At 44.3% G+C, this 71,174-nt stretch overlaps 2 protein-coding genes and 2 non-coding genes across 4 annotated transcripts; 2 read left to right on the forward strand and 2 right to left on the reverse strand.

The window, feature by feature from the left end:
- The first annotated feature begins 2,963 nt into the window (after positions 1 to 2,963).
- OSTC (oligosaccharyltransferase complex non-catalytic subunit) lies at positions 2,964 to 14,275 on the forward strand. The gene is made up of 4 exons (XM_049786965.1): positions 2,964 to 3,102; positions 9,301 to 9,394; positions 12,629 to 12,826; positions 13,727 to 14,275. The coding sequence occupies exons 1-4, from the start codon at positions 2,964 to 2,966 to the stop codon at positions 13,743 to 13,745; spliced, it is 450 nt and encodes a 149-aa protein (XP_049642922.1). The 3' UTR covers positions 13,746 to 14,275.
- Positions 14,276 to 28,058: 13,783 nt separating this feature from the next.
- LOC126029304 (small nucleolar RNA SNORA72) lies at positions 28,059 to 28,189 on the reverse strand. The gene has a single exon (XR_007502925.1). It is a non-coding gene; the product is annotated as a small nucleolar RNA SNORA72 (small nucleolar RNA).
- A 4,177-nt stretch (positions 28,190 to 32,366) lies between these two features.
- On the reverse strand, positions 32,367 to 55,755 carry ETNPPL (ethanolamine-phosphate phospho-lyase). The gene is made up of 13 exons (XM_049786927.1): positions 55,639 to 55,755; positions 50,031 to 50,149; positions 49,589 to 49,748; positions 47,359 to 47,433; positions 43,900 to 43,990; positions 41,917 to 42,033; positions 40,225 to 40,307; positions 38,616 to 38,841; positions 37,232 to 37,386; positions 35,648 to 35,737; positions 35,179 to 35,309; positions 34,023 to 34,090; positions 32,367 to 32,912 (listed from the first exon to the last, which is right to left on the reverse strand). Exons 1-13 carry the CDS (start codon positions 55,692 to 55,694, stop codon positions 32,784 to 32,786), a joined length of 1,500 nt encoding a protein of 499 aa, XP_049642884.1. The 5' UTR covers positions 55,695 to 55,755; the 3' UTR covers positions 32,367 to 32,783.
- A 5,789-nt stretch (positions 55,756 to 61,544) lies between these two features.
- Positions 61,545 to 61,651, forward strand: LOC126029063 (U6 spliceosomal RNA). The gene has a single exon (XR_007502719.1). It is a non-coding gene; the product is annotated as a U6 spliceosomal RNA (small nuclear RNA).
- Positions 61,652 to 71,174: the final 9,523 nt, after the last annotated feature.

The raw sequence follows: 71,174 nt of genomic DNA on the forward strand, positions 1-71,174 counted from the left end.
GTAACCTAGTTTCTGTTTGCTGAAACGAATAGATGAGTGCACCAGACAGAAGCAATGGTCATGATGTTGTGTCCTAGGTTTGTGCCATGTTAGGGCCAGACCCATACTCTGGTCATTCTAATACTGAGACTTAACCACATACAACCAGCTAGAAATGCGGCCAGCTGTTCCCAATGACCAACTGTCAGACCCAAGAACATTGGACAGCTTTGCTTCTCTGACTTGCTGGAACCTGCTCTGAGTCTTCTTTTTTGTTTTTGGAGGGCCATACCTGGTGGTGCTAAGGGGTTACTCTTGCTTTGTGCTCAGACATTACTTCTGGCAGGTTCAGGGGACCATATAGGATGCTCGGGATCGAAACTAGGACAGCCACATGCAAGACAAACACCTTCCCCACTATGTTATCACTCTGGTCCTCATAGCACCCTCTTAATCACATGGCTGGTTCCATCTTTAGCTTTCTTCCCTGTGTGTGTGCATGCAGCGGGTGGAAGGGGAGCAAATAGGCCACATCTGGCTGTGGACAGGGCTTACTTCTAAGTCTGCTCAGGGTTCATTCCTGGCTGTGCTCAGGGAACCATTTGTGGTGCCAAGATTAAACTGGGATGGGCTGTGTGCAAGGCAAGCACTTTAACCCTGTATTGTATTTCCAGGTTCTGATGACAGTGACACCAAGACCCCAACTGTGGCCCCACTCCCCAGCTCCAGGTGTCAGCGTCCCAGCCTCACCAAGCTCCAATCCTGGACTATGTTTCTAGAATCGTTCTCATAGACAGATGACAGGATCGTAGTCTCTTGCGTCTTATTTCAAGAACCAGGTCTGAATGGGAGGAAAGAAAGCACAGAGAGGCACAGAGGCAGTTTTCAGATGTGTGACTATGCTTCTGCTGACTCAAGCTTTCCTCTGAAGCATTGTTTGACTCCGGCAATTCCTAAATCTCCTTTCAGTTCCAGGAAATCGAGTTGGATTCCTTTTTGTTTTTGTTTTTGGGCCACACTGTGCAGCAATGAGGGCTTAATCCTGGCCCTATGCTCAGAAATTACTCCTGGCAGGCTCAGGGCAATGTGGAATGCTGGGGATTGAACCCAGGTCAACCACATGCAAATCAAACACCCTATCTGCTATGCTATTACTCTGGCCTCTGGGTTAGATTCTTAGTTGAAAACTTAGAATCTCAGATGGTCAAGCCCTTGGACGAAGGGCTGAAAAGATGGTCTATGGTTACCTTGTATTCCACCAATCCTGGTTCTATGTCTGGCATCATATACAGTATCTAAGCACCACTAGGAGTGATCTTTGAACAGGGGGCCAGGTTTATATCCTGAGCACTGCTAAATGTAACAACAAATCAAAAGAAAAAGCAGACATTAAACTTTCAGGGTAGAAACAATTCATAACTCTTTTTTTTTTTTTTTTTTGGTTTTTGGGCCACACCTGGCAGGCTCAGGGGTTACTCCTGGCTGTCTGCTCAGAAATAGCTCCTGGCAGGCACGGGGGACCATATGGGACACCGGGATTCGAACCAACCACCTTAGGTCCTGGACCACCTGCTTGCAAGGCAAACACCACTGTCCTATCTCTCCGGGCCCCTCATAACTCTTAAGTAAAAAGTCATGGTGCCAGAAACAAATAAATGTGGTTCAGTGGTAAACTGATGCCTTAACTGCCTTAACTGTATGAAACTGTGTGTTTGACCCTTGTACCACAAAGTTTTGAAAATGTAGTTTAGCAACACTTATCCACACATACACACACACACATGGATTTATAACTGTTCACTTTCAAATCTTACTACAAAAGGAAAAGACATATGCCAATTTTTTTTTTTGGTTTTTGGGTCACACCTGCTGACACTCAGAAATCGCCACTGGCAGGCTCAGGGGACCATATGGGATGCCGGGAATCGAACCACCCTCAATCCTGGGTCTGCCGCATGCAAGGCAAACCCCGTACTGTTGTGCTATCTCTCCGGTCCCAACATATGCCAAATCTTAAAGGACTATATAAAAAAGAGAAAAAAAAAGGATTGTGTCCACATTAAGTAAGAACCTGTTAGGCCTTCTTAACCAGCACTAAAGACTGCCCTTATTATATATTTTCTTCCACTTGGGTTGTAAATGCAAACCACTTAGAGACTGTCAATGTGTCCACCTAAAAGCCAGAATGTGTGTTGATATTTGGAAATTAAGGTTCAATTCATTCACTTAAAGGGGCCAGAGGAACAGTCCAGCGGATAAGGTTTAATCCCCGGCATCCCGTATAGTTCCTTTTATCATCATCAGGTGTAGAATGCCAACAAATTATCAATAACTATTAATTATTATTACCATATTATTGATTTTAATGACATATTATATCATAGATTATATCATATTCATTCTATTACAGCTCTATCAATTGTAGCTATTATTTTCCTTATCCATGCGACTGTATCAGAAAGCAAAAGCTCAGAAACCTAGACCTTGCTCAAGTTCCTGGGTGGCTGTTTTGCAGCCGCGTCTCAGACCAGGCGGAGCTGGACCAGAGGCCACCCGCCCCTCCCACTCATCGTCCGCCCGGCCCAGGCACCCAGCGCCGGCAAGCCTCCCGCGTCCGGCTTCAAACGCCTCCGCGTCACCGGTGGGCGGCGCCAGAGAGCAGCTCCCGCCGCCTCCTCTCCGGACAGGCCACGTCCGAGGCTCGCGGGTCCTGGAAGCTATATAAAACTTCGTTGTCTTCCTGCGGCGGTCTGTCTAACTCCCTCGATTTATGCCTACCAGCGTTAAACAGAACACGAGTTTAGCCCGCACCATCCACGGGCTACTCGTCCGCTTCTTTTGTTTCTTTCTAATTTCCCCACGTCAAAGCGCAGCGCTCCGAGCGTCCAGGACCTGCGGGTGGGCGGGGCGGCGGCCGGGCGGCGCATGCGCGTGGGCCGAGACGGCGGCGCGGCTTCCGGGAGTGGCGGCGTCCGGCCACGGCCATGGAGGCTCTGTACCGCGTCCCGTTCCTGGTGCTCGAGTGCCCCAACCTGAAGCTCAAGAAGCCGCCGTGGCTGCACATGCCGTCGGCCATGACGGTGTACGCGCTGGTGGTGGTGTCGTACTTCCTCATCACCGGGGGTGAGGCGGCTGCGGGGCGGGCCGGGCCGGGCGGGCCGCACGGGTGCCGCGAGTGGGGGCTGCGGCCGGACTCCCCGAGCGGAGGCGCTCCTGACATCGTCGCCCCCACCGGCCTTCCCCCCGAGCTGTCAGTCAGGCCCGGGGTCCCCCCCCCCACATCTTGATGATCTGGGATCGGAGACGGTGCTTGCTTAAAGTTGTGCAAAAGAGAAACCGCTCTCCGTGCAAACGCCCCAGACCGAAGACCCGCTTGCAGAAGGGCGTTGCTCTGCAGTGCTGAGTTGGCAGCGGGGCTGGCCCGGCCCTCGCCGCCTCTCCCGGGCCACCACCCTCGCCAAGCGCCCCCAAGTCCGCGCTCCTGCAGCTGCAGATTGGGGTGCGGGTGGGATCAGCCCCCTTTAAGTTGTCATTGGCACGGGCTGCTTATGGATAGCAATGGGGCAGACACGCAGGCAGCAACATTCATATATATTCATATTATACATATATATGTACATTACAAATATATATATATATATATATATATATATAATGATTGGCGCCACAGAATGAGTACTCAGTTGTACGCCTTGCCTCCAAACACAGAGCTAGGCTTCTTTGACATAGCCTTACTGCTTAGAGATTCCATTTTCCAGTCTTTCATTGGCATTAGCTTTTACTCAGCATGTGTTGAGCAAAAGCTGAATTTCAAAAACCTACAGTGCTCTTTTTTTTATAATATATAAAATATTTATTTAAGCACCATGATTACAAGCATGATTCTTGCTGGGTTTCAGTCACTAGCAGAACACCCCCCCCCCCTTCACCAGGGCAACATTCCCACCACCAACACCACCCTTCCCAACCCTTGCCTGTATTTGAGACAGGCATTCTGCTCCTCTCACTCATGAAGATGGTCATGATAGTTGTTGGTGAACTTATTTCCCAAAATGCACCGCTACTTTTTGTGATGAGCTTCATTTTGTGAGCCCGTCCTTCCGGCCTTCATCTCTGTTGTCTCTGGGGATTATTACGATAATGTCCTTAATTTTTCTTAAAACCCATAGATCAGTGAGACTATTTTGTGTCTATCGCTCTGACTTATTTCACTCAGCATACTAGATTCCATGTACATCCACATATAGGAAAACTTCATGACTTAATCTCCTGACGGCTGCATAATATTCCACTGTGTATATGAACTACTTTCTTTAGCCATTCATCTACTGAAGGGCACCTTGGTTGTTTCCAGAGTCTGGCTATGGTAAATAGTGCTTCAATGAATTTAGGTGTGAGGAAGGGATTTTTGTATTGTATTTTTGTGTTCCTACAGTATATCCTTACGAGTGGTATAGCTGCATCATATGGGAGCTCAATTTCCAGCTTTTTGGGGAATCTCCATATTGTCTTCCATAAGGGCTGTGCCTGACCCACCAGCAGTGACTAAGAGTTCCTTTCTCTCCACATCCTCACCAGCACAGATCATTCTTGGTCTTTGTGGTTTGTGCCTGTCTGTGGTGTGAGATGGTACCTCATTGTTGTATTTTTTTTGTTTGTTTTTTTTTTTGTTTTTTGGGCCACACCCGGCAGTGCTCAGGGGTTACTTCCTGGCTGTCTGCTCAGAAATAGCTCCTGGCAGGCACCAACCACCTTTGGTCCTGGATCAGCTGCTTGCAAGGCAAACACCGATGTGCTATCTCTCCGGGCCCTCATTGTTGTTTTGATTTGCATCACCCTGATAGTGATGTGGAGCATTTTTTCATGTATTTGTATTTCTTCTTTGAGGAAGTCTGTTCATTTCTTCTTCCCATTTTTTGATGAGGTACAGTGGTCTTTTAAAAGGAATCCACATCTTTCGGTTTTATTAGTGAGTCTGTAAACCTTAGCACCCTTCAGCTCAGACTATTCCAGAAGTCTCGTAGTAGTTTTTATTCTGGCGATCTCTCCCCATCTTGTTGGTAATGGGGAAATTGTCTGCTGATTGGAAAAAGTAGAGAACTTGCATTTTAGTAGCAAGCCTATGAGATAACTCCGGGAAAGAATCAGTTTGCCTTTGCAAAAGAGTCTTCAAAGAACTGTTAATGTACTTTTATAAGTAATATTTATGGCTAAGCACACTCAGCAAAGATGGACTGAGGGCCAGTATGATAAGTTAGGACTGAACACAGTATCCTGACAATAGTGAATAAAAAAAGGTGGAACATTCCCTGCCCTCTGAAAGCTTATAGTGTCATGGTTGGAACATTGATAAATACCACACTTTTAGTTAAATCAGAACGAAAAGTTAGGAGAGAATAATGGGAGGTGGAAATTACATTTACCCTTGCACATGCATCTTGGTTCCTTGGAAATGGCATGGAAACAAGAGTAGGAGAAAGGGAGGAAATGCACAGATGAAACCCGGAAAGGAATTAGAGTGATCTTTAAACCACTTAGATTACGCTAGGTTGGTGGCAGTGGAGCGGCAGGAAAACATAATGACAGTTATTGTGGAAGTGGAGTCAGTAGGTCTTGATTGATGCATGGCAATATGAGGAAAGATGGATGCATGGAGGAAGGCAGATTGTGAAGGCGTCTTACTGGAGTCTGTTTTGAGCATCTGACCAGGCCAAGTGTCGTTTTCTGAGGTGGAAGAAAGGAAGCTTTATTGGCCATGAAATGATAATAAACTTGAGATTACCTTAGAATATAAAATTGGGGCCAGAGACTATGGCCTTGAACTCAGCTGACTGGGGCTCAATCCTGGGCACTTCATATTGGTCGCCCAAGCCTTGCTTGGGAGTAAGTTCTGAGCACCACTATGTCCCAAAAACTAAAGAAAGGGGAAAAAAGGGGGGGAAATCCAGTTTTAATACTGTTTAAATTATATAGTAGGTATTAATCATACAGAGATGTCTCTGGATACAGATAACAGAATTCAGTACTGTGGAGATGTTATGAGAGATTATTTCTGTATCTTTTTTTTGGTGGGGGCCACACCTGGCAGCACTCAGGGGTTATTCCTGGCTCTGCACTCAGAAATCACTCCTGGCAGGCTCAGGGGACCATATGAGATGCCGGGGATCAAACCTGGGTTCATCCTGGGTTGGCAGCTTGCAAGGCAAACGCCCTACCGCTGTGCTATCACTCCGGCCCCTATTTCTGTATCTTTTTTAGTGGTACTTGTCATTTATTAAGTACATATTTAATTTTTAATTTTTTTTTTTTTTTTTGGTTTTGGGGCCACACCTGGTGGTGTTCAGGGATTACTCCTGGCTCTGCACTCAGAAGTTACTCCTGGCAGGCTTGGGGACCCTATGGGATGCCAGGAATTAAATCTAGGTGGGCCCCATGCATGGCAAACACCCTACCCACTGTGTATCACTCTGGCCCCTAGAGTACATTTTTTAATCTTAAATAATTTTTTAATTTTTTATTTTTAGTTATGAGAGCAAAGATGCAAAGAAAGAGAACAAGATAAAGTTACAGTGGAAAGACAATCACCCATAAACAGAATTCTCATAAGTTCCCTTGCTGATATCTTAACTTTGAACTTTCAGCCAAAGAACATTAAGAAAAATAAAACAGGGCCCGGAGAGATAGCACAGCGGTGTTTGCCTTGCAAGCAGCCGATCCAGGACCAAAGGTGGTTGGTTCAAATCCCGGTGTCCAATATGGTCCCCTGTGCCTGCCAGGAGCTATTTCTGAGCAGACAGCCAGGAGTAACCCCTGAGCACTGCAGGGTGTGGCCCAAAAACCAAAAAAAAAAAAAAAGAAAAAGAAAACAACCCATGTACAATTACTTTGTCCCACAAATCCCCAGATTGTAATACATAATATTTCTTTTCTTTTTTTTTTTTTTTTTTTGGTTTTTGGGCCACACCCGGCGGTGCTCAGGGGTTACTCCTGGCTGTCTGCTCAGAAATAGCTCCTGGCAGGCATGGGGGGGACCATATGGGACACGGGGATTCGAACCAATCACCTTTGGTCCTGGATCTGCTGCTTGCAAGGCAAATGCCGCTGTGCTATCTCTCCGGGCCCAATATACATAATATTTCTTAGCAGCACACAAAGCAATCTAAAGCCATAAAACTTATGTAACTCATTAAGCATTGAAGGCAAATTGCTTTTTTACATTTCCATGCACATGCATATTAATTTAAAGTTAACCTCAAAAGTTTAAGTGGGTTGTTTTTCTTAAGGATTAGAGTCAAAGGAGCACAGTTAAAATGGTGTTAGAGTGACATTATTGTTTGCATAGGCCCACCAAAATAATGAGGGACATGGAAAGGAAAAGCCTTGGCCTAAATACAAGGAGACCCTACCCCTGAAGTTTCCTGGCATAAGACCAACTCTAGGCTCCAGGCAAACTAGTTTGTCCAATCCAAGTCATTGTCTGTAGTGCCAATACACTTTTATTTTTCACATAGTCTCTTGCTGGTATCATGTTTCTATATTAAAGATCCTGGAATCTGCATGCAGTCAGGATGGTGTGGAGTGTCCTCTAGTTTCACCTCACAATTAAAGGGCAATGCAGAGAGTCCTGTCCTGTAAGCAGGTCGTTGTTGTTATAAAAAAAAAACCTTGAATGTTTCGTAGATAGCTTCCCTGGTTCAGGGGTGAATGTAGAATGCCCATTCTTCTGAGGCCTGTGCCAGGTCATTATATCAGTGTTCAGGGTGTAAGGTCCCATTGCACTACAAGATTTGTGTGTTCCGATCTCTATTAGATAAGATCTTATTTGTATGTATAGTATTTTCCCATTTTAATGTGCCTATGCAAACAAGGAACAATTCCACGTGGCATTATAGGTGCATATGGGGGCCGTAAGAACAAGTCCAACAATCCCCATGACATGGTTCAATCATAAGCATTAAACTGAGGGGCTCTTTCACCAAAATTCCTTATTGAACAGTTCACAAAGAGAAGAAAAGAAAAAGTGGGTAGAATCATCACAGTATAAGAGAATATTTAGTAAGAGTTATAGCTGTCAAAGAAAATACACATAAAATATTCAAAAGACATACGTGTCCATTTTATGTTGTTTGAAATAGTTGGGGGTTGTTAAATCCAATGCACGACTTTGGTCTGTGATTAGGACTGTGCAGTACTGAAGTTAAAGAGTAAATGTGGGGTACTGATGGTTGGGGGTGAGAGAGTTAACGAGTAAAAATGAGCTTTTGTAGGAGTGTGCGAAAGGGCAGAATACAGAATGGACATTCTGCATCACAAAACATAACTTAGGAATAGGGAATACTTTTGACATATACTCTGTGCTCCTGTGCAGTTTTGAAAATGTAGACTGGTAAGAAATTGCCAGTGACTACCTTAGTGCAACCGAGCAAATCTCAGCACACCTCAAGTTAGGACCCACCATTTCTGGCCGCCTGGGCTGGCACCCAGGGAAGGCCGGGAGGCTGGGGGCAGAAGAGGGGACGGCTGGGGTCCTATCAAGGCTCCCAGCACACCCAAGTTAGAAAGAAGGCCTTCCACATGGGGTCTCCCCAAACCCCATGCCGGCTAGAGCTAGCCTCCAGATCAAGAAAGGATTCGGTAGAGAACCAGAAGCCAGTATCTGCCCCTCCCCCCTCCGCCCTATGGTCTTCCCACCCTAGTGCTGGGGGAAGGGCGGGGAAAGCTTGGGACCCCTCCAGGACAGACCACCCGACACCCACCTTTTCTGGCCGTCTGGGCTGGCAACCCAGGGAAGGCCTGGAGGCCAGAAGCAGAAGGGATGGCTGGGAGAAGCTAGGGAGAAGGCCTTCGACATGGGGTCTCCCCAAACTCCATGCCAGCTAGAGCTAGCCTCCAGATCAAGAAAGGAGTAATCTTAAATCATTTTTTGGTGGGGCCGCACCTGGTGGCACTCAGGTTACTCCTGTCTCTGCATTCAGAAATCACTCCTGGCAGGCTCGGGGACCATCTGGGATGCCAGAGATCAAATCAGGGTTAGCTGTGTGCAAGGCAAGCTCCCTCTCCACTGTGGTATTGCTCTGGTTTCTGAATATATTTTTTTTTTTATGATTTTTATACCTCTTTTATAGATTTATTTCAGAAGTAATACATTGCATTACCTTTCTGAGAGCTTTTATGAAATTGAGTAGACCAGCTGGGCCTCCTTTGTTTTCATCAGAGCAGTCTTACTTAAATATTGATGTACCTTTAGGGCTAGAGGAAACCAGAGTCAGGTTTGAAGAAGTTAGGAACACCATCTAATCTGTGACCTCGCCTTTTGCATAGGAATAATATACGATGTCATTGTTGAACCCCCAAGCGTTGGCTCTATGACGGATGAGCATGGACATCAGAGACCAGTAGCTTTCTTGGCCTACAGGTAAGAGACACTCTTACTTGGAATAACTTGGTGGTGGGAAAGAAGGTTGCTGGGTCCTAACAACTTTTTTTTTTTTTTTGAAATCACGCAATGCTGTGTTTTAATTTTTAGTTATTTATTTTTCTTTTATTGAAACAATTGTGATCAACAGAATCCTTCATAGTTGAATTTGAGCTATACAATGAGTCAGGGCCCTTCCCACCACCAGTGGTCCCAAAGTGCATCCTCTACTATCTACCACCCTGTGTCCCCTGGCTTGCCAGTATAACAGGTCCCTCTAAGTTTAGATTGTTAAGTTTAGGTCCTTTGATCCTATTATCAGTGACGTTGGCTTGGATATTTAGTTCTTTCCTTATTTATTTCCCCACTAATGCATCTTGGACTTTTTTTGACCCTTTCTTCTTAGTTTTATAGAAAAATTTGGGAATATCTGGTAAAATAAAGTAATCTGTGTTCCAGGGTTCTATGAGAAAGGTGGGAGCCCCAATTTAAAAGATAAGAGATTGGGCCAGAGAGATAGCATGGAGGTAAGGCATTTGCTTTTCATGCTGTAGGTCATTGGTTCGAATCCCAGCATCATATGGTCCCCCTAGCCCACCAGGAACAATTTCTGAGCCAGGAGTAACCCTGAGTGCTGCCGGGTGTGACCCAAAAACCAAAACCAAAAAAAAAAGAAGATGTAAAAGATAAGAGATTAAAAAATTTTAATTAATAAAAAGAGGTGTGTGTGGGGCAGGTTTTTTTTGTTTGTTTGTTTGCATAGGTACAGCAAAATATGGGGGAAATAGAAAGGAAAAACCTTTGGCCTAAAAACAGGGAGCCCTGGGGCCGAAGAGATAGCATGGAGGTAAGGCGTTTGCCTTTCATGCAGAACGTTGGTGGTTCAAATCCCTGTATCCCATATGGTCCCCTGTGCCTGCCAAGGACGATTTATAAGCATAGAGCCAGAAGTAACCCCTGAGCACTGCCAGGTGTGACACAAAAACAAAAACAAAACAGGGAGCCCTTATGCTGAAGCATCCTAGCATCAGACCAACTACACGCTACAGGCATACTAAATTATCTAACCCCAAAGTCTTTCTCTGTGGTCCCAGATAGCCACATATTTTAAAATAAAGTGAAATATAGGGGATCCATCTGTATTTAGATAATAGCTGTTTTTAACATGTTAAGTTCAAAGATAACAGAAGTTGAACACTAGTATATTATTTATTTAAAAATAAATAAAATATTCTACCATGATGTATATGATCACCAAGTCAAATTATATACCAGGTTCCAGGGGCCAGATGGTATACCATCTAGGAGCCCTGAGTTCAATCCTCAGCACTGTGTGGTACCCCAGACATAACCAGGTAAAACCCATGAGTTCTGAGCAAAGATGAGCCCCTGAACCCAACTGGATGTAGTCAAAAAACAAAGAAAATACCTGGATTGAGAGTCTGTCTTGCATGTATGAGATTCAGGATTCAATTCTTGGCACCATGAGGTTTAAAAAGAAGAGAAGATTAAAAAAAAAGAAGAGGAGGAGGAGAAGAAAAACTGTCTGGTGCCATATAATAACACAATGGGTAGGTCGTTTGCCCTATACTCAGCTGACCTGGGTTTTATCCCCAACATTCCATATGGTCCCGAGTTTGCCAGGAGTACTTTCTGAGTGCAGAACCAGGAATAACCAACCCCTGAGCCCCAGCAAGTATGTCCCAAAAAACTAAAAACCAAAAAGAGAAAAGAAAAGAAATACCTGGGTTATAATCTTAAGAAGAATATCTGAGGGGCCAGAGAGATAGCATAGAGGTAGGGTGTTTGCCTTGCATGCAGAAGGACGGTGGTTTGAATCCCAACATCCCATATGACCCCCGAGCCTGCCAAGAGCGATATCTGAGCTCTACCAGGAGTAACCCCTGAGCGCTGCCGGGTGTGACCCAAAAACCAAAAACCAAAAACCAAAAAAAAAAAAAAAAAAAAAGGGGGTGTTTATTTGGATTTTGCATTGAAATGCCATTGTAGTGTGGTTTGGTTTACCTAAGTTATACTTGTCTTTTCCTTTGAAAGATGCCTATCAGTGGCCAGAGAAAAGTACAGGAGTTAAGGAGGTTGCCTTGTATGCAACACATCCTGGATGGGACCCTGGTTGGAACCTTGGCACCATGTAGGTTTATCTAAACTAGGGGTCCTCAAACTTTTTGAATGGGGCCATTTCAGTGTCCCTCGGACCATTGGAGGGCCAGTTATAGTTTAAAAATATATTATGAACAGTAGTGGTCCGTGAATCTATAGTTTGAGTTCCCCTGCCCGAGACAGAGGAGTCGTGAATCAGACAAGAAGGTGAGTCAGGGAGTGGGGCACACATCCCACACATGTACACTGCAGGCCTGGGACGAGTTGGCTTCTAAGCAGGACAGGCAGCAGCTGCAAAAACCCAGAGGGCCAGATAAATGTTCTCGGCAGGTCACATATTGCCCACAGGCTTTAGTTTGAGGACTCTGGCCTAAACACTACGAATGACTTTTTTTTTTTTTTTTTTTTTTTTGGTTTTTGGGTCACACCTGGCAGCAGGTTACTCCTGGCTCTTTGCTCAGAAATTGCCCCTGGCAGGCCGGGATTTGAACCACCGTCCTTCTTCATGAAAGGCAAATGCCTTACCTCCATGCTATCTCTCCAGCCCCTAAAAGTTATTTTAGGTACAGTGTTTAACATTAAAAATAGTAGACTTTTTAAAAGCTAATAATTAAAATTCAATTATTGGGGCTGAAGAAATAGTAAGTACATTGCAGGTAGGGCATTTGCCTTGCACATGGCTGACCCTTGTTCAATCCTGACCTAGAAGTTCTCCAAGGGTTTCCTGGTCTCTGCCCATTGTGACTGCCAAATAAAAACAAAATAGTAACAACAAGAAGGTACATAAGTATTGATTTTATAATGAATTGAGTTGAGCTTTTCATGTTTAAAAGAAATAAGGCCCACGAAATTTTTTTGTTTCGATGTTGTATCTCTAAACCTAGAAAAATACATGCTACATAACAGGCTGAAATCTTTTCTCTCGAATGAATAGATGAATGAACAAGTGAATGTTCAGATATACTAGTAAAGTAGTTTTAAGGGCGAGAGTAAGACATTAGCACATAATTGCTTTTAGTAGAAATAGAAATTTCAGTCTGAAGAAAAAGCTTATTAAAATATTTCTTCTGGACTTCTTCATTTACTGTCTTGCCGTGGCCTTTTCTTTTCCAGAGTCAATGGACAGTATATCATGGAAGGACTTGCATCCAGCTTCCTGTTTACCATGGGAGGTTTAGGGTTCATAATCCTGGACCGATCCAATGCACCAAACATTCCCAAGCTCAATAGGTTCCTGCTTCTGTTTATTGGGTTTGTCTGCGTCCTGTTAAGTTTCTTCATGGCGAGAGTCTTCATGAGAATGAAACTGCCGTAAGTTTATCAAGGACTTTGTGCAATCTGCAAACGACCTGATTTTGTATATTGCTAAAATAGCACCTTTCATGTTATCATCTAAACAGATGAAAACTCGGAGAACCAAAGAAGTTTAGGTTTCTAGCTGTCGTAAGGATCTCCCTAACTTTCCCCACTCAATCCTCATCCCTGACTGGGGATATCAGTTTGCTTGTGTTTCTTTGATTCATCAGTAATGTAGGATTCCAGAAGTCATAGTGTCGCTAGAAGAACCTATTAAGCTGGGGAAAAGATAGAAGAGTTAGAGCCTCCTCCAAAAGATGAGAAATTAATGATTGGAGAGATTGCTTAGGGGGCTGAGCAGTGGGAATGCTGGGGGTCGAGCCTGGGTCAGCTGCATGCAGGTAAGTACTATCACTATGACCCCTGAAACACTGAATGTGGATAGTTGTATAAGTTTTCTTCTATCTCCCCTCCTTAATTAATAGGTCACAAGATTGATTGTCAAAAATTAGGTTGGAACTTGATTAAGAACAAACTTAAGTGTTTCCTTCAAGGGAATTTTAGGGCTTATATGTTTAACTCAAAGATCTCTTCTGTTTGGTCAAGATTTGACTTTGGGGGCCGGAGCAGTGGCGCAAGGGGTAAGGTGTCTGCCTTGCACACGCTAACCTAGGATGGACAGTGGCTCAATTCACCAGCGTCCCACATAGTCCCCCAAGCCAGGAGCGATTTCTGAGCGCATAGCCAGGAGAAACCCCTGAGCATCATGGGTGTGGCCCCAAAACCAAAAAAAAAAAAAAGAAGAGAAAAAAAAAAGATTTGACTTTGATGTATCCTGAAATTTAGGATGGGGGTCACTTTAAAATATTGGTCTCTATTCACTCTTCACTTGTGTATATCATTTTATTTCTCCAGGGGCTACTTGATGGGTTAGCGTGCCTGTGAGAAGAAATCAGTGGATATTGGATTTGCTCCTGTGAATGAAGTTTTTAAAATGCTGTACCAACCTCCTAATACAAAGCGTGGAGAAGGATTTAAAAAAATAAAAGCATCTAGTGAGAACAGATGAGGTGTGTCCAACTTGGACCAGCATTGGTGGGACAAGCTTATCACAGCATTTTCTGCTGGACTCACAAACCCACCTGTTAAATGTATTTTCTTCTTCATTTTGCCTTCTTTAAAGAAAAATTACACTTTATGTGATGCAACGATACTATCGAATACAGTGATGATTATTTTTTAATCTTCATGTTTTTAACTTTTTTGGAAGATGACATTTCTGAGTTGGGAAAATGGATTCAAGCAAACAAGAAGTGAGAGCCCATAGCAGAGAAAGCTGGGCTGCCGATCAGCTTTGACCATGGTGCTTTGCCTTTCAACAGTACGTGGACAGCATATTACTGAGATGAGAGTGAAACTTTCTGAATAAGATTCCTGAAAGGAGCAGAAATAAATGATTTTTTTTAATGAAGGCCTTTGACATTTGTTTTTGTTTAATTGCTTAATGGCACTAATCTGGTTTGTCGTGCTCAGTTCCAGTTTGTGACTTTGGCCAGTGTTTGGTGCTCAGCTCTTGATGTGGTGTCGTGGGCTGGATGCCTCCTGAGGCAGCAGCTCTACACTGAACTCGAGCTGGGGCTACAGTTTTAATCCCTGTGATTGTTTTGGATGTTGCTTCCCTTTGGTTTTCCTTTGGAGCACATCTAAAAGGACCTCTGGGGGATTAGAACAAGAGCACATCATGGAGAGTGTTTGCCTTGCATGCTGTCACCTCAGGTTTGATCCCTAGCATTCCCTGTGGCCCTAACTACGGCCAGGAGTGATTCTTGAACACAGAATAGGAGTGACCCTGAGCACTACCGGATGTGGCCTCAACAAAAATAAAATGGCCGTAATAATAGAAGGACAATGCATTTTGTTTCTCTGGGTCGATTTAATTTTAGTACATGGCATGAATATTGAGGCAATATATTGTTTTATTGTATCCAGAATGAAGTGGAGCCCCACCTAGCAATGCTCCTGGGTTACTCCTGACTCCATACTCGGAATCACTCTTAGTGGTGCTTGGACAACCATATGGAATGTCTACGATTGAACCTGGGTTGGCTGTGTGCAAGGCAAGCACACTACCCTTAAATTTTTTTTCATTTTTATTATTTACTTTTGCTTAGCTAGTCTTTATTTATCAGTACTATATCTCCTTTATTTTTAAAATAATTTCTGGGGCTGGAAAGAGCACCAGTGGTAGGGCTTTTGCCTTGCATGCATCCAGGACAGATGGTGGTTAGAATCCCGGCATCCCATATGGTCCCCCGTGCCTGCCAGGAGCGATTTCTGAGCATAGAGCCAGGAGTAAATCCTGAGTGCTGCTAGTGGTGACACAAAAACAAACAAACAAACAAAAAACTTATTTGAGCATCATGGTTACAAACATGCTCATAGTTGAGCTTCAGTCTTAAAATGTACACCCACCTTCTCTAGTGCAATTTTCCCACAACCAGTCCCCCAGTATCCTCCTCCACCATCCCCTGCCTGTCTTCAAGACAGGCGTTCTATTTCTCTCACTATCATTGTCATGGTAGTTGTTAGTTGTAGTTATTTCTCTTAACTGCGCTCACCACTCTGGTAAACTTCATATAATGGCTGGTCTTTCTGGCCCTCATCTCTATAGTCTCTGGGTATTATTACCATACTGTCTTTTATTTTTCTTAAATCCTACACATGAGTGAATATTCTATGCCTATCTTTCTCCCTCTGACTTATCTCAGGATAATAGTCTCCATGTCCATCCATCTATAGGAAAATTTTATGAATTCATTTTTCCTAACATCTGCATAGTATTCCATTGTGTATATGTTTCTTCAGCCACACGTCCCTTGTGGGGCACCTGGCTTGTTTCCAGATTCTGACTATTGTAAATAGAGTTGAAATAAACAGAAATACAGAGGGCATCTTTGTATTGTGGTGGTTTTTTTGTTTTTAGGGTATATCCCTAGGAGTGGTATTGCTGGATCATATGGGAGTTCAATTTCCATATTTTTGAGGAATATCCATATTGTTTTCCATAAAGGCTGGACTAGACAGCATTCCCGCCAGCAGTGAATGAATTCCTTTTCCCTAAGCCCTTGCCAGCACTTACTGTTCTTGTTCTTTGTGATGTGTGCCAGTCTCTGTGGTGTGAGATGGTACCTCATTGTCGGTTTTGTTTTGTTTGCCTTTCTGTTTTTTTTTTTTTTTGATTTTTGGGCCACACCTGGTGGTGCTCAGGGGTTACTCCTGGTTGTCTGCTCAGAAATAGCTCCTGGCAGGCACGGGGGACCATATGGGACACCGGGATTCGAACCAACCACCTTTGGTCCTGGATCGGCTGCTTGCAAGGCAAACACTGCTGTGCTATCTCTCCGGGCCCTTGTTTTGCCTTTTTGGGCCATACCTGGTGACACTCAGGGGTTACTCTTGGCTGTGCGCTCAGAAATAGTTCCTGGCTTGGGGGACTATATGGGATGTCAGGGAATCGAACTGCTGTCCATCCTAGGTTAGCGCGTGCAAGGCAAACGCCCTACCACTTGCACCACTGCTCCGGTCCTCATTGTTTTGATTTGCATCTTCCTGATGATTAAGTGATGTGGAGCATTTATTCATGTGCCTTTTAGCCATGTATTTCTTCTTTGAGGAAATGTCTGTTCATTTCTTCTCCCATTTTTAGATGGAGTTAGATTTTTTTTTCTTCTTAAGTTCTGTCAGTACCTTGTATCTGATGGGTATTGGATGAATAGTTTGTCCCATGGACAACCTTTGTATCCTACTCACTGTTTCCTTTTGTAGTTCCACTTGTTTGGACAGGTGTTTCCTCCTTGAAAATGCCTTAGTCTTGATCTCATGGAGTGTTTTGCCTACCTTTTCTTCTGTGTATCTTACAGTTTTGAGTCAGATATCAAGGTCTTTAATTCATTTTGATGTGACCTTTGTGCTTGTTAGACAGCCAGTTTTCTTCTTCACGTGTGGCAGGCCATTTGTCCCAACACCATTTGTTGAAGAGGCTTTCTGTTCCATTTTGAGTTTCTTACCCCTTTATAAAAGATTAATTGATTGCATGTCTGGGGAACATTCTCTGAATACTTAAGCCTAGTCCTTTAATCTGAGGATCTGTCTTTATTCCAGTACCATACTGTTTTAATGACTATTGTTTTGTAGTACAGTTTAAAGTTGGGGAAAGTGATGCCCACCATATTCCTTTCCCAAGGATTTCTCTAGCTATTTATGGGTGTTTATCGTTCCAAATGAGTTCCACAAGTGTTTGATCCACATTTTTTTTTTGTTTGTTTTTGGGTCATACCCACCAGTGCTCAGGGGTTACTCCTGGCTATATGCTCAGAAATCACTCCTGGCAGGCTCGGGGGACCATATAGGATGCTATATGGATTCAAACCACCATCCTTCTGCATGCAAGACAAACACCCTACGTCCATGCTATTTCTCTGGCCCCTGATCTACTTTTTTGAAGAATGTCATGGGTATTCTTAGAGGGATTACATTAAATTTGTACAATGCTTTGGGGAGCATTACCATTTTAATGATGTTAATCCTCCCAATCCATGAACATGGTATTTGTCTCTTAGTTCTTGAAGTAGGTTTTTGTTTTGTTTTATTTTTATAGTTTTCTTTGTTATAGGTCCTTTATAGGTTCTCTTTAATTAAGGTGACTTCAAGGTATTTGAAGTCTGGCACTATTGTGAATGGGATTTTTTTCCAATGTCTGTTTCTTCTCTATAATTATTTGTGTATAAGAAGGACATTGATCTTTGTTGTTAATTTTATAGCCTGCCACTTTGCTATATAAATATTGTTTCTAGAAGTTATTTTTGATAAGAGTATTCAGGATTTTCTAAATATAGTATCATGTCATCTGCCAACAGTGAGAGCTTGACTTCTTCCTTTCCCTATCTGGATGCTCTTGATATCTTTTTCTTGCCTAATTGCAATGGAAAGTACTTCCAGTACTATGTTAAATAGGAGTGACTAGAGGGGGCAGCCTTTTGTACCAAATTTCAGAGGAAAGGCGTTTTTTTGTTGTTGTTGTTGTTTTTTCACTGAGTATAATATTTGCCATGGGCTTGTAGTAAATGGCCTTGATTATATTGTGAAAAGATCCTTCCATTATTCCCATCTTGATGAGTTTTTATAATAAATGGGTTTTGGACCTTATCAAATACTTTCTCTACATCAATTATATGATCACATGGTTTTTTTTCTTTTGTTGATATGGTATAGTACATTGATTAACTTGTATGTGTTAAACCATCCTTGCATATCTAGAATGAAATCTACTTGGTCCTGGTGTATGATCTTGATGAGGCATTGGATACTATTTACTAGGATTTTGTTGAAGATCTTTGTATGTATTCCCTTAACAGCTATAACCCTTACTGAATATTCTCTTATACAGTGATGATGTTCCCACTGTTTTGTCTGTTCTCTTTATGATCTGTTCAATAAGGAATTCTGGTAGAAGAGTTCCTAGATTTAGAGCTTATGTTAGAACCAAGTTACGGAGATTGTTGGACTTTTTCCAGCGGTCTCATATGCACCAATAACGCCATGAGGCATTGTTCCGCTTTTGCATAGGCACATTAAAATGGGAAAATACTATACATACAGGCAAGTTCTTATCTAATAAAGATAGAAACATACAAATCTTGTAATGCAGTGGGACCTTACACCCTGAACATTGTCATCATGACCTAGCTCAGGCCTCAGTAGAACGGGCATTGTCCATTCACCCCTGAACCAGGATGCCATCTATGAAACAACCATGGTTGTCTGTGACATCACCTGGGAGCAATCCTCTACCACAGAAGACCCCACTGCTGCCCCAGCATCGACCTACATTGTGTCTATAATGTGTCTCGGGGTGCTTCTCCTCAGGTCTCTTCTAGGTGGTAATCAATGGGCATGCAGGATTTGGTTGCATGCAGTCTTTAGTTCTGGGAGTTTCTCTAATGATGTCCTTGACTGTTGATTCTTTCTGGGAATTTTCTTCCTGGGTCTCTGGGTCTCCAATGATTCTTATGTTTCTGTTGAATTTATCTAAGACCTCTATTTTCATCTGTTCACATTCTTTGTGAGTATTTTTTTTCATTGTCTGATTGTTTGCTTTAAGCTTCTTTTCCAATCCTGCTATATGAAGTTGTTCTGCATCATCTCATCTTCCAGCTCACTGACTCTGTCTTTAGCTGCTGTTACTCTGTTAAAGAGGCTTTCAATTGATGTTTTCATTTCATCTACTGAGTTTTTCAGTCCTGCCATTTCAGTATGGAGTTTTCTGATTTCTTTGTGGTCTGTTCAGCTCGATCTATACTTTCTTTGAGTGCTCTGAACATCCTCCATATTTCTTCTCTAAATTCCTTATCTGAGATGCTAACTAGATAGTTGGGACTTTTCGGGGCATCAGACTGGCACCTTGATTTCCTATGTCTGGTGTTGGCCTGTGTTGTCTGTGTTGTTTCCCCATTGTCACGCTAGTAGTTTTTTGTTTTTGTTTTTTTTTTTACATGTTATGGTGGGGGGTTCATTGGCTAGAAGATGAGTGTGGCCAGGAAGCGAAGCGGAATGGCCATGCTCCTCTGGCTGCACCCTTGGTGGGTGGGACAGCTGACCTCTGAAAAAGCACCACCTGGAAACTATGGGCCGGGTGTACCCACTTCAGCCTTTTTTGTTTTGTTTTCTTTTTGAAACATACCTGGCGGTGCTCAGGGGTTACTTCTGGCTCTCTGCTCAGAAATCGCCCCTGGCAGGCGTGGGGGACCATATGGGATTCAAACCACCGTTGGTTCTGGGTCTGCCACTTGCAAGGCAAACACCCTCCTGCTGTGCTATCTCTCCGGCCCCCACTTCAGCTGTGGAACCTTCCCCATTGCAATTCCTTTCCTTATTTTTGGCAACATGGGTTTTCTGCCCAGTCTGCAATAATGCCATGATCCCAGCAGAGGGAGTTGTTGGCAAACGCATAACCCCATCAGCACTTTACCTGTGTTACTATTAGGCTTCAGCTTAATTCCATCCCAGCTATCTCGATTTACGTAAGTACTCTTTTTGTTGTTGTTATTGGGCCACATCTGGCCGTGCTCAAGGGCTCAGGGGTTACTCCTGGTTCTGCGCTCAGAAATCACTCCTGGCAGGCTCAAGTGACTATATGGGATGCCAGAATTTGAACCTTGGTCAGCCACATGCAAGGCAAACATCTTACCCTCCGTGCTATAATTCTGGCCCTACGTAACTCTTCTTATCTCAGATATTGTATTTTCAAACAATTACTTGCATTTTACTAGGAAGAAACTTCGTGCAAAAAATTGGATCAGTGGAATCTCTTGAGGCCTTGAGTTAAGTGATTTAAAAGGATTTAAGGATACTCTTCATAGAGTTGATATGTCCAATCTCTGTGGTGTCCAGAAATTCAGGAGCTGGACAGTGTATTTTATTAAGGCTGATGTGACTGATTAGAAAGAGGAGTGCAAAAGCCATGGAAAAGTTTCTGTTTTTAGGAATTTCTTTTTATTTATTCATAGATAGATCCTAAGATGGATATATATTTTTGAAGGGCATTTTGCACTACACACAGCAGTGCTTAGAATTTATACTTTTGGCTCTGAGCTGAGGAATCACTTCTAGTGGAGCTTGTGGGGTCCTATATGGTGCCAGGCATCAAACCTGGAGCAGTTGCATGCAAGGCAAGTGTCAACCCCTAGCTTTAATACAAAAAAATATTTTCTCCCTCAGGTACCAAGAAAATGAGACTTCAAAACAGGAACTAGAAAGATCTGATTGTTTCTGACACCAACTTATTTTTGTTTATATCTCTCCAAGTTAGTTTTCCAATATTAATTATTATTGTTTCATGAAGAGCCACTGTGAGTTACAGATAGGTACTTCAGTAGTTCTAAACAAGAAATACCTGGGGCCAGAGTTGGTAGGGCATTTGCCTTGGATGCTGCCAACCCGGGACGGTCCCAGGTTTGGTTTCATCCCCGGCATCCCATATGGTCTCCCAAGCCTGCCAGGATTTCTGAGCACAGAGCCAGGAGAAACCTCTGAGTGCAGCTGAGTGTGACCCCAAAACAAAACAACAACGAAAACAACAAATTGGGTTGAATTGGGCTGGAGAGAGTGCAGGGGCTAGTCCTGGCTCTGTGCACAGAAGTGACCCCCAGAAGTATTAAGGGGGCCAAGTATTCAGTGACAGGGATGTAACCAGGATTTTTCATGTTTACAAACAGGGATTTGACTTGTTTACAAGTAACATAAACTCCTTAACCCCTGAATTATCTCTCTGGCCCTTTTGTTATGTTTTTGCTTCTGCTTTTGTTTTGTTTTGTTTTATTTTTTGTTTTTAAATTTGGGGCCACACCTGGCAGTGCTCAGATGTTATCCTGGCTCTGCATTCAAGAATCACTCCTGAGGGGGCTTTGGGTGGGACCATATGGAACCTGGGAATTGAACCCAAGTCACTCATGTTCAAGGTCAGAGTCCTGCCCACTGTACTATCACTCTGGCTCTCTGGCCCTTCTTTGTATCTCCCATCTTCACTTTCTCAAAATGTCATGAGACCAGATTTTACTAAAATTGCCTGTGATTCAGAGCCTTTTGGATGTCCTCTGAGCACATGAGTCAGCATTTCTGAAGACCCAGGGTGTAAACAAGAAAAATGTTGAGTCAGCCTGAGTTCAGTACTCTCAGATTTACCTTTCTAAATGTTGTCCATATCCTTAGGGGACTTTTCGAACACCATTGGAGGCATTTCTAAAGTATAGGCATTTAAAATAGCTAATGTTTATGATATATTTATATATATTTGTACATATTTGCACTCCTGGTTCTGTGCCTGACAGTTCTTGGGGGACCTTATGTGATGCCAGAGATTCAGACCAGGTCTGTGGCTGCTATTGCAGTCACAAACAAGGCAAGCACCTTTATCCTCTCTCTACACCCCCACACCTTCCTAAGAGACTTCCCAGCATGGGAGTTGACCCCTGAGCCCTGCATTGTGGGCCAGACTAGGATTGTGGGTTCAGAGATCAGCCAACACTGAGGGTTCAGGTGGGTGCAGTTCTGAGGGCAGTGCTGTGGACCATCGGGGTCACTGTTCTGCCCTTCTTTGTGGGGGGTAGTAATGCAATGTCACTGAACTCAGGACCTAGCGCATGCAAGACCTGTGCTCTAGCCCTTTGCGCTGTTTTTCTCTTTCCAAGCTAATATTTACTGAGAGCAGAGTGTAGTGTATTGTTATAGCACCTTTCCTGAACTCACTGTGTCCTCTGAGGTGACTGAGGTATTTGGGAGCAGGTTTGGGTGAGAAGGACAAAACAGACCAGAGAGGTCAAGTGATTCCCTTAGTGTTGCACCCAAATAGATACTGGGCTTGCTTCTGACCCACAGCCTCTGTGTTCAGCTCTGAGAGAGCCTTCCAGCAATGAGCCTTTATCTGACCTCAGAGGAACAGTGGCCATTGGTATTTGCAGAAGAGTCAATGCAGAGGGAAATTGTTTGAGTCCAGGGGCTGACAGCTTATTGATGCCTTTACAAGACTTCCTGTCTCTGGTAATATTTATATGCTCATCTTCATCCAATGGAGCACCGATTACAAGGGCTAATTTGATCTCAATTTCATCTGAAAAACAGGCATGCAATTTGGTAAAACAGGAATTTGGGGAGCAGAGAGATAGCACAGCAGAGAGGGTGTTTGCCTTGCACTCGGCCAATTTTGTTTCGATCTCCAGCATCACATATGGTCCTTTGGGCTTGCCAGGAATGATTTCTGAGTACAGAGCCAGATGTTTTTGGACCATCTGGTGTGGCCCAAAGATACAAACAAATTTGTTTTGGGGGCCACACCCAGTGATGTTCAGGAGTACTCTGGCTCTGCACTCAGAAATTACTCCTGGTGATACTTGGGGACCATGTGGGATGCTGGGGATGGCCAAGTCAGCCATGGGCAAGGTAAGTATCCTACTTCCTGTAATGTGACTCTGGCCTTCATATAGGATCTTTTTTAGGATCACCTAATCAATGTGAAACTTTATCGTATCAGACAGTATCTACATTATCCCGACAGCTTTCCTTGTCAACTTTTTGCTATTTATTTAAAATGGCATACTTTTGTTTTGTTTTGGGGCCACACCTGACAGCACCCAGAGGTTACTCCTGGCTCTGTGCTCAGGAATTATTCCTGGAAGTGCTTGGTGGGACCATAGGGGATGCTGGATATCAAACCCAGGTTGGCTGCATGTAAGGCAAATGCCCTTCCTACCTGCCGTGCTATTGCTCCAGCCCCTAAAATGGCATCTTAAGGGCTGGAAGATAATAAAATGGGTAGGATACTTGTTTGTAGTTGGCCCTGGTTTTATCCTACATATGGTCCCCTGAGTCCTGTCAGAAATGATCCTTGAGCATAGAGCCAGGAGTAACCCCTGAGCCCCACCAGGTATTCCCCCACCATGTTAAGAAATAAGAAAATATACAAAGGACATGCTGAACACAGTGTTGTACCATTGAGGAAAACAATTATGGGCCATGTTTGCTGCCAAGAGGGTGCCCCGAATCTTGGGAACAGCTGTTTGAAAAGCACAACTCTGACCACGTGACTGGAACAGGACCCCAATGTTTTCTCTGTTCATCTCTGAAAAGATTAAGCTTCACTGGAATTTGCGGTTGTTCCCTTGAGGAAGTTTCAGCTCCTCTGAAGCCAGATCCAGGATTTATTTGTGTTTTGGGACCATAGGGGTGATACTGGTTTCAGGGCTGGGGACTGCAGAGGTGGTTGCTTCTGTCAGAGTTTGAGGGACCATTTGGTGTGGCTCAAACCTGAGCCTCCGGCAAAGCCTGTGCTCCAAACTCTTAAGCTCCCTCTGTACCCTGCCTGGTATTGAATTTTGTACTACAACCCTATTCACCTTGGAGGGTTAAATTCATCTCTTCAGGCTTTGTTTATTTGGGAGCTTCATCTGGTGCTCAGGAATTACTCCTGTCAGGGCTCGGGATATGATGCTGGGATCAAATCGAGGTTAGCAGCACATGCAGGGTAAATGACCTATCTGCTGTACTATTGCTCCAGCCCTTAAGCATATCTTGCTTAAATCTTATTGTTTTTTCACTTCTACGTTGGAAGTCTTAAAAACAGATTCCCGGACCCCAAATGAGTAATAGGAAATCTCTCCTTACTGAACTCCCCCCCCCCCCTTTTCTGAGCTCAAGCCAATCTTGTTTCATCAACACCCATCCCCAAGGCCCATCCTCCCCAGGAAGTTGAAATAAATTTGATAGTGAGAGATACTTATCTACAGAAACATCACTTGGGAAAAACATGAGTTCACCAGAATAGGTCAGTTAGGCACGAATTGCAATATTGTTCTGGAGAGCGCGTATATGTCCCTCTCACTTCACAAGTTCTTGTAGAAGGAAGGTTGTCTCATGCAAATCGAGCTTAAACACCAGTTCTGGAGAGACAGTGCAGATGCTGGAGGGCCAGATGTGGAGCCAGGACATAGAAAGGAAGTCAGCAGCCTGCAAAGTAAGCTCCTTAATCCCTCTACTAACTCTCTGGCACTGGGGAGATCTTTTATTTTACAATAGATTTACTATTGTCCTATAGAAATAGAAGCATTTATGATAAACTTATGAAGACATATATGTATTTTCATTATACATATATGCCTTCTAATTGATTTAAGTCTTTCGGAGTTTTCTGTTTGTTTGTTTTTGGGACACACCCAACAGTGCTCAGGGATTATTACTGGCACTGCACTCAGGGGTCATTCTTGGTGGTGCTCCAGAGATCATACTGGATGCTGGAGATCAAACCCGGGTTGGCCACATGCTAGGAAAATCCCTACCCGCTGTGTGCTATTGGTTTGGCCCCAAGCAAGTCCTTTTGAATTTCACTTCACCAAAATATCAATGAAATGCTCAATCAAATTCAAGTGCTTAAAGTTAGTGAGTTGTGCTTGATTAGAATAATTCAAACTACATCTTCTGGGGCCATAGCGATGGTACGGTGGGGAGGACATTTGCCTTGCACACAGATGAACTGGGCTTGATTTCCAGCGCTCCCTCTGCTAAGCCCTGCCGACGTGATCCCTGAGCACAGAACCAGGAGTAAGCCCTGAGCATTGCCCCAAACAAACAAAGACATAAAAAAGCAAAAACCCTTAGTCTTATCATAGAGCTTAAGGAGAATGCCATTTGTAAGCATAGAAAGCCCTCAATGATCTTGTAATAATAATATTCATTCATTTATTCAGCACTCAGAGAACTGCTGGAAAATTGCCTCATTAACCTTTACAATACCCTGTGGGGTCGGCGGGAATTTGATGAGATTTCCATTCTCCGTGGTGGGCAAACAGACAGGAAGATTTGAAGAAATTGTAGACAGAGCTCAAACATAAGTAAATCTTGTCTTGAGTCCTGTGAGAGTCATCAGTTTAGGGGCCAAGAATGAATTAAAGTCTATTAATCACCTTCAGATGGAACAGTCATTTCTAACTTGCATCACTATTCTCCAGACAAGGAGGAAGTCATGTGAGATGAAATAGAGTGGAGAGAAAAGAAATGAAATCTCGTGAGCCGTTTCTGTTTGGGCCTTTGAAACTCTCCAAAGGTGCTTAGTAGTAATAAGGACTCATCCAGAGAACTAGGAGTGAGCGAACACAAGGGGAAGGCTCTGAGCAAAACCAGGCATCCTAAAGCAGCTCAAATGAAAGGGATGAGGAATTTAGAGCCCAGGAAAAGGAAAAAGGCTCAGAAATTGTGAATTCTGGGAAGGCGGAACTGACTTTAAATCAGATGATTTCGAACTGTGTTGTGCGTGCGTGTGTGTGTGTGTGTGTGTGTGTGTGTGTGTGTGTGTGTGTGTGTGTGTGTGTGTGTGTGTGTATGTGTGTGTGTGTGAGAGACAGACAGACAGACAGACAGACAGACACTAGGGGGAAGTGATGGGAGTAATGGATCATTTCCTAAAACTAGCATTCCTACTTTGACACCCACCAGACCTTTCATTACTAATCGACATTTACTGAGAATTTACTGTTTACCAGTGTACTTCTGCTGATGGTCCCTGTTCATACATCTATGAAGCAAAGACTCATTATACTCATTTTACTGATTCATAAATTTAAGCCTGCATGTAAATAATCTGCCCAAAGCTATGCATCATGTGGAATGGCTTGAGATTCAGGAATTTATCTTGTGCCTGTTACTTTTATATTTTTTTGAATGAAAAAAAAGTCAGAATAATTTGCATGAATGCTGAACAAAGCAGTGAATGTTTAGGAGGGTCTGAATGAAGCTGAGATGCAGGCCACATTTAAGGTGCCCGAGGTCTTCTGCCCTTTCTCAGTTCACCTTTCCTTTCCTTTTGTCGTTTTTGTTGTTAGTTTTTGGGTCACACCAGTGCTCAGGACAAATGAACGTTCAATGTCTGTTTTTACTGCTTCCTGGGACACAGTCATTCTGAAGAGTCCTTGTGAGAATCACAGGGGCTTGGGGCAGGTCTTCTTGGCCTTCCCATATTGGGCCTCCATTAAGTAGCTTTACTGGGGCACAGGGGTGCACTCTTGCTGGGACCCAACCGTGTTGGATGCATAAGATTATTGGTCCAGAGAACAGTTACTCCACCATTCTTTGGCTGAAAAACCAGCCTGAACATGGTGAGGATGGGGCTGGGGGCTTCCCACACAACTGCATCCCCAGACTTCTTTCTGAAGGCAGCCCTATGGTTGCAGCTGGCCACTCCAGCCATGCCAGCCACTCTGCCCCTGCTGCTGGTTAGCTGCTGTGTGGGCCAAGGCGTGCTAGATTCTGCTGCTAGACCCCTGAACCCTCCTGCTGTCTTCTGTGGCTTGGACCCCAGGATCAGGTCTTTGCTACTCCCCAGGATTCTAGGATGCGTCTGTCTGACTTTCTTAGTTCTTGTTTCTTTCTTGGTGCTTGTCCATCTGCTTGCTTGAACATTTACTTCTTTTTGGGGGAGTATGGCTCCATGTTGCTCCTTGTTGTGATTTTAGAGAATGGCATGTCCTGGCTGCTTCTAAAGGGAGAGTCTGGTTTTTTCCTGGTGATTAGATGGAAACCCAGGATTAGGGTTGTCTCAGTGCTGGGGAAAACTGTTTCCAGCTACTGGCTAAGGATTGAGTGGAACTTTCGGAGGAGCTTAAGGGCAGGAGGGAAAGACACAGGGCAGCCCAGGCTGGTAGAAAGGCCTGTGTGATGCTCAGGGGCTATTCCTAGCTCGGGAATCAACCAGGCCTTCTCTGAGCTCTCCTCTTGGCTTGGTGGTGCCTTTCTGTGAGGCTTCACTGGCAGTTTATAAGCAGTTGGTAATGGATGCGTTTTAGGAGTCTTGAAAGCATCAAAGTGGTTTCAAGAGGACTTGGCTACTTCCCTGTTTCTCTTGATTTTTAGCTTTGGGGACACACTCAACAGTGTTCAAAGCTTTCTCTTGGTTCTGTACTCAGGGATCACTCCTGGTGGGGGTCCATGTGGGGTGTTGGGGTTCAAACTTGGGCTAGCTGTGTGCAAAGCAAATGCCCTCCCGACTATATTACCTCTTTAGCCTCTCTAGTCACATTTTCTTTCTTTTTTATTTTATTTTTTACTTTTTTTTATTTTGGGCCACATCAGGTAGTGCTCAGGGGTTACTCCTGGCTCTTCACTCAGGAATCACTCCTTGTGGACCCAGGGGACCATATGGGATGCTGAGATCAAACCAAGGTGGGCTATGTGCAAGGCAAATGTCCTACCCACTGTGCTATCACTCTAGCCCCCCCCCCCCATTTTTCTTTTTTTGGCAGCACACTTGGCAGCGCTCACGGGCTACTCCTGGCTCTGAGCTCAGCATTCACTCTTGGCAGGCACAGGGGACCATATGGAATGCTGGGATTTGAACTGCTGTTCATCCTGGGTAGGCTGTGTGCAAGGCAAATGCCCTACCACTGTGCTATCACTCCAGCCCCAGCCATGTTTTTATTTTATTTTATTTTATTTTATTTTTTCTTGATTTTATTTTTTCTTGATTTGTCACCAGCATTTTTGTTTGTTTGTTTTTGGTCCACATGTGACACTCGGGTTACTCCTGGCTTCAGCAATCACTCCTGGCAGTCTCAGGGTATCATATGGAATGCCAACGATCAAACCTGGGTTGCCCACGTGTAAGGCAAAACACAAAACAAAAAACTTCCCTGATGTCTATCACTCCAGCCTCTATCACCAGCATTTCTGAGACCAGACCTAGGTATGTAAAGAAATAGGACTAAGACATATGCATGGTCTTATCGCGAATGTTTAACCAATCCTATGGTTATAAAACCAGAATAGTGAGGATATTTTCAGTCCTGTCACATTTTTACAATAATTGAATCCTCCCAGATTGTTAAATACTCAAACAGGTGGGAACCTGCAGGACTATTTGTTTCATGCCGATGGGTGGCCTCAGTCAAGTTGTATGAGATAGGAAGTGCAGATCTTTCACTGCTGGTTAAGAGACAGGCTGGGAATCAGGAGTGGTCATATGTGTATCAGCAGTGCTCGGCACAGGTGTGAGCACCAATCTGGAAGACCAAATTTCACCATCTCTCCCCTACCACAGTACAGGGTTCCCTCAACCTATAGCAGGGACATGGAGCCACAACTTCTTTCTCCATGCCATCGTTTACTTTCTGGGGCAATAGTACAGCGGGGAGAGCGCTTGCCTTAAATGCAGCTTACCTGGGTTCAATCTCCAGCATCCCATATAGTGCCCTGAGCCTGCCAGGTGTTATTCCTAAATGCAGAGCCAGGAAGAACCCTTGAGCTAGGTGTGGCCCCAAAACCAAAATAATAATAATAATAATAATAATAATAATAATAATAATAATTGTCATGTGTGGGGCTAGGGATTTGAACTCAGGGTCTTAAGGGTGGTGGGTATGTTCTCTGCCACTTAAGTTTTCTCCATGGGCCTCAGAAAGATCATCTGAAGGACTCTAACACCCTTGACTGTGATCTTAGGCAGACGGGAAGGTGTGGGAGAAGGGGCCTTGCCAGCTGGTACCTGGCAGGAGGTTGGCTGGGAGATAAGCAGTTTTGATGGAGCGTCACTGGACCTACATGTAAAGTGACGAAATGGACTGGAGTCGAGGTTGCCAGAAAGGTCAGGAGATAAGCCTTGTCCAACCCACACTACCCAGGACAGGGTGGGGTGTGAGGCCAAGGTTGCAGCAGGGCTCACCTGCAAGCAATGCTCATAGAGGTCGCCTCTCCTGGTTGGCTTTTCTGTTAGAAATTCCCAGGGAGGATGAAGGGGAAAAGCATTTTTGGATTATTAGGCATGTGCTAAGGTCAGAAAATAGAGAAATCTGGCTTCACCTGACTCAGATAGGTACAGTGGTACCTGTTGGTTGTTCTATCACTCCATTCCATAAACAAACATTTTTATTATTTTTATTTTTTATTAAGGCCCCATGATTTACAGTTATTCTTTTTTGGGGTGAGGGGGGCACACCCAGTGATGCTTAGGGGTTACTCCTGGCTATATGCTCAGAGATTGCTCCTGGCTTGGGGGACCATACAGGATGCTGGGATCAAACCCAGGTCTGTCCTGGGTCAGCTGTGTGTAAGGCAAACACCTTACCGCTGTGCTATCACTTCGACCCCTTACATAGTTATTTATAGTGGAGTTTGAGGCATATTGTATCCCATGCCAATCTCACCACCACTGTCCCAGGTTCCCCACCCCCCCCACCCCCCAGTGCTGGCCTCTTTGGCAGAGACATTGTTAAGTTTGGTTGTTGTGGTTTGGATCTCCTGCTTGCAGTGGTTCAGATCTACAGACTTACCACCTCTCTATACTACCATGTATCTGAGGGTCATATTTGTAGATCCACTCCCTGTCTACACTACCAATATGTACTCCATGTCTATACCAATGTACCTGAGGGTCATATCTACACCATGTTTATACTACCATGTATCTGAGGGTCAGATCTGTAGATCTACTCCCTGTCTACACCACCAATGTGTATTTTATGTCTATACCAATGTGTCTGAGGATCAGATCTATAGATCTACACCATGTTTACACTGCCAATGAATCTGAGGATCAAATCTACAAATTTACTCCATGTCTATACCACCAATTCCCCAGCCCACTAGCTCCCATCCACCTTACTCCCCACCTTGAGTTCTTTCTTCCCTGTTCTCCCCAGTTCTATAATCTAGTCACCAGATTATCAATTCTATAATGTAGGCACCCTAGGTAATCAAGGTATCCTCTATCCTCTTTGATACTCATGGCATCAGAGTTCTCCTGGACCAAAGTTTCCTCCCTACAGCCTCACTTCTGCTGCCCGATCAGGTCCTGAAGGCTGGTTCTGATTTTGGGAAAAGCCAAACTAAGGAATGGTTTGGGGTAGTTATTTGATTGTATCTGGAAATTCTCAGGGGCTCCTTCTGGCTCAGTGCTCAAGGGCTGTCCCCAGGAATACTTAGGGGCCCATGTGGTGCCAGCTATGGTATTGGGGTCCTACAATGCAAAGCATGCTCTCAGACTCTGGAAATCTCTCTAGCCCCCAAGGAAGGGCTCAAACCTGCCTGGCAAGGACCACTCCATGGTGAGAGCCACACAACACCACGAATGTGCCCTGGCCCCAAACAGCCACCCATCCAACCCCCATGACTCCATTAGGAAAAGTCAAGATTTTCCTGACTTGACTGAGATAAGATTTTCTTCCCTTTTTGTTTGGAATCTTACCTTTCATCCTAATCACTTAGTGCTTTAGAAGCTACCTTTGACCCTGGCAAGGGGGCCTCCCCATCACCCCAGGGGCCAAGTTCAGCTGCATTCATGTTCTAACACCCTAAATGCAGCCAGATCACATCTAACACCTCGGGAAGGCCGAAATGCAATCATGCCACCAATAAACAAGGTTGTTTTCCATTACCTGGTCTTGACCTGTGAAGTTTGGAAAGAGACATATGGAAACAATCACTGTGAAAGGATTTCAGAAGAACTTAAGCCAGTTATGGGGATGTATTCTTTGATCTAATGTTCAGAGCCATCTTGACTTCAAAAAAGATTGTTTTAGAGACAAACTCAGCAACGCTCTATTTCCGGCTCTGAGCTAAAAAATATAGTCCTGGTGATTTGGGGGTACCATTTGGGATGTCGGGGATTGAACTAAGGTCAGCACATGCAAGACAAACCCCTCCTTGTCCCCAACTTTTATTATTATCATTATTTTTTGGTTTGGGGCCATAACTGGTGGTGGTTAGGACTTATATCTGACTGTGTTCAGGGATCACTCTGAGTGTGACTCAGGGAACTATCTGGGGTACTGGGACAGAACAAGGATTCACTTCCACTTTGTTCTTTTTTAGAGGCATAAAGGACAACCCATACATTGTCCCTTACATCCTGTCTTTAATTATTTGGTGAGATTTCCCCAGGTTCACCTTTGGGCCACAGTGGAAAGGGGGATTGTTCCTTATCCCCAACATTAGTTAGAAATGGAGGGTGTTTGGGTCAGAGTGATAGCAGGTAAAGTGCTTTCCTTGCAGATGGCTGACCTGGCATGGTTTGATCCCTGGCATTTCATATGATTCCCTGAGTACCTCCAGGAGTAACCCTTGAGCATTGCTGGATGTGGCCTAAAATAGAATTAAAAGAAAAAAGAAATGGGGGAGGGTACATGAAGGGTGACAGGCACAAGTGAGAAAAGAAAGTAAGGTGAAATTCTCAAGGGAGAAGTCTCTGGACACAGTGCTTTTTGACTGTTTCAGGATGTCCTTCATGCCCTAGCCCCACCCCCAGCCCCTAGCCCCTAGAGGATGGTAAGAGACCCAGTTTCTGCCATCATCTGATCTACTTACTCACTTTGGAGCATTTTTTGTATTTATTTATTTTTTATTATTTTTGGTTTTGGAGTCACACCTGACAGTGCTCAGGGGTTACTCCTGGTTCTATGCTCAGAAATGACTCCTGGCAGGCTCAGGGGACCATATGGGATGCCGGGATTCGAACCACCGACCTTCTGCATGCAAGGCAAACACCTTTCCTCCATGCTATCTCACTGACCCCCATTTGTTGAGTTTAAATGTCTTTGCTTTTTCTCCCTCTGCCCTGTGGGCTAGGGTGACAGTTCAAGGGGCCTCAGTGGAGTGTGTGTCTTGATACACCTCGTGGACCCCTCAGCAATATCTAGCTGAGCACTGAGCAGCCAAAACCACTGAGCCAGTGGTTTTGAGGTATGACCTCAAAACCGACCAAGCTGGGGTTGAAGCAAAAGCACAGTGGGTAGGGCTCTTGCCTTGCACACAGCTGACCCAAATTTGATCCCCAGCATCCCATCTGTCCCCTCTAGCTTGTCAGGATTAATTTCTGAGCATAGAGCCAGGAGGAAGCCCTGAGGGCTGCAGATGTGGTTTCAAAACCAAACAAAAGAAAAGCAATCAAACTGCAAAACCCAAGCCCCAAACTCCCACAACTCCTCTGTTGAGGAAACGCTTATAAATACTCTTCTAGCAACATGTCTTTGGCTTATATCATCTTTTATTTGATCATAATTTATAAATATACTTATATATATTCAAGAATTCATACTTCAAGGCACCAAGTCTCACAAATCTCAAAGTTAAGGAAAGGAATGAACTTTGTCCCTCTCATTTTAAACATTAAACATGAGAAGTAGAAGCTTCAACTTAATATTTATGTGGAAGCTTAGATTTGGTAGGAACATGTTGTGTGTTCAGAAATCTCAGTAAAAAATTAACGGGGTAGAGACTAAACTAATTACACTGGCATAGTTTTATTACCCATTGCTTTCTTCCTATGAACTCTTAGCTTTTATGAACACCTTTAAATTCTGCTTTAAAAGGGTGCAACTCATCAGAAGGGACAGGTTTCTTGCCACCCCCCTCCCTGTCTTGCTCAAAAATCCAGGTGTTTCTCTCATGTCTTGAGCCTCTTGCTCACGATGGAGCGTTTATCTGAGCACAATCCATTTTTCTTCTGGCTGGGATTCTCTTTGGAGTCTCTTGTGCTGTCACCGTGCCAGTCTGAGTGAGCTGCAGCGGGAGGCTGCAAGATAGGGCCATGGGAGGGCACCCGAATATGTGAGGCTCTGCAAGCTGACACCTCAGCATTATCCACTGTTTCTCCCCCAGACATTTCCAATGTGATGCCAACACAGAATCAGGAGCTTTAAGACAAAACTTCAATAACGTGTGCTCTTATTTGTGAATGCCAAAGTGGCATCTTTCCCTTTGGGGCCCATCACTGGTTCCATCTTTCCAGCTGGGATTGGGTCCTAAATGAGGAAGCTACTCTTAACTCCTTCAAGAGCTGGTTTCAAGTACTGTCCCTGGGCCAGAGCACTTCCCTTAAGTGAATGATTTGCTCCCCTCTGTGGGGCTGCATTTTTAAATCCGGAGAGGACTTTGCTGACCACGGGCACCACTGGGCACTCAGTGTTCCTTGAAGGACTGAAGTCACAAACAACAAATTATGCAACCAAGCCTCTGGGCAATTGTCTGATCTGTCTGCTTTCCGGGCCTAGAGCTTGCCCATCCGTTCTCACACCCCAGGCAGAGCCAGGCTGGCAGCCCATCAGAGGGTGAAACTAGGCTACTGGGGGCGGGCAGGCGAGTTTAGCTCTTCGCAAACTCTGCTGAACCTCTGCTGACTTCAGCGTGGGGTGTGGAAACCCAGGCGGCACTGGCCCCCCTCAAATAGGAAGGATATTAGATATCTGTATTTGCAGCATCTTGTCTATTTGAGGTCCTATTTGTCCTAAGACCCCTAAAATAGGTAAATTAAAACAATTTTTTTTGCTATGGAAATGAGTATCTAAAAATGGTTTTCTGGTTTTGATTTTTGCTCCCTAGCCAGCAAAGTTGGCCCAGCATAGACCCTGGGACAATTTTATAAAGACAGACTCATGTTCCCCATTAAGTGTCCCTAATCCTGCTACCCCTTTTTCTGTTTTGAGCCATACCCAGTAGTGCTCAGGGCTTACTCCTGGCTCTGTACTCAGAACTAAGTCCTGGTGATGTTCAGGGAACTGTATGGGATACTGAAGATCAAACCTGGGTAGGCTGAATGAAAAGCAAATGTCCTGCCTCCTGTGTTATCACTTTGGCCTATAATCCTGCCCCTTGTTTGGATTAGAAATAAAATAGCAGATTTTACCTGGGCTTTGCAGTTGACAGTCTCAGCGGCCACACTGCCACTTTGGACTCCCAGGGAAGCTTCTAATTCTGCAACAGCAAGGAAGAGAAATAGTCATGAATAGGGGCCAGAGCCATAGCACACAGGGACGGTGCTTGCCACGCACATGGCCATATTTATCGCAATACAAACATAAATGAGCCTAATTACACAATAATGGTAGGAAAGAGAAATCCTTGTAACAGGCCCTCATTCTAAAGGACAAACAAAAGCCCCCAAAAGGTGGGCCAGGGAATTAGCTCAAAATCCTTTGCATACAGGATCCCTGGGTGTGACCCCGGCTCCTCACCGTTCCCACAACTTTCAGGAGTGAGCTGATTGTACCAAGTGTAGCCCCTGAGCACCACATGGGTGTGGTTCCCAAGCTAAAATCAAATCTTCATTAGCTGCAGGAAGTCCAGTATACAATTAATCAAATACCAAATAACTGTTAAACTCTAGCCTGTCATTTTTCTTTCAAATGTTTCTTGTACTGGAGGCCATGGCTATATCTACCTAGGTTCTGTGATGCTGAGACCCAAGCAGACAAGACAAATGATGCTAAAACAAATGATTAAAATCAAGCCCTGTACGCTGCCAGTATAACTTGGGCCGGAGCTATAGCACTGCACTTAAGGCATTTGCCTTGATGTGCCCAACCTGGGTTCATTCCCGCCATCCATAGGATCCTTTGAGTCTGCCAAGAGTGATTCCTGAGTGCAGACCACTCTGAACATTATTGGGTATAACCAAAACCAATAAAAATAAATAAATAAATAATATCTGCCATTTATGAGTGCAAAATGAATACAAAATGTTTCTTTTTTAGTGGTTTCTGTGATTGAATTCAGGGTCTCTCACAAGCAAGGCAGATGACTTCACCACTGAGCCACATCCCTGGCCCCAAACATTTGGACTTAACTGCACGCCCATGCTGTTCTTTTCGCACTGCATTCTTTTCCCTTTCTCCAAGAACAGTGATGCATCATCCCTCCCTCCCTCCCTCCCTCCCTCCCTCCCTCCCTCCCTCCCTCCCTCCCTCCCTCCAGCTGTCATCTCAAACCCAGCCACCCATGAGCAAGCTGGAAGGGAATGGTCGACACAAAGGGCCATTGACGAGAGGCCTCTGGGGTCCGACCTGTTAGGACTCTGTCCAGCAGGCCCACCATGAATGCGGCGTTCTCTTCCGTGAAGCACATGGGCGGTTTGATTTTAAGCACGTTCCGGTGAGGCCCATCAGCACTGAGTAGCACGCGATTCTCCTTCATCCTGTCAAGGCAGGAACAAGAGGGAATTCAGACCAAGACTGGGAAGGACAATGCAGCTGCGGCCAGAGCATAGCGCAGAGGGGAAGGCATTTGCATGAGGCTGACCCCAGCGACCATCCCGTCCCCTGAGCCTGCTAGGAGTGATTCTTGAGTGCAGAGTCAGGAGCAAGCCCTGAACTTTGCACCTGGCCCCAAACCAAGCAAACAAAAGAACCATGAGGTGCAAGGCCATTACTGTCCTGCCCAGAGAACCACGTTGAGAGAAACAAGGCTTGGCTTTCCCTCATCTGGAGAATCGGAGGAAAGACAGTCTTAGGTGTGGAAACTGGGAGCATTTACTTGTAGATGACATGCTGGGCTTCGGCAGTGGCGGGGCTCCTCCTCTGATGCTCTTTCACTAAGTCAATACCGATAAACAGTCCCAAGCCCCTGGAGAACGAAGGAAAGAAAACTCACAAACACATTCTTTAGTACTGTGTTCTCTTACCAGACTCTCCAGCCCGTGAAGGGGGCTGATTTGGGATGAAAAGGGACCAACTTAGTGCTCATAGCTGTTTCTAGTTTCGGAAACCAAGTTTCAAATATAGAAACCTTTTGTTACTTAGAGTCCCCCCACTCCCAATTGGTAAGAGAATAAAACTTAAAAAACATTTTCAGGTACAGAATATAGTTCAGCAGGCAGGGTACTTGCCTTGTACATGGTTGAGCCAGAGTTCTATCTTCAGCTCCCTTATAGTTCCCCAAGTCCACTATGACTGATCCCTGGACACAGAGATCCTGAGTGCTGTCAAGTGTGATCCCCCAAAATTAACATTTTTTCCATGCTATTAAATTTCTGAGATACCAATTGATGATAAATTAATACATTTCTGGAATAGCATTTTAAGTACTTTTTGTAGGGTTTTGTTTGTTTTGTTCTTGAGCCACATCAGTGATGCTCAGGGATTATTCCAGACTCTGTACTCAGGAATTATACCCGGTGTTGCTCAGGGATCCATATCAGATGCTGGGGCTCAAACCTGGGTCTGCTGCGCACAAAGCAAATGTGCTACTGGCTGTACTATTATCTCCAGCCTCACATCTAAAATAATTATAACAGATCAATTGGAGTTATTTTACATACTTTCACTTCATCTTTTGGGACCTGAAATTGTCATAGTTAAAAAACGTTAGGAGGGGCCGGAGCAACGGTAGGACGTTTGCTTGCATGCGGCTGACCTGGGACAGACCATGGTTCGATCCCCCAGCGTCCCATATGGGCCCCCAAGTCGGGAGCAATTTCTGAGCTCATAGCCAGGAGTAACCCCTGAGTATCACAGGATGTGACCCAAACACCAAAACCAAAAACAAAAGTTAGGAAATATAGAACCCATATTAGCAGTAGTAATGTCTGGGTTTCAGATTAGAGAATAATTTTGGTGGCCAGGAAAGAGCACAGAGGGTGGGGCATGTGTGCTTTGCATGTATGAGACCCAGGTTCAATCTCCAACACCACATTGTCTCGGAGCACTGCCAGGCAACCCTCATCTTTAGTCCTGTGGCTCGTGAACACTGAGCCCGTTGAGTGTGATCCACACTCAATGCGTGATCCACACAAAAGGTTTTGTTTTCTATGCTGAATCTTATGGACTTTTGAAACTTGTAAGTTAAGAGAAGAACTGAAGGGGCCAGTGTGATAGCACAGTGGTAGGGAGTTTGCCTTGCAAGCGTCCAACTCTGGACGAACATGGGTTCAATCACTGGCATCCATATGGTCCCCTGAGCCTGCCAGGAGTGATTTCTGAGCACAGAGCCAGGAGTAACCCCTGAGCATCACCAGGTATGGCCCCAAAACAAAAACAAATGCACACACACACAATACACACACAAATAGAGAGAACTTGATCTTCATTTGGAAACATAACAAGACAGTTTTATGATAACCTTATGTCTCCGATCAGAGGGTGTTTTGCTTTCTGTTCCTTCAGTAACTCCAGGAGATAGTTCCCGACCCGTGTAGCATTTCCTTGGAGGTCCTCTTTCTCAATGACATCCAGCACAGCCAGACCAACGGCCAAAGACACTGGGTTTCCTCCATACTTCACAAAGAATGACAAAAAAGAGACACCAGAAATGTTGAATGAGTGAATCTTCTTCAGCCATGAAAGCTTTAATTCATACATAAATAATTGAAGGTACACCCTTAAATTTTCTCTGTGGTGCTACTGACTTAGATTTAGACTATCACATAATGTTATTTATTCAGGAATGAGTAAATCTTCAGCCCAAATCATATTTTTCTTCCTATATAATTGGCTAGGCTATCAGGGAATTTACTGGGTTACCCAAACAATAAAAATTTCAGACTGTGGTTCAGTGTAGGGAAATACAAGTTTTTGCTCTTATATGAAAATTGCTAAGCAAGGGTATTATCTCCAAATAATTTATTCTTTAGATCTGATTCTTAGTTTTAATTATTTCCTTCCTATTATGCATATTGCACAAACTATAATAGTTTATTCAACTTTCCTGCCACCAATGCCCCCAGTTCTCCTCCCCATCTTTTTAAAGCTTCTGGCTTAAAGGACTATATGGGATGTAAATTTTATTTATTACCTTTTAATAGAACATCATAACCCTAAGAGATTAGCAGAATCATCATTTGTCAATAGAACAACTAAGAAGAGCATTTTAAGGGATGAAGAGATGATAATGGGCCCAGGATATGACTTGCATATGTGTGTGGTGGTGGCGGGGAATCGATCTCTGGCACTAAGGTGGTTGAAAAAAAGAAAAAGACAATTGTGCCCAGCACTTTGGTAAAAAAAAAATCCACCAGGAAAGTCACAGAAAATAAAAATTACAAGCAGACCAATGTTGGTCATACCTGGCTCAGTTTTTTTTTTTTTTGGGGGGGGGGGTCCACACCCAGTGACACTCAGGGGTTACTCCTGGCTATATGCTCAGAAATCGCTCCTAGCTTGGGGGACCATATGGCATGCAGGGGGATCAAACCATAGTTCGTCCTAGGTCAGCTGCGTGCAAGGCAAACACCATACCACTTCGCCACCACTCCAGCCCCAAGGCAAGTGTTTTTAACCCCTGTACCATCTCTTGGGCCATATAAGTCTTAGTCTTTTCTACACAGTCAAGAAGTGTGAGAACAGGGCTTAAGGTTGCATGTGGCTTATCAAGGTTTGATCCCCAGCATCCCACATGTCCCCCAAGCCTGTCAGGAATAATTTCTAGGTGCAGAGTCAGGCCAAAAAATTATTTTTGAGAACATTATTTTCCCCTCTAGACATTCATGTTGGATTCTAGGATTCACCGTATTGAAATACTCCACTCCCGAACTGCAGAAGGCTTCAGCGATTTCTTTGGTTGTGACCACGCATGCTATTGGGTGTCCATTGCCCATTGGCTTTCCCATGGTGACAATGTCTGGGACAAAGTCTTCACCATGCATTTGGAAGCTCCAGAAGTGTCTTCCAACTCGGCCAAAACCCACCTGGACTTCATCTGCTATAAATACACCCCCAGCGGCACGAACATGTCTGCAAAGCAAAAGAAGAGTCAATGCTTAGAGGTGATGAATGCCCACATCTGCCCAGAGGGACGAGTCAATGCAGGAGTTGTATGTTATCTGTGGTCTGTCACTTCTGGGGAAAGGACTCCACTGCTCAGTGACATCCATGGCTTCCAAAGAGAATAATCTAATGTCCAGATCAAACAGAATTGACTCTGTTTGTGTTCTTGCACTCAAGAAAGTACAAGAGGTAGGGCATCTGCCTTGCACATGCTAACCTAGGACTGACAATGGTTTGATCCCCTGATGTCCAATATGGTCCTCCAAGCCAGGAGCGATTTCTGAGCGCATAGCCAGGAGTAGCCCCTGAGCGTCACTGGGTGTGGCCCAAAACCCAGCCCCCCCCTCAAAAAAAAAAAAAAAAAGAAAGCCATAGTAGTTTGAAGTGGGAATAGAGTAAGGGACAGAACAGTTGTTTTTGGTGGAGCTAAACTTCAAATTTGTGTTAATGAAGAAAGTTTGGGGCTCAGCAATTAGAGATAATAATGGGGATGGGATGGATGAGAGCAGAATCCTCAGGTTTTAGTGGCCCCATATGCAAACCTTTTAATTGCTGGACCTCAAGTTGTATGTGTGTGAAGTGAATGTGTGTGAGACGACATAGTGGGTTTTTTTTTGGGGGGTGGGGTGGGGCTTTGTTTTATCTTTTGGCATGGTTAGACTTTACTGGTAGAGCTGGGGGGATCAAACATGGTGCCAAAAATCAAAATAGAACCGGCCACTTGCAAAGCAAACATCTGTATTATCTTATTATTTCTCCAAATCATTCTTTTTTTTTTTTTTTTTTTTTTTTTGGTTTTTGGTTTTTGGGTCACACCTGGCAGCACTCAGGGGTTACTCCTGGCTCTACTCTTAGAAATTGCCCCTGGCAGGCACGAGGGACCATATGGCATGCCGGGATTCAAACTACCATCCTTCTACATGGAAGGCAAACGCCTTACCTCCATCCTATCTTTCCGGTCTCCAAGTCATTTTTTTTTTTTTTACCAACTGATATGAAAGTACTTTAGTATTTTAACTCCTCCTGTGGAATTAGTTAACTCTCCCTGTAGAACGAGTATTTTAACTGCCCCACGGAATTAGTCTTTTAACAATCCAGAAATTGAGGCCAGATAGATAGCATAGTGGTAGGGTATTTGCCTTGCTCACAGTCGACCCAGGACAGATGGTGGTTCTAATCCTATATGGTCCCCTAGAACCAGCCAGAAGTGATTTCTGAGTGCAGAGCCAGGATAACCCCTGAGTACTGCCCAGTGTACACCCCCTCTCCTCCCAAATAAAACAACCCAGGAATTGTCATAGTGCCTCAGATCAACCACAGGTGCCCAGGCTTCATAAACCTCATACTTACTCTGCCACCTTCTGGAAGTAGCCTACTGGGGGAATGACCTGTCCTCCGCAGCTCTGCATGGACTCGGCAATGAAGGCAGCGATCTGCATAAGAGTGTGGGGAAGGGGCTCAGGTCCCTCGGAAGCCCTTTGGTAAACCCAGAAGGGAGGTTTTCTGCAGAGCAGATTATTTTAAAAATGACTAGAAATTGGGGGGTTAGTACAGTGGGGAGGGTGTTTGCCTTGCATGTGGCAGATCCAGATTTGATCTCCAGAATCCCATAGAATCCTCTGAGCCATAGTAGGAGTGATTCCTGAGTGCAGAGCCAGGAGTAAGCCCTGAGCACTACTGGGTATGGCCCCAAACAAACAAACAAAAAGGGTGGGAAAATTAGTTTCCAGTCATTAACACAAATATGGCCAAGCACTTGTGCTGTCCCTAGCTGACGTGAGCTTGATCCCCAGCCTCACATACAGATCCCTGAGCCCCACCGGGAGCGACCCCTGAGCTGCAACCCAATGCCCCTTTTCTTCATTTGAATTTTAAAAAGTAAATATTTCACGTTTAGCCAACTCAGGACTTTGTTCATTCTGGGGGGCTATGAGTGGTGCTGCTACTGGGAACCACATCATGTGGTGCTGGGGATAAACCTGGTCCCTCCCCAACACAAAGCATGTGCTCCAGCCCTTGAGCCCTTTCCCTAATCCTGCAGTTACCTTTTTGTCGTGCCTAAGCCAGTTGGAAGACAAAGCACATGCCAGTCTGCATGAAGAGTCCACACAAATAACTATCACATGCGTGAGAACTTCATGTTCCTATTTAAACAGTCATGGGGATATGGAGGGAGCTGAAAGCTTAATCCTCATCCACAGGACTCTGGATCTGCCTTAGAGTGAAACTGGACCCAAGGTTCATGGGAAACAAGTCCAACTTTGTAGACAAACTGAAAACTAAGGCACTGATTTTCGTTGCCCAACCCACCCCCCACCTGATCCTCCACATCAAAGCCTGTTAAATTTTCTCTGCAGTCTCGTCATCTTTATTTTTTTATTTTTTGGTTTTGGGGCCATTCCTGGTGATGCTCAGAGGTTACTTCTGGCTCTGTGTTCAAAAAATACTCCTGGCAGGCTGAGGAGTCTATAGAATGCTTGGGATCAAATGTGGTTCAACTGCATGCAAGGCAAGTGCCCTACCTGCTGTGTTATCTCTCTGGCTCCAATTATCATCTTTTTTTAATCCCCTATCTCCTACATCTTTGGACAGAGTCTACATCATCAGGAAGGCCAGAATAAGGCTACCAGTTCTGAAATGGTCAAGTGCTTGCATTGCCAGAATAAAGGACAATAGTTCTTTTGTTTTGAGGCCATACTTAGAGATACTCAGGGCTTACTCCTGGTTCTGTGCTCAGGGTTCACTCCTAGTGGGGTTTGGGGATCATATAGAATATTGGATATTGAATTTGGGTCAGCTGTGTGTAAGGTAAGTACCCTACCCGTTGTTCTCTCCCCCCCCCCCTCTCTCTCCAGCCTTTTAAATGAGAATCGTTTTCTATATTAGTTAGAATAATACTCTTTTGCAATACATACTAGGTAAAAAAAGATTCAGAGAACATAAAAGGAATTCAGCTAGAATCTCTTCCACCTCCCCACTGTCTCCCAATAGTTCGAATCCATTTTGTGAAGCTCAGATATGTTCCCAACTCTACTCACAAACCTTCCTTCCACCCCGATGAGCCTCCTCGATGATTTTCCGCACTTCATCTGCGTAGGCACTAGCAGGATCTGCGTGGTCTTCTCTGTACTTCCCTCTGTATGTATCAGGAGTTGCTGCCTGAAAACGCCAGAGGACACAGGATTTATCTCTTTGTTGGCAACCTTTGGGAGTGACTCAGGGTTTGCTCTTTATTTTCACGATGCTGAATTCTGCTGGAACTACAATCTTTGTATGCTCAGACCTTCTAAATTCAAATTCAAATTAGCAATACAATCACTCTTTTAAATATTCAATGAAGGGACACAATATTAATATTTCTTTCTTTGTTTTGTTTGCTTTGGGGCCATGTCAGCTTAGTGCCCAGGGATCATGCAGTGCCAGGGACTCAGTCCAGGCCGCCTGCCTGCAAAGCACTCCAGCCTATTGAGCTATTTCTCTGTCCCTATATTACTATTTCTCTATTGAAAAGAAAGCACTACTTACCGAGGATCTGACAAACTAGAATCATTGTGGCTAGAGGAATGTTGTAGCACTATCTAGTAGTCTTTGAATGTGTATATATGGTGTGTGTGTGTGTGTGTGTGTGTGTGTGTGTGTGTGTGTGTGTGTGTGTGTGTGTGTGTTTCAGCTTGTATCCTGAGGCCAGGCCAGCAGCCTTTCTTTAGAGAATGAGATGTGCCTCAGCCAGTAGAGTACTTGCCTAATGAGTGTGAGAGGCCCTTGGGTTCAAACCACAGAACCATAGGAAAAAAAGGTCTACCAGGGGTCAGAATGATTGTACAGATAGTATAGACTGCTTACTTAGTGTACAGCCAACCCAGGTTATCTCCTGGGCATTCTAGATGGTCCCCTGGGCCACCCAGGAGTGATTTCTGAGTAGTGACCCCTGAGTGTAGAGCCAGGAGTAATTTTTGAATACCTCTAGGTGTGGCCCCAGAACCAAAATAGTAATAATAATAATAATAGTCTACCATTCCCTAATAAAAACATACCAATCCACCTTTACAATTTACAACTTGAACAGTTTCTGCAATTAATAAATTTATGCAATAATTTCACTTAGACTAACTTAATTTCTAGGCAGTTAGACATACTTCATTCAATGCTCAACTGAGTTGATATTAGCAATAGGAAAAGTAATCAAAGATGAAGTGCAAGACAAGGTGGGAACAGTGATGGATTAAAACCTCAACCTGTCATCTAGTTCTTTTTTTTTTTTTTTTTTTTTTTAGTTTTTGGGTCACACCTGGCAGCGCTCAGGGGTTACTCCTGGCTTTATGCTCAGAAATCGCTCCTGGCAGGCTCGGGGGACCATATGGGATGCCGGGATTCAAACCACTGACCATCTGCATGCAAGGTAAACACCCTACCTCCATGTTATCTCTCTGGCCCCCTGTCATCTAGTTCTTGAACTAGTGGTACAAATTCCTCTAGAATTCAATGGTCTTCAAACTATGGCCCGCGGGCCACATATTGTATTTATTCCCATTTTGTTTCTTCACTTCTAAATAAGATATATGCAGTGTGCATAGAAATTTGTTCATAATTTTTGTTTTTTACTATAATCTGGCCCTCCAACAGTCTGAAGGACAGTGAACTGGCCCCCTGTTTAAAAAGTTTGAGGACCCCAGTTTGTTCTCTACCATGGTTTCATTTCAATGAATGAAATGGACTGAATTATCATGAACCTCTCTTCTAGGAATAAAAATTTTTATTTATGAATCTTTTTGCTTTTGGTTTTGTTGTTGTTATTGTGAGGGGTGGTGGTGGTGGTGGTGCGATGTGTGTGTGTGTGTGTGTGTGTGTGTGACCTGGTGGCACTCAGAGGTTACTCCTGACTCAGCACTCAGAAATTGCTCCTGGCAGTCCCGGGGAAACATACAGGATGTTGGGGAGTGGAACAGGCCACATACAAGGCAAAATGCCCTCTCCACTGTACTACCCCTCAAGCATCATCTGATGTTTGGATTCTCATATACTTACCACATGCACAAATTCCTTCTTGGTATCTTTGCCCTTCCGAAATTTGTATGGGCTAATTTCAATTAAAGATGTTAGGTGACCATGGTAAGCACTGTAAAGAGAAAGAAGAGCAACAAGAATTACATAAAGTAGAGACAAAAAGAAAGTCTTAGACTAGTCTATGAAAAAAGTACTTTTTCATATCCTCCAACACCGGTGTCAGATTTAATTAACCTAAATTTTCATAGTGAGTCTGGCCCCATCAGGCAGCCTCCCCTTGCCCCTCTGTACTTCCAGAAGCTCCAGCAGCCATAGCCATGTCCCACAGCCACCCCATGTCAGCTCATCAGTTCAGCTCCAGAGATGCTGGAATTCCTGAAGCCTGCAGCTGCATATCCAACCATAGGACACCTCGAAATTCCTCAATACCCCTACCCCAATAGGAACACATCAAATTAGATGTCAAAACAGAATAGTAGTATCTAAGCTCAAACACACACACACACACACACACACACACAAACACACTATAAAAGGCACAACTAGTACAAAACAGCTTAGTAAGTTTTCGGGCAATGACTTAATGACCCCACGGTGAGAAAGAGTAATTTTCACAAATTTTTTGCTATTGAAGTTTTTTGTTTGTTTTTGTTTTTGGGCTATACCCAGTGGCACTAAAAGGTTATTCCTGGGGGGACAGTGGTAAGAAAGGAACTCTCATCCACTGCCTGTGGGAATGCTTCCTGATCCAGTCCCAATGGGAGTCACAGTATTTGAGTCACTAAACTCAAAACTGAGCTGCCATATGACTCAGCACTCTTGCTTTTGGGTACCTATTCCCAGGACAAAAAAAACACAAACATTCATCCAAAAGGATTCATATACACAGATATTCATTGCGGCACTCAGTACAATAGCTAAGACTGGGAATCAACCTAAATGGCCAACAACATGAGTGGATCATGAAGATATGGTACATGTTTATAACAGAATACTACATAGTTGCAAGGAATGATGCAATCATGCAATTTGCAGCAACATGGAAAAAAGATATTATGTTAAATAAAATAAGACAGACGAACAAGGATAAATACAGAATGATATCACTTATATGTGGTATTTAGAATAACTCCATGAAGAAATACAATGGTCTAAATGGGAGCTGTCTCAAACACCTTTGGCCCCCAATTATAGTGAGAAGAAGAACATAATCTGAGTGGAGGAGAAAAATGAAAATATGAAAGGATGGGGGCCAGGAGTCAAGTGGTCTCAAGTCCATTGGTGGAGGTAAAAAAAAAGGAGAGAACTAAATATCCAAGCCAAAGTTAACAACAATGGACTCAAGATACTCAAACTCTTAACAATATGAACTATAAATGGGCCTGCTATACTGGGGTACACTCTGAGAACATGGTGGAGGGAGAAGATACTGGTGGTGGGATTGTCCCTGAGTCATTGTATGTCTGAAACCAAACTATGAAGAACTTTGAAAATCAGAATGGTATAAATAAAATACATTTAAAAAAATTACTCCTGGCAGGCTTAGGGGACCATATGGGATGTTGGGGATCTAACATGGGTTGGTCATGTCCGAGGCAAAGGCCCTACTTGTGCTATTGCTCTGGCCCCATTACTATTTAGTTGTAACAAGAAATATATAGTAAACTGTGCCTGCCAAGAGAGCAGGCTTGGGAATGAGTGGAAGCTTGGGGCAATGAGGTAGATGTTACACTGGTGGTTGGATTGGGTTTGAAACATTGAAGGCCAGGAACAAATTTGTAAACAAAGGTACTTCAATAAAGTATATAAAAATATAAAACATTTAAATAAGAAAACAAAGAGACTGGCCATATAATATGTCCAACTCTCCTTTCATGTATTATCACAATTTATCTTTTGTGTGTTTGCTTTTGGGCCACTTTTGGTTTGGTGCTTGGGGGTTTCTGCTCAGTTTGAGGTACACGCAGGGTAGACGCTCAAATTTGGCCTCCTACAATCAAAGAATGTGCTTCATCCCTTTAAGCTCTTTTGGGTCATGACCATTTTTTTTTTAGCAGAAATAAAATGTAATTCTTTGGATATTAGATCAACTCAGTTATGTTATTTAGATATGAAAAAAAATTACTTCCCATAGCTCCATGAAAAGTGAAAATACGGATATTCAGGTACAAATTAATGGACGGTTTTTTGGGGGGGGCCATATCCGCTAGCGCTCAGGGGTTACTCCTAGCTCTGCACTCAGAAATTGCTCCTGGCAGGTTTGAGGACCATATGGGATGCCAGGATTGAACCCATGTCTGTCCCAGGTTGGTCATGTGTTCAAGGCAAACACCTTACCACTGTGTTATCACTCCAACCCCTAACGGAGAGATTTTATTTTATATTTGGCCACACTGGTGGGACTCATGAGATACATGGGCATTTTGGGGAATCCCCCAAATAAAAAGCCCCAAAAATGTAAAGGCAATTATTAGGAGAGAAATCATTAACACTAATCACTATACAAAGCGATAATCTCATAAATTTGAACACTGATGTCATTTGATGCCTAGTAAAAGTCATAAAGGAACTGGAGAGATTGTCAAGGGATTACAGCACTTGCCTTGCATGCACAGCCAGCAGCACATGGTCCTTGAGAATGCCAGGAGCAACTCCTGAGCACAGAGATGCCCTGAGTACCACTAGGTGTGCCTCTCCAAAAGAGCAGAAAGCAGGAGGTTGTGAGGTTTGAGTGGATATGAGAAAATGGGAACGTGAGGCACACGTGAGCCTTCTGAGGGCTGATGTAATGAGGTTTATCAGCCCCAATGATCTATCAATCCTGTTTCTGGTATTATTCCCTGAGAATCTCAGAAGATGGTACAACAGGCCAGAGCACCTTGATGCTGAGGATGTGAGCCTGAGTGGATGGGCCTATCTGATGCAATCTTGTCTCTAAACATTTTAAATCAATTCTTTAATCACTGTGAGGTACAGAGTCACAAAGTTGTTGATGTTTGAGTTTCAGTCATACAATGTTCAACACCCTTCATCAATGCACATTTCCTGCCATCAATTTCTTCATGCTCTTTGCCCAATAGCAGATATTTTCCTTCTATCTCTCTCCCCTTCCCTCTTCTCTCCCTCTCTCTGTATCTCTCTCTCTCTCTCTCTCTCTCTCTCTCTCTCTCTCTCTCTCTCTCTCTCTCTCTCTCTCTGCCTTTCTAAACAGTTTTTTTTTTATTTTGTTGTTGTGCTCAAGATGACTCCTGGTGATGTGTGAGGGACCCCGAGATGCCAGAAATTGAGCCTGGACTTCTTGCATGCAAACCATGAATTCAGCCCAGAGAGTGATTACCTGAATCTTCTTTGCCTTTTATTTGATTTTAGGGTAGTCAGACCTTGCGGGATCCAACTGGAGTTCCTGCCTGCCATGCTGACATCCCAGCCCTCTGAGCTCCTTACCAGGCCCTCTGTGGAACTTTCTGTTCCAGGACTTACTGGTCAAGAGTGATGATGTCTTGGTGGCCTCTGAACTGCCGAGCCAGACGTAATGCTAAGTCATTGGCTTCAGATCTATTCAGATGATAGAGAAGAGATAGTATCACAAGTGCTTTTTCAAAATATTTTAAAACATTAATTACAAATGCCAGAAGGTCCCATGATCAGAAATGTGGCAGGAGTCGGTTGGCACCTGTTCTCTTCTTCTGGTCTTGTTCACAATCTCGCTCCTTTCCTTCCAGCTGCCCCCCCCCCATTCCCACAAACCCCCAAGTGCTGCAAGAAAGAATGAGGGGCACAGAGAACCCAAGACAAATGTAGGTCACTCTGCTGTCTCACACAAGCTCAGGGGAGCCCCAGCATTAGCTGACTGAGTTAGGGGGCATGAAGAAACCTGCTTTCTCAGGCAGCCTGGCCTCAACTAAATGAATGCAGACCCTTTAGCTGTGCTGTACTGACCCAACCTTGGGGGAGGGCTTTATTAATAAGATGTTCAGAACTTTCTATCTGGGCCAGAGAGTCTAATAACAGTGCCTAGACACAGAGCAGAAAATCACCTGCCAGACGGCAGACTAAATGCTTTCCTTGTATTTTTTTTTCTTGTATCTACTGGGATAGGCTACTATGCCCATCTCCGTTGTAAAGATAAGGAAACAGGCTCAGAAAGGAGAAGTAAATCCAGCAAGTTTTAGTTGTGCTGAATATGCAGGGCAGCCTTCAAATGAAGCCAATTTCACCCCAGGTGTGTTTGCAGGAGCCCTTGAGATAGTATAGCATGTTAGTCACTGCATTGCCTACTGCGGTCCCCAGTTTCCTGACTGGTATTGCATAAGGTTCTCCAAACCCTGCCAGGAATGGTGCCTGAGTGCAGAGCCAGGAATAAGCCCATTTCTGGGTGTGACCCCTTCTAAAGAAATCTGGAAAGTAAAAATTCTTTGTACTTTCTGGCTCTCTCATCTCTGATGATGATGCGTTTTAGGATTGTACTGGATTTTTTTTTTTAAGTGCTCAGTGGCTACTCTTGGCTCTATACTCATGAATCACTCCTGGCAGGTGTGGAGGACTATATGGGCTGCCAGTAATTGAACTCCAGTCAGCTGCATGCAAGACAAACACCCTCCTCCCTGTGTTATCACTCCAGCTCCTGTACTGGATTCTTTATGAGTGAAAACTAGGTATTGTTTCATTTATGGAACGCAAGAATCCTTTTTGACACAGTGTCTTTTTTTGAGAGGGAGGATCACACCTGGCAGTGCTCAAGGGTTACTCCTGGCTCTATGCTCAGAAATTGCCCCTGGCAGGCACAGGGAACCCTATGGAATGCTGGGATTCAAACCCCGGTCCTTCTGCATGAAAGGGAAACGCCGTATCTCCGTGCTATCTCTCTGGCCCCTGACACAGTGTCTTGATTTTTTTTTTAACCAAGAAAAAAATGAAAAATGATTCTCTAGATAAAATATGCTTTTAAAATATCATACTAGAAAAAGAAGGTGGAGAGATAGATAGTATAGCAGACAAGCACTTGCAGTGTTCCTGGTTTTGTTCTCAGAATCACTCCTGGCAGTGTAGGGGATCATAGAGGGATGGAATCGAATTGGTCACATGCAAGACCAGCACTCTCCCCATTGTGCTATTACTTGGCCCCATCTTCCACTGATCCTTTAGTTACTTTATGAACTGCCCCAAAAGATGCCAGCTTAGGTCTTCTTTTTTTTTTTTTTTTTTTTGGTTTTGGGGCCACACCCAGCATTGCTCAGGGGTTCCTCCTGGTTGTCTGCTCAGAAATAGCTCCTGGCAGGCACGGGGGACCCTATGGGACACCGGGATTCGAACCAACCACCTTTGGTCCTGGATCGGCTGCTTGCAAGGCAAATGCCGCTGTGCTATCTACTGGCCCCCAGCTTAGGTCTTCTTAGCTGACCAAAGTTTGGTCATTTTTCTTGAGGAATATACAACTAGCCATTAGGTATCTTCTTTCCCCATCTCTCACTAAGGAAGCCACAGGAATGAAACTGTGTGACCCTCACCTCTTTGTCATCCGAATACAGTTATGGGCTAGGCTCCAAAGCCCTAGAGCCTGCTGTCCAGTATCATTTCCGTCAAGCTTATGGTTTAACACCCTGCAGCCTCAGGGACACTTCTTTCAGACAACCACACTCTCCCAGTCAGAAAGAGGCTCCTTGTGAGCATAGGGGTGGGACTGGGGGCAGTGAGAAAGCAGGAGACTTACCCAGAATTGGTAAAATAGCAAACAGAGAGCTTTTCAGGCAGCATGGCCAAGAGGCGCTTGGCATACTCAACCATGTTGTCGTGGAGGAACCGCGAATTGGTGTTGAGCATTTCCATTTGTTTCAGGGCAGCCTGGACCACTTCTGGGTGACAGTGTCCCACTGAAAAAATAAATGCAGAAGACAAAGGCCCGCAGAATGAATGACAACTCTCAATGCCTGGCCAGCCAAAGGGAGGGCTTTGAAGCAAGAAGAAAAACAAAACACAACCACCAAAACACATCCCTTTTCTTTTCTTCCCACACTTTTCTGCAGCTTCTCCCCTACTGGACAACCAGCTCTGCTGGACTTGAAAAGCTGCAGCTGTCAGATACTGGGACAAATTTCTCCTTCCTCCATGGACCCTCCCCCATCCATAAGGCACAGTGGGGAAGAGACAGGTACCGTGGGACACATTATTGATGCAATCCAGGTACTGCTCGCCCTTCTCATCAAACATGTACTGCCTATGAGCACGCACGATTTTCAGGGGGTCCTCAGCGAAGAAAAGTGTGCATGATGGCCTAGAAAGAAAGCAAGGAATCGTGAGGTTTGGTCAAGGACATTTTCTTCGCAGGGAGTAGATTTACAGTCTGGTGCGAAGGGACAAGCACCTAAAGGAAGGGAAAAAAAAAAACCTTGGCACATATTTTCCTACCTGAAATATGCACCTGCACTTGCTATTCCTGACGCTGCCCACATTTCTGATGCCAGGTTTTTTTCTATTAAATGAGCCATGGCTTGACAACTCTGCAGGCACATGGGGCAATTCAAACAACTCTAATTATAGAGAACAGCCTTTTTCCTTTTGAAAAATCTTGTTCTACCAGGAGGAAAAAATCAAGACAAACCAAAAAACACCTGTTTTGCAGGAGGTTTGTTATGCATCAGAACAGTCATATATTACAAGCAATGTTTTATTGTCTCATTTAATCCTCCCACATGAAATAGGAGTTATTATCACATTTTTTTTTTTTTTTGCAGGGCTGCCAATACCTAGGGTGCTCAGGGTTTACTCCTGGCTCTATGTTTAAGAATTACTTGTGGTAAAAAAAAAAAAAAAAAAGAATTACTTACTTGTGGTAAGATTCAGGGAACCATATAAGACAGGGGTGGCAAACAGGATTTTTACCCTCACTCAAAATGGCAAAATGCAATATGTGTTTAATACATTATTGTTAAAATTATATACTTTTATGTGAGTGTTTGTCTGTTTTGGAAGGTCATTGCGTGGCGTGGCTCTCTGACTCTCACAGTTTAAAATTTTGGCTCTTTGTGTTGAACCTGTTCACCACCCCTGATAGGATGTCATGGATCAAACCTGAATAGGCTACATGCAAGGCAAACATCTTACACACTGTACTATATCTCCTGCCCCATCGCTCTCATCTTTATAAATGAGGAAATGGAGGCCTAAGAAACTAATTTCAAGCTGGAGAGATAGTACAGTGGGTAGGATTTTTTCCCCTCTCATGCCATATCCCTGAGCACTTGCCAAGTATTGTAATTCCTGAGCGCAGAATAATCCAGGAATAAATCCAGAGTATTATTAGGTGTGGCTCAGAACAACAAAAAAGAACAAACCGGGCCCGGAGAGATAGCACAGCAGTGTTTGCCTTGCAAGCAGCCGATCCAGGACCAAAGGTGGTTGGTTCGAATCCCGGTGTCCCATATGGTCCCCCGTGCCTGCCAGGAGCTATTTCTGAGCAGACAGCCAGGAGGAACCCCTGAGCACCGCCGGGTGTGGCCCAAAAACCAAAAAAAAAAAAAAAAAAAAAAAAAAAAAAAAAAAAAAAAAAAAAAAAAAAAGAACAAACCACCAAATCTAATTTAGTTTCATGAGCAAGGAGACTAGAATTAGAGTTTTTCTTGAGGTACTAGAATTCAAACAGGGATTCAGACATGCGAATCAGATTTGAGTAGAAATTCTTCTGAGAGTTCAAGAGAGTGATTTCTTGTGCAGTCTAGTCCCCTTTAATCTAATTTGTAAAGAAAGGCAAGCACTAGAACTAAATACAAATAATTTAGTGTGTGGGGCCAGAGAGATAGCACAGCAGTAAGGCGTTTGCCTTACATGCAGCCAATTCAGGACAAATATGGTTCGAATCCTGGCATCCCATATGGTCCCCTGAACCTGCCAGGAGCGATTTCTGAGCACAGAGCCAGGAGTAATCCCTGAGTGCCTCCGGGTGTGACCCGAAAACCAAAACCAAAACCAAACAACAAAAAAAGAACCCTCTCCCCCCAAAAACCCAAATAATTTAGTGTGACACAATCAGGGATTTTTAAATTTGGTTTGGTTTTGGGGTCCCACTTCATCATGTCATGCTCTGAACTCATGCCTATTTCTGTGTCCAAGGATCATTCCTGGCAGTGCTTGGGGGTATGATATGTGTTGTAGTATTAAACATGGGCCCCTATATGCCAGACATGTTCCCTCCTCACTGTACTATCTCTCTGAACCTACTGTAGATATTTTAGGGGCAATAACTTTCATGTCTTTCGAGTGGTACTTGTCATGTAGCAAAAGTTTCAGCCTATTGCTTTTGGGGTGGAGGCCACCCAAATTCTTCTTGGCTCTGTCCTCAGGAATTACTCCTGGCTCTTTGCTTAAGAATCACTATGGCAGGGCTCAGGGAACGATATAGTGCTAGGGATCCAACCCAGGTCAGCTGGATGCAAGGCAAGCACCCCTGATTTTCAAATCTGCTTCTTCTTCTAACCCTTAATCCACTCTTTTGAGCATAGTAGAAAGTCAACTGTAGTTTTGGTTAAGGGATGAATGGAGTATGCATTTTAGCAATACAAGAAAGTCACTGAGAATCTTGCTTTAGTTCTGTAGAAATTTAGGAACTAGAATGGAATGTATTGTTTTTTGAGTTGGCAAGCTGAAATTTAACAAATAATTAAACTAATAAGTAAGGAGTTTGGGGTCATAACAGGTGCTCAGGGTTTACTCCTGCCCTGTGCTCAAGGATCACTCCTGCTCAGAACATACTGTCAGAGATTGAATCTGGGTCCATCGGTGCAAGAAAAGTACTTTAACCCCTGGATGATCTCTCTGCCCTAAACTAATATTTAATGAGAATTTGACTCAAGTTAAGCTGTTGACTTACACATAAGAAGCTAAAATTAGGGGCTGGCGAGGTGGCGCTAGAGGTAAGGTGTCTGCCTTGCAAGCGCTAGCCAAGGAAGAACCACGGTTCGATCCCCCGGAATCCCATATAATCCCCCCAAGCCAGGGGAAATTTCTGAGTGCTTACCCAGGAGTAACCCCTGAGCATCAAATGGGTGTGGCCCAAAAAACAACAACAACAACAACAACAAAAAGTTAAAATTAAAAGAAAACTTCTGTTTAAAATGGTGGCTGTTGGGACTGGAGTAATAGTACAACAGGCAGTAATAGTACAATGCCTTGTACATAGCCAACTTGGGTTTGATCACTGAGCCACTCAGGAGTGATCCCTGAGCACAAAACCAGGAGTAAGCCCTGAGCAACAGTGGGTATGGCCCCAATCCCAAAATTAAATAAATAAGATGCTGGCTGTATAAATGCTAGATATCACCTTAGCTTAAGGAATTTTTTTGTTTATTTGTTTTTGGATTTTGGGCCACACTCAGTGGTGCTCAGGGCTTACACCTGGTTTTGTGCTCAGGAATCTCTCCTTGAAGTGCTCAAGGGGACCATATGGGATGCTGAGGATCAAACCCAGGTCAATCACATGCAAAGCAAATGCCTTTTCTGTTATAGTAATATTCTGCCTCCTGTTAAGGAATTTTCTGTCTTCTTAGACTTTAGGAAAGTTCTTGAATCAATCCACAGCTGTCTTCCTCTCAGTATCTATATGTTCTGCTTAGCTACAAGTCACTGGTGTGACGGTGAACTCTACCCATCCGAATTGAAAACTAACAGAAGGCGTGATTAGGAAAAGGGGATTGGGAAGGGGGTTCTGGCATTGCGGTCCTGAGATGGGGTTCTACTTGATTTCCCAACTCTTCTGGAAAGCTCCAGGGTTGATGGCCTGGGAGACAGCTCCCATGGCTGAACACAGGCTCTGCATCCAGGAATTCTAGTAAGATCCACCACATCACACAGTCCAAACTAAATCATTACCTTGAGGGTGGGGCTTGAGAAATGCAGCCACTAGATATTCTCTCCTTTATGTAAATTGGTGGATTCTTTCCAATTCTGATCTGCAGTGACTCTGCAGTGCCTGTTTAGTTTCAGGTAAGATTTGATTTCCCCAGGACTCAGGGCCTCACATGCACTCTTTAAAAGCCACTTCTCAGGCCAGAGTGGTAGTATATGACCTGGGCGCTTGTCTTGGACACAGTTATCCAGGGTTCAATCTTGGACATTCTCTATACTTCCTCCAAGTCCACCAGGAATGATTCCTGAACATAGCCAGGAGCCAGGAGAAAACCCTGAACATTACTAGGCTTTTCACAAGTAAACCAAATCAAACCAAACCAAAACAAAATAAATAAATACAATCCACATCTCACTAATCTAGTTTGTTCAGTCCTGGTAAGCAGAATGTTATTCCTACTTTCCTAGAAGAGGAAATTGAAGTATTTGGACAGAGGTCATACAGGTAACTGGACACGAATCTAGGACAGGAGCTTGGAACTAGCTTAACCATGCGCACTCCAGAACATCGTCAAGTTGTTGGTGACAAGGGAGAAACAAGAATGGATTGCATTCTTAACTTGTTTTTGTTGTTTTTATTTGGGGCCACACCCAGAGGTGCTCAGGGGATACTCCCAGTTTGGTGCTCGCCTGGCCCCATATGCGACTCATTAAATAACCTTTCTGGTCCTCCATTCTTAGCTTTTGCTAAGAATCCAAAATAAAAGCCCAAATGAAGTTATCCACTACTGCGCTTGGTACAACTGCTAAGATATGGAATCAACCTACGCGTCCAACCAGAGATGAAGAGATCAAGAAGCTGTTTTATGTATGGAATGGAATACTGCTCAGCTGCAATGAAAGATGAAATCATGCGATTTGCTGCAACCTGGATGGAACTAAGTGATCATGTAGAATGAAGGAAGCTAGAAGAGGAAAGACAAATGCAGGTTGAGCTCACTTATCAGCGGTATACAGAATAACTGAAAGACGAAGTGTAATGCGTGTAGTAAATCGAGATGCCTAGATCATCTTTAACCCCGGAGTTTAGGGAGAAGGAAAGAAACCAAAATGGAAAGGAAGATGAGAAAGGGAAGTAATGGGGAAACGGGTCTGGGCTTCAGTTATATTGGGCATGTGAGCGAGTGGGATAGTTATGATCCACAGCAGACGCAACAACAACAACGTTAAAGCAAAACAAAACAAAATATGAGATCGAAGCTGCAGCCACTGAACTTTGTAATGGGCTATCAAGGTGGCAGAACGGTAGTGGGGAGGAGAAGAGAGAAGGGGGATGAGGGCATGTGGGTGCACTGGTAATTGGAGCTAATAGTGGTGGTGGGATTGTTCCTAAAATACACACCTAAACCTCAACTACCAAAAACTTTATAAACCACAGTTGTCCAGTTAAATAGAACTTATAAAGAAATAAAATCCCAAGGAGGCAAGCGTTTGGAAGATAAGCAGCCCTTTTCCCTCTGACCCTCGCATGCAAGAAGAAAGGCTCATTTTTAAGCCAAACAGAGGGTTCCAGCTTCCCCGTAACATCTCTGAGCTTCTGGTTGGGGGCAGTTTGGAGGTGGCCCGAGTTACCTCCCGGGAACCGACTCCTTCTTCTGGCCTCTCCGCCTGTAACCTGCGCGGTCCGAGTTGGCATTTGCGGCCGGCTGCTCGCCCGCCCGCGCTTCTCTCCGGTCTGGGGCGCCCCGGGACCCCCGCGGGACCCCCGCAGCCAGAGGAGCCCGCGCTCGGACCGGGGTGGGCGCGGGGGGTGCGCTCCGGCTGGGACCAAGAGCTGCCCGGGGCGCGCGCGGGCTGGGGCGGCCACAGGTGCTCTGGCGCGTCCGGGCCCTGCGCCCCAGCGCCAGCTCGCGCCTTCCTTACCCGATGTGCTTCTTCCTCAGAGCCAGGGTGTCCTGCTTGCTGTACAACTCGCACATGGTGGCGAGGGTGGGTGCCTCTGCGCAGAGCCCCTTGGCCTCCCGAGGTCGCCCCGCTGCGACTCGCCGTGGCACCGCCGGTGGCATCCGCGCGTGAGGGTCAAGGCCCTTTTCAAGTCTTGCCTGCCTGTGCTCTTGGCCAAGCCCCACCCCGGGCCCCTCCTCCGTCCCCGTGCCCGCCCGTCCGGTGCCCACGCGCGCCGGTCCCCGGCTCCGTCATCCCCTGTGCCCGTCCCGGCCCGGCCCGGCCGGCGCTCTCAGCTCCTGGATGCTTGCCCCGGGCCCCGGCGCGCCTCCCTCGCAGAGGGAAGCTCCAGGCCTGCGTGCGACCCCGCTTCGCCCCAGCATTTCTGGACTTGTGCACCCATTATTTTCCTGGCACTCTCCGAGAGGGGGACACCCCACCCACCGCACCCCGCTGGCGACAGCGAGGTTAGAATTGTCTGCATGTTCACACCCCGAGCAGCTCCAGCAGCCCAATTCAGGACTGGGTCACACACCCCAAAACTCAGGTGGCGGGATCAGGGGTGGGGGGAGTCATTGCCTCTTAATCATAGGAGTCGAAAGGTGGGCCCGGAGAGATAGCACAGCGCCGTCTGCCTTGCAAGCAGCCGATCCAGGACCCAAGGTGGTTGGTTCGAATCCCGGTGTCCCATAGGGTCCCCCGTGCCTGCCAGGAGCTATTTCTGAGCAGACAGCCAGGAGGAACCCCTGAGCACCGCCGGGTGTGGCCCAAAAACAAAAAATAAAATAAAATAAAAAAAGGAGTCGAAAGGTACACACGTGTTGCATATTAATCTGTCACACATATATGCACTTCGGGTGTCATTACCCTTTTCACAGTCACTGGAAGCTGAGCATCCCAGGAATTCCCAGGGGTCATGAGGGTCTTCCTAGCATCTGAAGGGGTTTTGGGACTTTCTTCCTTCCATCTCTTCCTCCCTCCCTCCCTCCCTCTCTCCCTCCCTCCCTTCCTCCCTCCCTCCCTCTCTCCCTTCCTCCCTCCCTTCCTTTGTCCCTCTCTCACGTCCTCTCTCCCTTCCTTTCTCCCTTCCTCCCTTCCTCTCTCCCTCTTTCCCTCCCTTCCTCCCTTCCTCCCTTCCTCTCTCCCTCCCTCCCTTTCTCCCTCCCTCCCTCCCTTCCTTCCTTCCTTCCTTCCTTCCTTCCTTCCTTCCTTCCTTCCTTCCTTCCTTCCTTCCTTCCCTTCCTTCCTTCCTTCCTTCCTTCCTTCCTTCCTTCCTTCCTTCCTTCCTCCCTCCCTCCCTCCTTCCCTTCCTTCCTTCTTTCCTTTCTTCCTTCCTCCCTCCCTCCCTCCCTCCCTCCCTCCCTCCCTCCCTTCCTCCCTCCCTCCCTCCCTCCCTTCCTTCCTTCCTTCCTTCCTTCCTTCCTCCCTCCCTCCCTCCTTCCCTTCCTTCCTTCTTTCCTTTCTTCCTCCCTCCCTCCCTCCCTTCCTTCCTTCCTTCCTTCCTTCCTTCCTTCCTTCCTTCCTTCCTTCCTTCCTTCCTTCCTTTCTTCCTCCCTCCCTCCCTCCTTCCCTTCCTTCCTTCTTTCCTTTCTTCCTCCCTCCCTCCCTCCTTCCCTCCCTCCCTCCCTCCCTCCCTCCCTCCCTTCCTTCCTTCCTTCCTTCCTTCCTTCCTTCCTTCCTTCCTTCCTTCCTTCCTTCCTTCCTTCCTTCCTTCCTTCCTTCCTTCCTTCCTTCTTTCTACATTGAACACAGTTGAGGTCAAAGAAAAGAAGGGAAACCTAAAGAATGAGACATTAAACCAGGCATTAATTTAAGAACTAGACAGATCTCTGTCTGTAGAAAACAACAGCCAGGCATTGTTTGTTTGTTTGTTTGTTTGTTTGGGGGTTCACACTCGTCGGCACTCAGGTTACTTCTGGACCTGCATTCAGAAGTCGCTCCTGACAGGCTCGAGGATACCAGGGATCGAACCCTAGTCTGTCCCAGGTCAGCCGAATGCAAGGCAAACGCCTATCACCATGTGATCTCTCTGGCACTCCAGTCTTGTTTTCTATTATTGTATCAAGCGCTCTTAAGGGAACAAATTGAGAAACAAATAGAAATGATCCTAAATCATAGGTTTAGGGGTCTTGGATAGTTCCTCTTTGTCCATTAACCTCATTTCATATTTCTTTTTGTTTAAATTACTTCATTTAAACTCCATGGTTACAAATTTGTTCATAATAAAGTTGTTCATAATAAAGTTGTTATTTTTTTCAGTTAATAAATTGGTCATGATTGTATTTCATTCATAAAATGTCCAACACCCTTCACCAGTGCACATTTTCCACCACCAGTGTCCCCCATTTTCTCCTGCCCACCCTGCCCTCATCCCTGCCTACCTCTGTGGCAGACATTTTTCTTCTCAATCTGAAACCCAATTTTATTCCAAGTTAGCTGGAAGCTCTGTTTTTAGTACTTCACACTTGATATTTATTGAAATCGCTGTGAAGTCCCACCTATGGAGCCTTTGAATTAAAATCTGGACGAAGGCCTCCCTAGCTCCTTCCCATCACTCATATAATCATGTCCTTTCCCTCCTTCAGATTCCTGGAGAAAAGACTCAGAGAGCTGGAGCATGCGCTTCGCTTGTGAGAACACTGGGCTTAATCCTCAGCAACCCTTGGGGGGATAGCTCCAAAAAGGCATAGCTCCCTCAAACGAAACCAAAACTGGGGAATGACTTCCTGTCCCCCCCCCCAACACACCTCACCCCTTTGGCCTTCCTGGCCCTTCAGTGTGTTGGAACCTGAATTCTGAATAAGGAGGGACACCATTTTGTAAAAGCCACATGGCTGGCTTCTTAGGTTCTGAGCAGGGAGAAACACCATTTTGTAAGGACCACATGGTGTGGGCTTCATGCTGGGGCTTCAGAAGCCTATTTCCATAGACCCCGCCTCAGTGTACCTGGCCATACTAGGTGGCTTATCAGAGAAGGACAAGGGAGTAGTAGGAAGATACCCCTAGACAAGAGCCAATTGTTGTGAGGATCAACAGAAAGCTGGAACCTCCCTGTATCCCTTCCCTATATAATCCTCATCATGACCTTGGGTGGGGCTCGTCTCCCTCAGGGGATGGCACCTGGCTGACCAGGCTGGGGAATCTTGTTGGCAGATGGATTAAAGTACTAAACTTTATTCCAGTTGTGTGGTCTGGTCCTTCTACTCTGGAACCCTACAGTGACTTTGCTTGGGCTTAGGTTTTAGTTTCAATGTCACAGAAGCTTCTGGAAAGGTCCTTGATGACTTCAATGACTCAGAGTTCTTGATTAATTAAAAGCCAAGTAAGAGCCTGTCATGTCCCAGGTCTCAGTTCCTCTAGGTTGATGGCTCTGTCCTGTCAGCACAGTTTGTGCGCAGAAGCCTGATAACTATTTGCTGACTGACTGACTGACAGATGGAAAGAATCCAGTCCCTTTTTGGAGCTGCAAGTCCTGACAAGCCTGATGATGGCCCTGGAGGCTTCAGGGCCTTCAATTGTGGGTTGACTGTCAACTTAACATTTTTTAGACTGTGAAATTGTTATTAGGTTGATAATTTTGTTTTCAGTCTAGGGACTTGAACCCAGGGTCCCACATATGTAGGAAGAAGCTGGTTCTATTGCTGTACTATATCCCCAGTCCTAAGCTTGCTCTCTTAGTTTGAAAGGGTAAAAGTTGCATAAAGGATACTTTCCCCATTGTTTGACTTATTTCACAATGTGAAATATCACATCTTAACTAAGTCCCAAGGGCAATTTTTTAATAAAGCCCAGAAACATAATAGCACCCAAAGGAAGACTGGTACAAGTCAACTCTTATTTGTTAGGTCACCTCATCAACTTGATCTAGAATGCCTTTTCATTGAATACAACCCCCCAAACAAAAACAAAAACAACCACCAACACCTACCCCCTTGGACTCCCCTCATAAAACCCATGCACTATTTTCTCATGCACTTTCTCATGGTCTGGCTTGGTCCCCGGCCTCCCCTAAAGATAACATCTGCTCCCAGGGTGTCCTGGTCCTATTGACAGGCTCACCCTATCGAATGAGCTCTGACCCCAAGGTCAAATATTTCCCAACAGCCTCCGTTTGCCCTAAACGAACAGCACCCATGACCTAGGGCCCACAGGCATCCCACTCAGCACGTGACCTGAGAAGCCGTGACAGGACCTTTGTTTTCTTGTCAGCTAGGGCTCTGCGTGACAGTGAGCAGCAGAGTACCGCCAACTCTGTCAGGCTGACTGGGAATGTGGGCCTCTCGACTTCCTGATACCCACCCAGCCATGACTGACTCTGCCCTTCACGGAGATTTGACTCCTCTGAACACCCTATGTCACCCTCATGAAGGATGCCATGTCCAAAGAGGGTCTCCTTAGTTCCTAACAGGCCAGCCCAGGTGCACAGTTCACTTATTGCCCTTCCTCAGGGGCTCCATCCTCACATTTATGTGTGAGGAGAAAAGAGCACACTACTCTGGCTTCCACTTTCCCAACTTCAGGAGTTCAAAACAACTTTCAAGACACGTCCTGGCTCTGGGTCAGGGATTGAACCAGAAGTCAGCCATAAGCAATGCAAGGCAAGTGCCTTCACCTTGTTTCTGATTCTCTGGTCTTGGGTGGGCATTTTGCAGGATTGGGGTTGGTGTGTATCCCTCCTGTTTACAGGTTTGATGTTCTAACCCACAGGTCTCAGAAAGTGACACTACCAGGAGAGATGATTTCTCAAGAAACAAAAGAAGGCCCATTGAGTGGGCCCTCATCCAATGTGACTGGGGTTTGTCAAAGGAGAAAATACGCACACCAACATATGGATGAAAGACAGTGCAGAACTCAGTACAAAGGACAACCAGCTAAGGAAACCAAATCCAAAAACACCTTGATTTTCGACACGAAGTTTTCTGGAATGTGAGAGAATCAATTTCTGTTACCTCAGCCATCCCATCTGTGGTACCTGGTTATGAAAACTCCAGCAAATGTTTGCAACACCAGTATCTCCTTTTTCAGGTGAGAAAACAGAAGAACAAAGGGAAAATAAACTTCTCCAGGTGAAAGAGTCAGATTGAATCCTGGGATTCTGGTGTCTATAGCAGTTCTCTTCCTGTGTTCTGCTGCCTGTGTGCATGGGCTGATATGATCGTGGCACTGAGGCATTCACTACAAAAGCCTTTTATATGGCAACTGGATAATAGGAAACTTGGCGAGTTCTAAAAAGAATGTCTGAGCACAAAGTCTATATATGTCAAATCTTGATATTTTTCTTGGAGGAAATGACAGCGGCTGAGAGACAGTAACTAAGTCCCTAGTTAGCTAACCCAGAGTGTGAAACTGACTGAACTCCCAGGCCAGTTCTAGAATGTGGGCTACACTGGAGATTTGCCCTGACAGAGCTCAGTGGCTGTTTTTTTTTTTTTTTGACATTTATGGATTAATACTCCCCCAAACTTGTGTTTCCAGTACTACATCTTAGAAAATACAGAGAGTCGTCGTGGAAGCGAAGGCAGGAGGGTGGTTGCTGTTGGGTGAACGGGTGGGCGGGCGGGCAGGGAGGCCTTAGGAAGGCCTTTGGGCTTTCTTGAAACTTAAATAATTAAAAAAAAAAAAAGAAAGAAAATACAAACTTGGGGCCGAAGAGATAGCACAGCGGTGTTTGCCTTGCAAGCAGCCGACCCAGGACCTAAGGTGGTTGGTTCGAATCCCAGCGTCCCATATGGTCCCCCATGCCTGCCAGGAGCTATTTCTGAGCAGATAGCCAGGAGTAACCCCTGACTGCCGCCAGATGTGGCCCAAAACCCAAAATAAATAAATAAATAAATAAATAAATAAATAAATAAATAAATAAATAAAGATAAAAAAAATACAAACCTGTGTTCACTTTGGCAGCACATATACTAAAATTGGAACGATACAGAGAAGATTAGCATGGCCCGTGCACAAGGATAACACACAAATTCGTGAAGCGTTCCATTTTTTTTTGTCTAAAAAAAAAAAGAAAAAAATACAAACTTAAGAGAATCTGAACATGGGACATATTTAAGTGAAAGTGATTTGGTTCTCAGAAGAAAAAGTGCTAATGATCAAAGTGTTTAACTCTTAGCTGCCTAGCAGACTGGCACCACCACAAACCCCATCTCTGGAAGAACTGATCCCTTCACAAGGTTTTCTCCAGGGGAGCTGCAGTACTGGAGTTTGTTTCTGGGGCAAATTCTTTGCCTTCTCTGGACCCCTAAGCTCACTGTCATGGAATTTCAGAGTGGGACCCAGGCAACTTATGATTTTATTAACTGCACTGACTTGGGGTTGAGAAACATTGTCCTGGGGGCCTGCCTGGAGGGGGTGCACTCATGCTCTTGGCCAGAATCTCACCAGCAGACTGAGATAGGGTTCGAGGCTTCTTCCTGGCTGCCAGTCATTGCCTTTTTTTTTGTTTTGTTTTGTTTTGTTTTGTTTTTGTTTTTATTGTTTTTGGGTCACACCAGCAGTGCTCAGAGGTTACTCCTGGCTCTACTCTCAGGAATTACTCCTTGCAGGCTTGGGGTACAATATGAGACCCGGAGATAGAACCAAGCTTGGTCACCTGCAAGGCAAATACCCTCCCTCACCGTGCTATTGCTCAGGACCCTGAGGAAGCATCTTGCTCTCACTTGCTTCTCTCCATCTTCCTCTGTCTTCACAGGAAATTTGGAATCAAAGATTTTCGAAATGATTTGTCCAAGGCCACTGAGCAGTTCTTGGTGGAGTCAAGACAAAGCTCAGGAGTCCTTGTCCCCAACCCCATATCTTTTTTTTTTTTTTTTTTTTTCGGTTTTTGGGCCACACCCGGCGTTGCTCAGGGGTTCCTCCTGGCTGTCTGCTCAGAAATAGCTCCTGGCAGGCACGGGGGACCATATGGGACACCGGGATTCGAACCAACCACCTTTGGTCCTGGATCGGCTGCTTGCAAGGCAAACGCCGCTGTGCTATCTCTCCGGGCCCAACCCCATATCTTTAACTCCTTTGGCTGCAGTCACATGTCTTCCATCTCATCCCAGCCTGATTTCTGCTCAGATAGGGTTAAGGCAGCTCTCAGCTTCTTCTTTTTTTTTTTTTTTTGGTTTTTGGGCCACACCAGGCGATGCTCAAGGGTTACTCCTGGCTGTCTGCTCAGAAATAGCTCCTGGCAGGCACAGGGGACCATATGGGACACCGGGATTCGAACCAACCACCTTTGGTCCTGGATCGGCTGCTTGCAAGGCAAACGCAGCTGTGCTATCTCTCCTGGCAGGCACAGGGGACCATATGGGACACCGGGATTCGAACCAACCACCTTTGGTCCTGGATCGGCTGCTTGCAAGGCAAACGCAGCTGTGCTATCTCTCTGGGCCCAGCTCTCAGCTTCTTGTCCTAGTGGTCATTGGTTTGAGGGTGAGAGACAAAATGTAAAGAATTCAAAGCCCCAAACATGAGCATTTTGCCAGAAAGCTGTTCTGAGAAGTGGCCATGGAGCTGGCCCCAGATTTTGCACTTCTTGCTAGCAGCTGAGGCACAGTGGCATAGAGATCGGCCAGCAGTAGCCAAAGTTACATAATCTGGATTTCACTTGAGGGAAAAGGGTAGGTAGAAAGGTCTGACTGGACACCCTATGTTTGGTCATATAAACTTAAGAAAACATTCAAAGCAACTCCTGTGTTATAAGAGGGCTGGGATTTAGCTCAAAGGGCATGCAGAGCCTGCAGGCTTAATTCCAGTCTTGCATGATCCCTCAAGCATTGCTAGAATGTAGCTCCCAGCAATGTGGGGTCCCAGCAGCCCTGAAATAATCCCAGGACTGTAAGTACAGTTTGGGGACCTCTTCCCACCAAAAATAGGACTTGTGCTTCCCCTTTGTCCTGATTTACATCTCTCCCTCCCCCCCCCCCCCCCCCCCGTGTTCCCACTTCTCTTCAGGTAACCACTAACTGATCATATGGTCTAAAATAAACTTAAAAAAAAAAAAAACACCTGAAATATTCCGAGGTTTTCCCAACATTCTGTTTCTATAGCTCTGAAACTAGCCCCCAGAACCCAGATTTCCTGTTAGAAAAGGGCCATGTGCTTTGTAGCTTGGGTAGACAGTCGGAGCTGCCTCCTTCAAGTGCGGAAAGCAAGGACTTGCTAGTTAATGTTCGGCAGTGAATGCAAGGGACTGAGTTGAGCTGAGGCATATTTGCAGGCCAAGGAAAGGATGAGGGGAGCTGGAAGATGAGCATTGCCAGAGAAAACTGAGCCTGGCCAAAGAAAATAATTACCTTTTTCTTTAACCAAAATTTTTTATATTTCTTTTTTTTAATATCTTTATTTTAAACACAGTGATTACAAACATGACTCTAGTTGGATTTCACCACAGAAAGAACACCCCCCTTCATCAGTGCAACATTCCCATCACAACTGCACCCCAACTCCCTCCACCCACGCTCCCTGCCTGTATTTGAGATAGGCATTCTACTTCTCTCGTTAACATTGTCTTGGTAGTTGTTAGTGTTCTAACTACACTCACCCCTCCTTGAGGTGAGCTTTATATCGTGATCTGGTCCTTCAGACCCACATCTCTGGGCATTATTACAATAATGTCTTTTATTTTTCTTAAAACCTATAGATAAGTGAGACTATTCTGCGTGTCTCTCTCTCCTTCTGACTTATTTCACTCAGCATAATAGTTTCCATGTCCATCCATATATAGGAAAATTTCATGACTTCATCTCTCCTGACAGCTGTATATGTACCATGGTTTCTTTACCCATTCATTTATTGAAGGTCATCTTGGTTGTTTCCGGAGTCTGGCTATTGTAAATAGTGCTGCCGTGAATATAGGTATGAGGAAGGGATTTTTGAATTGTATTTTTTTGTGTGTTCCTAGGGCCTCGCTGGCGAACATATGGCATGCGTGCCAGCGAAGGCCTTGCAGCTGGCATGAAGGAAGGTCTGCAATTAAGATATGCTGCGTGTAGTGGGAGGCCAGTGTGCCGGTGTCTGCTTTGCAGCTCACCTGGCAACAGGGCTGGACTGGCCATTGGGAGGACCGGGCATTGTGGGGCAGTTTGAGCACTTGGGCTCAAAAAGGTTAGCCATCACTGTCCTAGGGTATATCTCTAGGAGTGGAATAGCTGGATTGTATGGGAGTTCAATTTCCAGTTTTTTGAGGAATCTCCATATTGTTTTCTATAAAGGCTGGACTAGATAGCATTCCCACCAGCAGTGAATAAGAGTTTTTTTTTCTCTCCACATCCCCGCCAGCACTGATTATTCTTGTTCTTTGTGATGTGTGCCAGTCTCTGGTGTGAGAAGGTACCTCATTGTAGTTTTGATTTGCATCTCCCTGATGATTAGTGATATGAAACATTTTTTCATGTGTCTTTGGCCATTTTATTTCTTCTTTGAAAAATGGTTCATTTCTTCTCCCCATTTTTTTGATGGGGTTATATGTTTTTTTCTTATTAAGTTCTGTCAGTACCTTGAATATTTTGGAGATTAGCCCCTTGTCTGATGGGTATTGGGTGAATAGTTTCTCCCATTCTGTAGGTGGCTTTTGTGTCCTAGGCACTATTCCCTTTGAGGTGCAGAAGCTTTTCAGCTTAATATATTCTGATCTGTTTATCTATGCTTCCACGTGTTTGGAAAGTACTGTTTCCTCCTTGAAGATGCTTTTAGTCTCAATGTCATATAGTGTTTTACCTATGTGTTGTTCTATATAGCTTATGGTTTCAGGCCTCATATCAAGGTTTTTAATCCATTTGGATTTGATCTTTGTGCATGGTGTTAGATGGGGGTCAGAGTTTGCTTTTCTGCAAGTGGCTAACCAGTTGTGCCAACAGCTCTTGTTGAAGAGGTTTTACTCACTCCATTTTGGATTTATTGACCCTTTATCAAAGATTAGTTAATTGTATGTCTGGGGAATATTCTCTGAATACTCAATTCTATTCCACTCATCTGAGGATCGGTCTTTAGTCCAATACCATGCTGTTTTGATAACTATTGATTTGTAATATAGTTTAAAATTAGGGAAAGTAATGCCTCCCATATTTCTTGTCCCCAGGATTGCTTTAGCAATTCGTGGTGTTTATTGTTCCAAATAAATTTCAGGAGTGTTTGATCCACTTCTTTGAAAAATGTCATGGGTATCTTTAGAGGAAGTGCATTAAATCTATACAGTGCTTTGGAGAATATTGCCATTTTAATTATATTAATCCTGCCAATTCATCAGCAGGGTATGTGTCTCCATTTCCTTGTGTCCTCTCTTATTTCTTGAAGCAGGCTTTTGTAGTTTTCTTTGTATAGGTCCTTCATCTCTTTTGTTAATTGATCCCAAGATATTTGAGTTTGTTGGGCACTAATGTGAATGAAATTGTTTTTTTCTTTTCTTTTTTTTGGCTTTTGGGTCACACCCAGCAGCGCTCAGGAGTTACTCCTGACTCTATGCTCAGAAATCGCTCCTGGCAGGCTCAGGGGACCATATGGGATGCCGGGATTTGAACCAATGACTTTCTGCATGAAAGGTAAACACCTTACCTCTAGGCTATCTCTCCAGCCCCTGAAATTGTTTTTTAATGGCCATTTCTTCTCTACAATTATTAGTGTATAGCAAGACCATTGACTTTTGCGTGTTAAATTTGGTAGCCTGCCACTTTGCTATATGAATCTATGGTTTCTAGAAGCTTTTTGGCAGAGTCTTTAGGGTTTTCTAAATATATTATCATGTCATCTGCAAATAGTGAGAGATTGACTTCTTCCTTACCTATCTTTTTCTTGCCTAATTGCTATGGCAAGAACTTCCAGCACTTTGTTGAATAGGAGTGGTGATAGAGGGCAGTCTTTTCTTGTACCAGATTTTAGGGCAGGTGTCTCAAACTCATGGCCCGAGGGCCCTTTGCGGCCCTCCGTACAACATTTTGTGGCCCGCGGCTGGCCTTTAAATATCTCAGTATTCACGACTATTCGCTTACAGGATAAACACAATAAAAATCGCATTAGTAAGAAAAAAATCGCATTGGGGCCGGAGAGATAGCATGGAGGTAAGGCATTTACCTTTCATGCAGAAGGTCATCAGTTCGAATCCCGGCGTCCCATATGGTCCCCCGTGCATGCCAGGAGCAATTTCTGAGCACAGAGCCAGGAAAAACCCCTGAGAACTGCTGGGTGTGACCCAAAAAACCACAAAAAAAAATCGCATTAAACATTCGCATACCCTGAGCAGTTCCGTTTGGGGTACGCATATGTTTAATGTGATTTTTTGCGTTTTTTTCTTACTAATGCGATTTTTTATTGTGAATATTCAGTAAGCGAATAATCGTGAATACTTTGCGCCTAGCACAGACGTCATTTCCACTGCTCTTGCCCACTGTCCCTTGCATTATCGGAGGCCTAAGGGAGAGAAGGGAGAGAAGTTTATTACAGAATTAGATTTTGTCATACCTTCATCATGACTTCATCAAAGCCTGTAGTGAAGAGAAAGATTGATGATGAGCACAGACAATTTCAGGAGAAGTGGGAGATGCAGTATTTCTTTGTTGAGCACAGGGACATCCCCACATGTCTTATTTGCTCAGAGAAAGTTGCAGTGCCCAAGGAATACAACTTGAAACACCATTATTCAATTAAACATGCTGAGGAATGTGCAAAATATCAAGGAAATGAGAGAGCCAAGCGGGTAGCCAATCTTAAAGTATGTCTAATGAGGCAACAAGATTTATTCAAGAAAGCAACCAAATAGAATGTTGCATCAGTCGAAGCTAGTTACATGGTTAGTGAGATGATTGCTAAGACAGGAAAACCATTCACAGAAGGAGAGTTTGTTAAAAAAAAATGCATGTTACAGGCTGCAAGTATTATCTGTCCAGAAAAGAAAGGTCAGTTTAGCAAAATCAGACTTTCTGCCAACATTGTGGCAGAGTGCATTTCTGACATGTCAAGTAACATTTATCATCAACTGTGTGAGAAAGCCAAATGTTTTAATGCATACTCAGTTGCTCTTGACGAGGGCACAGATATAACAGACACTGAGCAGCTCACAATTTATGTCCATGGTGTTGATTGCAATTTTGAATTGACAGAAGAGCTGCTCACAATAATTCCAATGTATGGCCAGACCACTGCTAATGAGATATTTTGGCATCTGTGTGATGCCATTGAGAATGCTGGTTTGCCATGGAAGAGGTTTGTTGGAATAATGACTGATAGAGCGCCATTGATGACAGGGAGGAAAAATGGTCTGGTGGCACTTATTCAAAAAAAAAAAAACTTGAAGAGGAGGGTGTAGAAAAGGCCATTGCTCTTCACTGCATTATCCATCAGCAGGCCCTTTGCAGTAAATGCCTGCCGTGTGACAATGTGATGTCTGTTGTTGTGAAATGCATCAACTAAATCAGATCCAGGGGCTTAAAGCACTTTTATAGAGGAAATGGAGTCAGAATATGGAGATGTGCTCTATTTCACCGAGGTACTTTGGCTCAGCAGGGGAAATGTCCTGAAAAGATTTTTTGAGTTGAGAGAAATGAAAGCCTTCAGGGAGAAGGATAGGAATGCTGTTTCTGAGTTGAGTGATCACAAATGGCTCATGGTCTTAGCTTTTCTTGTTGACATCACACATAAGCTGAATGAACTAAACAAGATGTTACAAGGTCTGGGGCAGCTTATCAGTGCTGCCTATGACAACGTGAGAGCTTTCTCCACAAAACTTGTGTTATGGAAATCCCAGCTCTCTCAGACAAACCTTTGCCATTTCCCAGCATGCAAGGAACTTGTGGATGCAGGCATACCATTCAGTGGTGAGAAATATGTTGATGCTATTTTTAAGCTAAAGAAGGAGTTTGATCACAGATTTGCAGACTTCATAAAGCACAGAACCACTTTCCAAATTTTTGTGGACCCCTTTTCCTTTGATGTGCAAGATGCCCCTCCTGTGTTTCAAATGAAGCTCATTGACCTGCAATGCAACTCTGATCTCAAAGACAAGTTCAGAGAGATTAGTAGAAAAGCAAACATGCATGGGCAATTTTTGAGAGAATTGCCCCCAGCTTCCCTGAGCTTTCCCAAATATTCAAGCGCACCATGTGCCTTTTTGGGAGCACATATTTGTGTGAAAAGTTATTCTCCACATTGAACTTCAATAAGTTAAAGTACAAGTCTAGACTTAATGATGATCATCTTCAAGCCATACTGAGGGTCTCAACTGCTTCCTCTCTAAATCCAAATGTGGTTCAGATTTGTGAGAAGTGCTGTCAAGTCTCTGGCAGCAAGGAATAGGCAAAAGGTGCCATGTTCAGAAGAACTGCTCATGATCTTCACTCAATGTTCTATTCATGTTCAGAAGAAATAATTAAAACTGTTAATAATGACGTTTGAGAACTTTTTTTTTTTTTTTTTTTTTTTTTTTGTGAAATCCCTTATGCGGCCCTTCAGCCCCCAGGTAAATTGAGTTTGAGACCCCTGTTTTAGGGGAAAGGCTATTAGTATATCTCCATTAATAATAATATTTGCCATTGGCTTGTCTTAGATGGCCTTGACTATATTGAGAAAAGTTCCTTTTATTCTCATCTTGCTGAGGGTTTTTTTTATTTTTATTAAATATATTTTTTATTTAAGTAACATGATCATATTTGGGTTACAGTCATAACCAGAACACTCCCCTTCACCAGTGCAACATTACCCCCTCCCCCCTTCCCATCCCCTGCCTGTATTCGAGACAGGCATTCTACTACAGTAATTTGTTTTTAAGTTCAGTAAGCTGTATTTTTTTCCTTAAAGGATAAGAGTAAAAAAATATAGTAAAGGTGTGATAGTGGCAATCGCCAATGTTTGCATAGGTCCAGAAAAATGGAGAAAATGGGAAAAAATCCTTGACCTGATTACAAAAAGGCCTCACCTCAGTAGTTTATTGGCATAAGACAGACTCTGGGTTCCTGGCATACCAGTCTATCCAACTCCAGTCATTCTCAAGGTCCCGGTGAAACTTTTTCACACTTTAGCTATAGTTGGTATCAGACTTTTATATTTAAAGACTCTGGATTCTGTGCATTTCTTTCGTCGATGTCAGGCTGATGTGGAACATCCTCTAGTTTCAGCATATCATTAAATGCAGAGCAATCTGCCCTGCATGCAGACTGTTGCTGAGTCACCTGGGTGTTGGGAGACTCTTTGGAGTAAGTCAATGCCAAAGCAGTGGTAGGTCTTCTCTGGTAGAGGCTTGGATCCTGGGAATGTTAAAGACAATTGTGGTTGTTTCCATAGTTCAGGTGTGTGTGGGCAATGCCCATTCTTCTGAGGCCTGAGCCAAATCATTATGCCAATGTTCAGGGTAAAAGGCCTAATTATATTACCAAATTTGTGTTCCCATCACTATTAGATAAGAACTTGTTTGTATATGTATTATTTTCCCATTTTAATGTGCCTATGCAAAAGAGAAGCAATGCCACAAGATATTGTTGGTGCATCTGGGGCCAACAAATAAAGTCCAACATTCCCTGTAACTTGGTATAAACGTGAAATCTATATAGATCTATACAGATCTCACAGGGGGAAAATCAAACAATCAAATAACTAATCTAGTGGGCAAAATTGTCACTACATGAGGATATTTGAAAAGAGTTATAGATGTTAAGGGAATACATCTGAGATATACAAAAGAGATACATGTGATGCTGAAGGTTTTTTTTTAATCAAGAATGAGTGTTGGACCTTATCTAATGCTTTCTCTGCATCTATTGAAATGACCATATGGTTTTTATTTTTCTTTTTGTTGATATGGTGTATTATGTTGACTGATTTACATAAGTTAAACCATCCTTGCAATCCTGTAATAAATCCTACTTGGTCATGGATGAGGCATTGGATCCTATTTATTAGAATTTTGTTGAGGATCTTTGCATCTGTGTTCATCAGAAATATTGGTCGGTAGTTTATTTTTCTTGCAACATTTCTGTCTGGTTTTGGTATCAGAATGATGTTAGCTTCATAAAACCTATTTGGGAGTGTTCCTGATTTTTCAATTTCATGAAAGAGTCTGAAAAGGATTGAGAGTAGTTCCTCTTGAAAGGTTTGAAAGAATTCATTAGTGAATCCATCTGGACCTGGACTTTTGTTTTGGGGAAGATTTTTGATTACTATTAATTTCCTCAGTAGTGATGGGTCTAGTTAGATCATCCTGCTTTAACTGGGGAAGATTGTAGGAGTCCAAGAATTTATTCATTAATTCCAGGTTCTCATGTTTTTTGCCATAAAGTTTCTCAAAGTAGTCTCTGATTACCTTTTGAATCTCTGTAGTGATCTCCCCCTTTTCATTTCTAATCCAGTTTATTAAGTTTCTCCTTCTGCTTCTTTGTGATTTTTGCTAGTGGTTTATCAAACTTGTTTTTTTCTTCAAAGAACCAACTTTTGCTTTTGTTGTTCTTTCGATTTTTTTAAATTTTTATTTTATTGATTTCTGCTCTAAGCTTTGTTATTTCCTTCTGCCTACCTATTTTTGGTTCCTTTTGTTGATCATTTTC

The sequence above is a fragment of the Suncus etruscus genome, chromosome 14 (assembly GCF_024139225.1).
Source record: "Suncus etruscus isolate mSunEtr1 chromosome 14, mSunEtr1.pri.cur, whole genome shotgun sequence".
NCBI classification, from domain to species: domain Eukaryota; kingdom Metazoa; phylum Chordata; class Mammalia; order Eulipotyphla; family Soricidae; genus Suncus; species Suncus etruscus.

Excerpts from the sequence above, each read along its gene's own strand:
- ETNPPL (XM_049786927.1), bottom strand. The coding sequence starts at position 55,694 with ATGTGCGAGTTGTACAGCAAGCAGGACACCCTGGCTCTGAGGAAGAAG. Across the intron at positions 38,842-40,224 it reads TACTTCCAGAAGGTGGCAGA|ACATGTTCGTGCCGCTGGGG; the intron begins GTAAGTATGAGG and ends TTTGCTTTGCAG. Across the intron at positions 35,310-35,647 it reads GCCCAGCATGTCATCTACAA|GATGAAGGAGAATCGCGTGC; the intron begins GTAAATGCTCCC and ends CTGCCTTGACAG.
- OSTC (XM_049786965.1), top strand. The coding sequence starts at position 2,964 with ATGGAGGCTCTGTACCGCGTCCCGTTCCTGGTGCTCGAGTGCCCCAAC. Across the intron at positions 3,103-9,300 it reads GTACTTCCTCATCACCGGGG|GAATAATATACGATGTCATT; the intron begins GTGAGGCGGCTG and ends CCTTTTGCATAG. Across the intron at positions 9,395-12,628 it reads GTAGCTTTCTTGGCCTACAG|AGTCAATGGACAGTATATCA; the intron begins GTAAGAGACACT and ends TTTCTTTTCCAG.